This window comes from Malania oleifera, chromosome 3 (genome assembly GCF_029873635.1).
Source record: "Malania oleifera isolate guangnan ecotype guangnan chromosome 3, ASM2987363v1, whole genome shotgun sequence".
In the NCBI taxonomy this organism is placed as follows: domain Eukaryota; kingdom Viridiplantae; phylum Streptophyta; class Magnoliopsida; order Santalales; family Ximeniaceae; genus Malania; species Malania oleifera.
The window spans coordinates 26,741,496-26,813,584 of record NC_080419.1 but is presented as its reverse complement, the minus strand read 5'-3'; the positions used below and the strand labels follow the sequence as shown (position 1 = coordinate 26,813,584).

Genomic DNA, 72,089 nt, shown 5'->3' with positions numbered 1-72,089 from the left:
CCCCTTGACCCGGTCAAACTCCTTGACGAATGGCGCCTTCGTTGACGAGCCACAGAAGGCTTTTCGTCGATGAACCTCTTTCCTTCGTCGATGAACCCTTGTCCGATATTTTTCTTGTCGGTCGGGATCTCTTTGTCGCCGAGGATCTGAATTTCAACGATGAACTGTAGAAGTGCCTTCGTTGATGAGAACCTTGGCTTCGTCGACGAAGCCTGCTAAAATTACCTTTTTACCCTTTTTCTTATTTTACTGGTTCGGGTCTCTACATACATTACAAGAGTTCTAAGTTGCCTTTATAGATTAAGGTTTCCATACATCCATATTACAACCCTTAATACAAAATATAAACCATCTTAGTCTATACAACCATAATACATACTCAGGGCTTTAACCCAGCTTACATACAACAGAGTTCTTACTGACACTCACAAAAATCTATCCGGCTATCAACCTGCCCTAAAGTATGCTAAACCCGACCTTGAGATGGTCCTAAAAAGATAACTTGTATGCTGGGGTGAGACACTTCTCAGTAAAAAAGATTAAGTTAATATTAGTGTGTGGTCAGCATGCAATTGGTGTTTACAGAAAACATCCATTCTTTATTTAATCGAAAATAGTTACTTTACATCGTACTAACTTTATACAGTTGAAAATGTTTGCCTCGTTTCCATTGTATAAAAAGATCAGTAAATAAATAACATAATTTATATAAATCTACAAGTATACATAAAAGACATTCCCTGTGACTAACGTCATTTACTTCTCCCATGGCACGAGTTGTGCGGCCCGAAGGTTGAACTAAGCCTAGGGTGATTAACCCAGACTAAGTCAAAACATACGATTGCATCTACTACGACTATGCAGGCATCCGCAACTTGCTTGCGGGGTTCCGATTGCCCTACCACATCCTGAAAGTTTGGGCTTATAGGGAAGGTACCCCCTCTACCGAGGCGAATCGGTTGAAACCACCCTACATTGCTATCTAGAACAATGTGGGCGCACATGGTCACATACTGAATCTCTAGCAACGGTACCGTACTTATAACATACTGGTCCTCAAGGTTCCTAGAGCATATAATGCAATCTAAGTAATAAAAATCGTATTTTAAACTCATTTCAAATAAATCCTACCATTTAATAACTCTTGTTAAAACATAATCTCGACCGTTGCAGCCATCATATAAATCTCAGCTCACAACCACTAAACATAGTCCTGGCCCTTGCAGCCGTCATATAAATCTTGGCTCATAGCCGCTATATCAAATCCCGACCCTTGCGGCCGTCATATCAAATCCCTATGTTTTCATAAACAGTTACAGTATTTCACAAATATTCCCAATTTTAGTTATAAAATAGTACCTACACATCATTCACTTGCCACACAATTTCTAGTATTTTAAACATAGCCCGTAGGCAACCAAGAAAACATAGTATATTCGGTTTAGAAAATAAAACCAAGCCTCCCACTGTTCATTTTTACTCAAAATAGAATAACATATATTCTAGGTTTGAAACAAAGTAAATTTTGAACGGTTGGTTTTCGAAACATCAATCTGAAAACATCAATATACTTACTCTAAAAACATTTCATACAGTTCAAATTTGTTAAAAAGCTGACTTAACTTAATCCCCTTACCTGATTCTAAAAAAGAAACTGAAACGGACCCAAAAACTCGAAACCCTAGCTTTTCGAACTAGTAGAAACACGAGATCCTATGAGCCTGGAGGAGAGAGAATGATTTCGGGAGCACGAGGGAACCTGTAGGAGTCTTTTAACGAAGAAAACCTGAAACCCTAGCAAAGCTCAAAAAAAGGGATTTTGGAATTCTTAAAAAAATAAAAAATGAGCTCACTTCAATTTATAGGTGAGCAGCTCAAGAGAAAACCGTCGACGGTTTTCCCTGTATCCAAAAAACGGTCGACAGTTTTGTGGTTGACTCGCCTTGTTGACCCAAAACCGGCAACAGTTTTTCCTATGCTCTCTGAAACAGACGACAGTTTTTGACCTTGCCTTCTACATTCTTTCCTTTTCTTTTATTTTCCTTTGTTTCTCCCTTTTATATTTATTTCCTTTTATTTTCGAGTTCGGATTTCTAAATCATAGTTTTAGAACTGTATTAATTTCATATTTTAAGAGAACATAACGTTGGGGGCAAGGGTTTTCGTGCAACCTAAGAATAGGGGAAAAAAGTTTACGCCTATGAAGAATAATATATATATCTTCTTTGTAAGTGACTTTAGAATGAATTTTTAGTTGTAAGGGTGGCACAAACAAAAAATTGAGCATGTTCATTTAGGCTTATGTTTTCAAGCCATATGTCTAAAATTCATGGTATTTTGTATGAAAAAAATATTCTTGTTTAAAGATTTCTTGAAATTAAACAATTAATGGTGTTAAAGTCAAATAATACTGCTAAGAGTTTTGTAAAATTGTGAGTTGTGGTAATAGTGATTTTTGGGTGGTTGAATTTTGAAATAACGGTCATTAAATTTTATGACGAGATTTATCAAATTTATGAAGTATTTGTATTTGTGGTTATCATCTGCATGTGTGTGTGTGTTATTAAGTTGATGGTGTTGGTGCACTCTGGTATTGTCAAACAAACCTAACTCCTATAAAGCATATACACGTAAAAAGTTATATAAATAAATAAAGTAACAAATTAATATGTATATGTGTATGTTTATATAGATAAATACATGCATGTGTAACATGCACAAAACTAAATTTGTAGAAAAATATTAAATAAGTGATATTATTAAATAATATGTGAGTTTGGTGCTTTGGATGAATAGACCCACTTATGTGACTACTGTTTTTGTTGTGTAAAAATCATATGACCTATGTGGATTTGTGAAGAAGGGGTTTGTCATTTTCTCTCAAATGGATGAGAATTATGGTGCTATGGTGATGGTTGTGTAACATGATGTTGTGACATAGTATATTTTATCATGCATATATGTATATGGGTTGTGAATAAATACATTTTGGTCAAATTATTTCATCAATGAATTTTGATTATTTTATTGGTGATATTAAATGTGGAAAAAAAAAATGTAGCAATGCTGTGAGACTCCTAAAAATATTATCTTCCACATAAAAAATAGAATCATATCTCGGATGGATAATTCTGGCTATAGTACGACCAATCATTGTTCTAGTTATGGGGTATGACATGTAATGCTCATGTATTGCACCAAATACAACCCTTTTGCCTCTATATTAAACTAGAAATGGAGAGACTACGTGAAAAGTAGAAGTACAAAAGAGTGATCTCTTAAACTTCCAAAGCTAACAGATGTAACTTTAAGAACGATTAGCGCATTATAGAAATTGAGCATAAATAGAAGTGGAGAAATGAATGTGTAGCCAAGTTCTCGTAACTTGGGCAAGAACTCCCGACATTGATGAGAAATTGCATAAACCACAATGACATAGTTAAATGTCAATGTTTATTTACACTTTGCATCCAACAGTGATTTGGCAATCCTAATTGTCCCGACATAATTAATTTTTTTCTCTTTCAAATTAGCACAATATGTAGAAACAGTTCATTAACATGTAGAGCAAGCAATTGAGGTACTATCTTTACAATCAAGCAAAGACACAAAGAAATTCCAAGTGCAGTGTAATTCAAATTAGGTAATAACAATCATGATCTACATAGATATGACGAAAGGGTTAGCTGTTTTTATTCAAAGCAACAAGCATCTATGTGCTTCCAAAATGTCATAAAAAAAGTGTCACATAATAATATATAGTTTGTGTAGGTGAGTTAGATTGCTGAGTGGGCATAAGGTCAAGTAACATGAATCAAATATTGATGTGTCAAAAAAGTAGTCTTATGAGATTATTTGAGTGTGAATCATACTAACTTGGCACATTCACAATAGCAAAATAAATGTTCCGTAAGTTTCACTTGCTAAATATATCTTGTGCACAAATTAGAATTAATCAAGTTTCAATGATGCAACTTGACATGTAGAGTTAATATGCCTATAAAGAGTTTTCAAATAAGAATCATCTTGATCTAATTGTTTCCACAATTGTGTCCAAACCTCCAATGAGAGAAGATTGACAAGTATACTAATTAGAACTAAAAAAATACTATCTATTAAAAAAAATATATTTTTTTAATTTATTGTGACTTTTATCATAGCCGTTGGATCGCCTCTAAATCCAATAGTTGTGTGGTGTCATATATATGTTTGTAAGCCATGGGAAAAATAGTGTATTGCTTGTCATTTTGTGCAAGGAGAGCTAGAGAAGGCTTTCTCTCTAGGAAGATTTTCTCTTCATTGGTTTGATAGGTGAAGGGGTGTATAGGGGATTTGGGATCGGGGAGAGTCTGATCAGATCTTGTACTACCATCGTTTCATGAGGATTTTTCTCTAGGTGCACGCTTCATGGACGTAGGCAATCTGCTAAACCACGTAAAATTTCTCATCTACATTTTTTTGTGAATGTTCTTTGTGTTATTTATTTTTTTGATCGGAATATTAAAATCATTGTGCGTTAACAAGTGATATCAGAGCACGATTTCAATTGGGTGCAGATCTGATAGATCAGATCAGATCGAAAGAAATTTTTTTTGGATAGTTTTTCCGCGGGAGTGCTCAAAATTAGAGCGGTTCATTCAGATCAAATTAAGGTACGCAAATTTAGATCAGGTGCCAGAAAATTATTCCAAAATTTTTCAATTGAAAAATTAAATTGAGATATGTGGATTCATATTAGGTGTCGGAAAATTATTTTGAATTTTTTTCATTGAAAGAGGATCATTTTTCAATTGAAGGTGTGAAAAAAAAAATTCGGAAGGAAAATTTTTTTTTCGCGGATGAAGAACATGATGAATAGTGCTAGAACTGGGTGTCAAACCCGGATTCATAATCGGTTCGGGTACAAAACGTAATAGGTTGACACGCAAGTCAAGAGGCTAGGTTGCAGGTCAGATCCAAGGGGAACCCGTTCGGTCAAGGCGTGGGTTAGTATCTAGGTTGGCTAGAACACGTAAGGGTCGCACATGCAATGGATCAGGGATCCAAGTCGAGCAAAAGGGGTTGGGTCAATGCGCAAATCCTCCCCGTGGAGCGTTGCTAACGTGATCCTAACAGGTGCTGAGGTCAGAGGAGATAAAAAAAAAAAGAGGAGAAATAAATTTTTCTTTTTTTAAATGGCGAGTACTTTGATGACCAAGTTCGAGGTGGAGCCCTTTAATGGTAGAGCACTATGAATGATGTGTTGGTCTAACAGGGATTGATTAAGGCACTGTATGGGAAAGACGAGAAGCCAGAAATAATGTCAGATGATCAATGGGAGGAGCTGGAAATGAAAGCGGTAAATACCATTCGCTTAAGTTTAGCTCCAGAAATTAAATACAGTGTGTTGAATGAAACATCACCAGCTGAGTTTTAGAAAAAAATTGGAGAATATTTATGTAATACCCCAACCCCGAAGGGTTTAAGATATTTACTTTTTACTATTGATTTACAGCGGAAGCAAATAAATTCAATTATTATTAAACCAGAGCGCTAATTATCCATATTACAATCATTTATTTAAAAAGAAGAAAAATTACACAAGCATAAATATCTGGCATCATACTAATATTTCTAATCAATCTTTATTTTTCTATCCCTACCCACATGCTTGCTAAGCCTGATTTCTGACATGCCCTTCAGAGTTATCTGAAATAAAAATATGATTGGAGTGAGACAACGCTCAGTAAGAAATAAGATTATTATTAGTGTATGACCAAAATGAGTTTTTTAAAATTTCATAAAACAATATATTTAATACTATAACTTCAAAACTACTTCCAGAATAAATATAAATTTAAAAATTTCTGCATAAAACTTTTGTCATCAATTACAACAGCAAAATTTTATAATCATATACTATAACTGTTAAATTTAAACTTTTAACTTTAAAACTGTAAAAATATTTAATGATAAACATACATATATCTTTCCTTATACGTTTTCTTTAGATCGTTATTTAAGCACAAGAATGATCCTTTTCATGTAAACTTACACTTTTCCTTCAAATCATTAATAACTTTGTACACGTAATTAAATATGTATAAACATATATTGTAAAAATCACCCTTAGGTCTGTTTGCCGTAAGTCATGTTTACCCTCATGACTAGGTTGTGTGGTCCGAAAATTGGACTTAGTTGGCTGGCTGACCAAACTAAATCAAAGTACATAAACATTAAGTGAGATTTTTTTTATTAAGTCCTGGTCCGGAACCAGGTGTGCACTCAGGAGAAATCCACTAACATAAATAACCACTCTGTAAACAGTGTGGGTGCACTCTAATCCGTTTAAACTTTAAGTTGCGATACCGAGCATCTGTAACTTTGAACTTTCGTTGCCATATGGGGTTTTAAAATCATCTTATTATAATTTATGCAATTTAAAATAATATCGTAAAATTTTCATTTTTACTCATATTTTCATGAAATAATGCAACGTAAAAATAAACTCATGCCACACAATTTTTGTGTTAAAAATATATATAATTTTTTTTAATAGAAAGAAATATTGAAAATTTACCCGAGAGGATTAGAACATTTCTTAACCCAAAAATAAATACAAGTATACTAAAAATAGAACTGGTATAATTAAATATACGTAAAAATAAACTCATGAAAATTTTATGGAACTAACTAACATAATTGAAATTTACTTCCCAAAATGAACTCGGGTATGAATTTTAAATAAAAAAAACTAACATAATCGAATTTACTTACCTTCTTCTTTTACCTTGTGCTACGAACATAATAACTATCTCTCAGAAATGAGATCGGAAAGAGTGGGCGAATGAGAACTTACTCAAAAATTCTCTCTTCACCACAAATTCTTTCACTCACTAATCATTCTCTTTCTTGGAAAAATTGTTGTAAAAAATGAAGGTTGAGAGCTTCCTATTTATAGGAAAATTTTGGGGAAGAAATGGAATTTATAAAAGTGTGGGGAGATGAGTGAAATTATAATTTTTTTAAAATTAAAGAATGGGCAAGGGATAGGTTAAGTATGGGATGAGGATGGAGGCCATGTGGGAGTGCTTGCCACCATTCTCATTAAATAATTTTTTAATTAATTACTTACCTAATTAATTAATCAATTAGTTAATTAATTATTTTATTATTTTTCTTAATCATTATTATCATTATTATTATCATTGTTATTACTTTTAAACTATTTTTAGTATTTATTTATTTTATTATTTATTTTTAAACAAAAATTAAATTTGAATTTTGAAAACTCATGTGGGCCCTACATGGTCTTGTGGGCCCTACACAACTTCGAGACCAAAATGGATCCTACGTAACTCCAATAATTCTTATATGATTTTATAAGCCCTACACAGCTTCGAGACTCGTGTCAACCTCTACACGGCTTCGGGACTCATGTGGGCCACACAGTCTTGTGGGCCCCACATAGGATACTTATATTATTATTATTTTATCATATATTTCTACAAATTATGTCAGTCAAAATATTATTTTATGTACTTATTTACGTATGTAAACAGTGTCTACCCTGTTTATCCTATGAAATTCCATTTTGATCAGGCCGACCTCTAGGGAGCAACTAAGCCGCAATAGTCTCTGAGCACTCGCTAAGACAAGGTCTTTCTTAGGCATCAAACATGGAATCAAAGATCCTACAGAAAAACACTTCTGTATTGATATTAACTTAATGACCATTTTTATTATTTTATTATTGTGCTTTAATCGTATATATATTTTTGGGTCATCACAATTTATATGTCTAAGTCCTTAGTTAAGAGACTATATTTGAAAAAACAATTGTATCAGTTGAGGATAATTGAGGGCACAAAAGTCAGAGACCACCTCAATTATTTCAATAAAATAATCACGCAGTTGCTGAGTATTGAGGTAAAAATTGAGGAGGAAGATAAAGCACAAATTCTGTTATATTCGCTTCCTAGTTCACTTGATACTTTGAAAACCATATTACTGCTAGGTAAGGAGACTATTATAGTTGATGAGGTGATTACTGCCATTCTGGAGAGTGAGAATTTTCACAAACCATATTATCTAAGACATGGAGAAGGGTTGGTGGCTAAGGGTGACTTTAGCCAACAGCAGAGCAGGAGTTCTAGCAGGGGTAATTGGAATCTAGGGAAATCTCGATCCAAGTCCAGGGGTAAGAATGGGAACTGGAGGAGTGGTTGTTTTTATTGTGGGAAAGAAGAGCATATGAAGAAGGATTGTCTAAGGAGGAAAATATATTTAGAGGAAAAGAATAGGAAGAAGACTGAGTAGGCTACTGTAATGGAGAGCAATTCATTAGTTTTTTATGGGGATCTTTTGACTGTTACTATAGGTTCCAGTTACTTAGTCGATACATGGACTTTGGATTCGGCGTGCTCATATCATATGCGTCCATACAGGGACTGGTTTGACTCCTATGAACCAATCTCTGAAGGGACGGTGTTGATGGGTAATGATGCTTCTTGTGGTATTCTAGGTACTGGAACGATCAGAATTAGGATGTTTGATGGTTTGGTTAGAACCATCAACCATCAGGGATGTGAGGCATGTTCCAGATCTGAAAAAGAATCTGATTTCCTTGGATTCTTTGGACAATAATGGTGTAACAACCTGCTATTTAACTGAGTTTTTTTTATTTTTTTATTTTTTTTATACTATAACATTTATAATGCTCTGATACCAAACTGGATTAAACTCAACCCATAACCTAAGAAGCGAGAAGCAGAAATCAAATAACATAACCACATATAATTATATACAATACCAGAGTGTTAAATTGTTTCCCAAAATATACATGTACGACTGTTTCCTAAAATACCCTCAACTGGGCTAGGGTTATGCAAAAATACTCCAAAAACACACTCACTGTCTACTGATATGGCAGTATTGAGGCCCCTCTATCTGCGAGCATGGTCTGCTCGCTTACCTGGATCACCTGAAAAATGTTAAAGTAGTGGGATGAGTCAACGCTCAGTAAAACAAAATATGCTATTGCTAGTGTGTGGAAAATGAGTTACAATATTATGAAAATCTATTTTTATATAATCATGTATAACTAGATCTGTAAATACAGTACAAGTAATAGAAACCACCACCACTTCCATGTTACTTAACATATCTGTATTTTAGGTTTCTACTCAAAATACTTTTAATATAGATAAGTATATTTTTTGTCTTAGTAAATCTCTATATACATAGTAATAACTGAAAATTTCTCTGTGGATAACTGTGTGTCATGATTTAACCCCTTATGACAGGGATGTGCACCCCGTAGATGGGATCTACCCTGGCTAGCCGACTAGGGTAAATCACTATACTCCCTCAGTCAGATCAGCCACTCCTCAACCCAAATATGATGGGGAGCCTGTCCACGTCTAAGCAAGATTGACCTACTACCACGTATTATCTAAATAGGTGATTGCACTCTGAATTGAAATATCTGTAGCTACGGTACCGTGCTTTGTAACTATATGGTCCAACAGGGTCTGATACTATATAATACATCTCTATATACAACTATCTGATTTACCATGATTCTGAAATAAGTGTATTAACCATGACAATGAAATAAACTGTAACTGTGTCAACTGTATTTCTGAACTGAACTGTAATCTGTAAGTCATGGTACTGGAAACTGTATAATCATGGTACTGAAAACTATATAATCATAGTATTCTGTAATTACTATAAAACATATCCACTAGTTGTATATTCTGTAAAACATACCCTGAAAATGCTGTAAAACATGCTTCTGTACTATATTTATATTCTCAAGCCACACAGTGATTTAATACATAATATTCATTATTAATAATCTGTACAATGATCTGCTGTGAATAATAAACTGGTAAAAATATACATTTTATACTGGAAATCATTTTAGAATTGCCTAGCATAGCATATTTCACTTACTTGATTTCTGCTAAAATCCCCCTACTGAGACGGATCCTACACCCGCAGGGTTCTCCACTCAACACCCTAAAAATCATATATCCCAAAACAAAACATCACTATTTCCATGTCTACGGCATTTCCTACAACTGTTGGAAGTCAAATTCTGAATAAAAGACCTTACCCTGGATTTGGGATGAATTCCAACTTCGTCTCATTGATGATTCGCTCCGGCAAACTTGTAGAGAACTCTGCCAGGAACGTCGTGGTGGCCTCAGATCATCGATTCGACGACTAACGGGGCTGAAATCAAAGAGAGATGAAGGAGGAGCCGTAGAGGAGAGAGAGAGAGAGAAAGAGGGTTTTCGCTGAAATTTCTGCGTAAAAATCCGAGTTAAACACTATTTATACTGCGGCCTTCATCGACGAGCCACGTCATCTCGTCGATGAGTCCTTGAGTAATTTCGTCGATGAACCTCACTTCCTCGTCGACGAATTTTAGACGGCCTAAAACCCCTCTCGGTATTTTCTTGTCGATGAAGCTTGCCCTCGTCAACAAGGTTCTACTGTACCCTTGTTGACGAATCCCATGTATTTGTCGACGAGGCCCTGATAAATTTATTGGGTATTTTCCCAAAGTGCGATGTTGTCGATGAACGTGGAGCGTTCGCTGATGAAGTCAACTGCCTCCTTCTATTACTGTTTCCATTTCTCTTCCTCTTTATTATTTAAATATCATTATTCTTTGGGTCGTTACAAATGGTTTCTCTTTTTCAGTTAGGGGTGGTGTGTTGAAAGTGGTTAGAGGTTCACTGGTAGTAATGAAGGGTCATCTAAGGAACAATTTGACATTCTGGTAGGTAGCACAGTGACAGGTGGAGCTACAACTAGTACCTCTTCAGATACAAATATAGATGATACTACTTTGTGGCATATGAGGCTGGGTCACATGAGTGAGCGTAGTTTACAGGAGCTGCACAGGAAGAACTTACTGGGAGGTAATTCTTGTTGTAAACTTAAGTTCTGTAAATAATGTTTGTTTGGTAAACAACGCAGGGTGAGTTTCAAAACAGGAAAGTATACGAGCAAAGAGGTGTTGGAGTACATTCATTCAGATGTATAGGTCCAGTACAGGTACAATCTCACAGTGGTGTAATTTATTTTGTCTCATTTATTGATGACTTTTCTAGGAAAGTCTGAGTGTATTTTCTGAAGCACAGGAGTAAGGTATTCAGTAAGTTCAGGGAATGGAAAACTCAGGTAAAGAAACAAAAAGGGAAACAGGTGACGTTTTCGAGATTTGACAATGGACTAGAGTACAAAAATAGTCAGTTAATTGACTTATGTAAGGAAGAGGAGATCACTAGGCACTATACAGTTCCACATGAGCCACAGCAGAATGGGGTGGCTGAAAGGATGAACAAAACATTACTATAGAGGGCAAGATGTATAAGGATTCAAGCTAATCTTCCTAAGTCATTCTAGGCAAAAGCAGTGAGTATGGCATGCTACTTGGTAAACAGGTCTCCTTCTGTAGCTATTGACGCAAAGATTCCTGAGGAGGTATGGACAGGTAAGCCAGTAGATTACTCTGTGTTGAGAATATTTGGTTGTCCATCGTATGTGCATGTGTAGGAACATGACAAATCAAAGTTGGACTCTAAGTCCAAACCATGCGTATTTCTTGGTTTCCAAAAATGAGTGAAGGGATATCGGTTATAAGACCCTATAGCACGGAAGGATGTCATTAGCAGGAATGTGGTCTTGGATGACGAAGCTATGTTGAAGGAGAATGCTAATAAGAAGATAGAGTCTGATTCAGCGGGAGTTCCTATTCAGGTGGAGCTGGATAGTATTCCGAATTTAGGTATGGGTAATACTTTGATTACTGTTATTGATTCTATAGCACGGGATATAGCAAGATAGGCTACAGTTCCTTAAGAAATTCCTCAAACAGGTGATAGACATGAGCCTACAGGGCTAACCACCTGTAGAGAAAGGAGGAATGTTAAGCCTCCAGTCAAGTATGAGTTTGAGGACTTAGTTGCATTTGCTCTGATTATTAGCAGTGGAGATCCTTCTGATTTTCAGGAAGCAGTTCAGAGTTCTAAACGAGATAGTTGGCTTGGAGCCATGGTTGTGGAGATGGAGTCTCTTCATAAGAATAACATTTGGGTGTTGGTTCAGAAGCCCAAGGACAGGAGGCTGATTGGTTGTAAGTGGGTTTTCAGAAAGAAAAAACCTACATCAAAATCAGAAGGGATAAAATATAAGGCTAGGTTAGTTGCAAAAGGATACAAACAGGAAGAAGATATAGATTATAATGAAATATTTTCTCCTGTTGTTAAGCATGCTTCTATTAGATCCTTGTTAGCATTGGTTTTCATGCATGATTTAGAGCTAGAACAGATGGATGTAAAGACAACTTTCCTTTATGGTGAGTTGGAGGAAGATATCTTTATGGAGCAACCATAGGGGTTTGTGGAACAAGATAAAGAACACCTGGTATGTAAGTTGAATAGGTCTCTTTATGGTTTAAAGCAATCCCCTAGGCAATGGTATAAGAGGTTTGATTCTTATATGTTGAGGATTGGGTATGTTAGAAGCAGTTATGACAGTTGTGTTTACTTCAGATTGCTTAACAGTGGTGTATATGTGATCCTTATGCTATATGTGGATGACATGTTGATTGCCTCTAACAATATTGATGAGTTGAATGTGTTGAAAGCCAGGTTACAGGATGAGTTTGAGATGAAGGATCTTGGTGCAGCTAAAAGGATCCTTGGCATGAAAATCAAGAGGGACAGACAACAGAAAAAGTTGTGGTTGTCATAGGGTAAGTATATTGAGAAGGTGTTGGAAAGGTATAATATGGATAAGGCTAAATCGGTAAGTACACCTCTAGCTGCTCATTTTCAGTTGTCTGCTAAACTGTGTCCTTCTACTGATGAGGGTAAGTTGGATATGGCTAGTGTGCCTTATGCTAGTGCAGTAGGGAGTCTGATGTATGCTATGGTATATAGTAGACCAGACTTGTCATATGTAGTTAGTTTGGTAAACAAATATATGTGTTAGCTTTGGTGTATTCCCAAGAGGAGGGGTGAATTGGTATTTTAAAAATTTATCTCATAGGTTAAACTATCCAACAGTAGTATATACACAACCTAGGGTTTGTCTATGCAATTCAAAATGTGCAGATAAACATTATGTGCCGAAATTAAATTATGCTTAAGAAAATTAACCATGTTTAACCGCTCTTAACCGTGGTAAAAAATAAAATAACCCGAGAGTTTCGGGTGCCCGATCCATAGTTCGGTCGCTCGAACAGACACACTCAGAAAAGTTATTTTTGAAGTTTGGGTGCCCGAATATGGGCTCGGTTTGCTGAATCGAAGGCGATTTCAAAAGACCGCGGTTCGGGTGCCCAGTCCTGAGTTCGATCTGCCGAACGCATGTGTTCGATAGCCTGAGGCAAATTTGAACGTGATGTTCAGGCTGCCGAGTTGCTGGAAAAAGTCATAATCAAGGTTCGGTCGCCTGTGGATGCTACGGTGATTTTAAGTTCGGTCGCCCAAAACCAAGTCAACCTTCTGACTAGTCAAAGGTTCGGTCGCCCGAAGTGTTTTGAACACTAGGGGTTCAGTCGCCCAAAACCTCAAAAATTTGGCCTTTTATGTCCTATTCACTTCAATTATTTCCCCCGATTATATATGTGATATTGGGGACTATCTTATGTGTTTGTGTAAGGACCTATGGTCTTTCTAAGGTTGTTTTGCTTGCTGAAAAATCCTGTGTCAGTCAACCGAAGGGTGATCCCTAAGGTATTTCTAAGGTCTTGAGCTTATAGTCCTATATGCATGATATGCAGATTATTATAGACCTTTGCCTTAAATAGATATTATAGATCCGAAAGAAATATAAACATAAATTACAACAAATAAACACTTTGTCTTCAAATTCTTTGAGTCACTGTATGACTTACCCAATCATGCTAAACTGATCCTGCACACAAGTTCAAGACAAACATTAAATACTTTGTATTTGTCATAATCAAAACAAGATAGGACTCAAAAAGTCAACAATATGGCTAATCCAGGTAGAATGCATTGGAATGCGGTGAAATGGATTTTTAGATATTTGCGTGACACTTTTGATTATGGTATCTTGTTTGAAAGTACTAATGATTGTAATGTTCAGGGTTATGAGGACTCCGATTATACAGGTGATTTAGATAAGAGGAGGTCTACGGTTCCATTAGTTGGAAGGCTATGTTACAACTTACCACAGCTTTGTCTACTATAGAAGCTGAATATATAGCTTTGGCAGAGGCAGGTAAGGAGGCTTTGTGGTTAACTGGACTAATTCAGGAATTTGGTGTTATGTAGGTTAGGTTACACATATTTTGTGATAGTCAAAGTGCGATCCACTTGGCAAGGAATCAGGTCTACCACTCTTGCACGAAGCATTTTTACATGCAGTACCATGCAGTTAAAGGTTGGGTTGAAAGTGATAACTTCCAGTTATTGAAGATCCACATAGATGAAAATGCTGCAGATATGCTCACGAAGCCTATTACATTAGCTAAGTTCAAGTGTTGTCTGGACTTAATTAATTTAGTCTCTTGTTGATTATTGATAGAGCATCCTAGAGCGTGGGGATGGAATGTTGTGCTTGACTGTGATTAAAAGCCAAGATGGAGATTGTTAAAAAATATGTTTATTTATTTATTGTGACTTTTATCACAGTCGTTGGATCGTCCCTAAATCCAACGGTTGTGTGGTGTCATATATATGTTTGTAAGTCGTGGGAAAAAGAGTGTATTACTTGTCATTTTGTGCAAGGAGAGCTAGAGGGGGCTTTCTCTCTAGGAAGATTTTTTCTTCACTGGTTTGACATGTGAAGAGGTGTACAGGGGATCTGGGATTGGGGAGAGTCTGATCAGATCTTGTACTGTTATCGTTTCATAGTGGATATTTTCTCCAGGTGCACACTCCATGGACGTAGGCAATCTTGCCGAACCACGTAAAATCTCTCGTCTACATTTTTTCTGTGAATGTTCTTTGTGCTATTTATTTTGTTGATCAGAATATTAAAATCGCTGCGCGTCAACACTAACGATATCTTCTCTTTGGAGTGTAAATATCATCGAGGCTAGGCTTGTTAGTGATGCTTGTATGCTAATGACCAGTATGCCTTGACAAGAATCCCAAGACCTGCCAAGTAGAATACATAAGCTCTTATGAAGTAACAAAGGGACAATATATTTTAGATCGAATGAACCACCATCTAGAAATTACATTCTTCTAGCCCCAAAAGGCTATTGCAAGGCAAGAATATGACAACCTTAGATTTGTTTCAATGCTGCAACAATATTTTTAGCTTGGATTGATGACCTAGCAATAACTCAAAGGAGGTGGCTATTTTCCAAGCCTCATTAGCTAACAACGCTTTATTGAATAAGAAAAAAAATCATGAAATCCTATACCACTTGGGGATTAGGGATGACATAAAACTGAATAAGCGCTTAAATGCAGCTTGTGCTAACGTAATCATAAAATCCCACCAAATTTGAGCACTTACTTGTTGAATGGCTAGACATAATGATACATATATCTATAAATGACAACACAATGTATAAGGACGAGAATAATAATGCTTATTTAATTAAGATTTCTCATTCTATTAATGAAGAGAATAAGACTTCAATTCTTACTACCCCTGATGAATATCATAAATTACACAATCCAAGTGGTCATGCTTATTTGTATGTGGCATCATGGGTATGCTCATACTATCGGACACAACACCTTCTTACCTTTAACTTGGCATTAAAATAGATGTTGAAAATCTAAATGGTATATGAAGATTGTAGAATTGCTCATGTTTTTGTATGGCCCTCTAACTTCCAATATGAGTGTAAAATGGAAGCTAACACAACGCAAATGTCACAACAAAAATGTCAAAGGTAGGTGGAAAAAAGGTCAGGATTTGCCATGACAAGTGTAACAAAACATTAGCATATAGAATGAACAAATAGTGTGACGAAGGTCCCTTGACAAAGACTCCTATGAGGTTGGAAAGATTTATCAAAACAACCATTTAGTCATTTTTATGTTTGGCTTGATTTGCTAATAATGTGGGTTAAAATTTTCAAATTCAAGCCCAACTAAAAGAGTTTCAAGCAATGAAAATAGGGATTGAGCTCTTCTATTGATAGTTATTTTTTCCCCCAACTTGATGCTGTATTACTAAGAATAATTGATTTATTTTTTGTATTTCACCTTGAACTGTAGTATGATTATAATTATTTCTCACAAAAAAATTGACAAGGCATATGTTACACTCTTAAATTTGATCATATAATATAAAATGTTAAGTTATTCCACTTTCCAAATGGCACAGCTCAAATTTAATACAGAATAACAAAAGCCAGCCAGAATAAAGGAATAGTAATATCCCTTGTTGGTGTGACAATTGATGAAATGGGTTCTACAACTACAATCAATTTTTTTTCCCTTTTCAATAACCTAGTTATTCAACATAGTACAAAGAACCCCTGGTCTACCCGACCCTTTGTGCGCTTTCTGCACATACAAACACGAAACAACTAATATGGCACATGAGGCATGCTAGAATAGAATTGGTCAAGTGTTGAATAGAATAAAAAATACATGAAAATTATGTAAAAATGAAGTGATCAATTCGACTCTATTCCAATTTTTTCTCACGTAATTTTTTCTGTGAAAGCAAACCAGAATTGACTCTTTCCTTCTACAAAATATGAAAACATGAAACTATTGGGTGAGGGGAGAAATAAAGAGAGGGAGAAAGGGAGAACAAAAGCCAAGTGAACTCTTCTATTCTATAACTTTTCTTTGAAGATCAAAACCCTTATCACTCCAAGCACAACTTCGAACTCTCATATCTACCAATGTCTATTATTGTACGACACATCACTCAATGTCTGAACATTTTACAATGAAATAAAAAAAAATACCCCAAACTGGAGGAAAAAGGTAACCAAATTTTAATGCAATAATACAATAATATATCAAAAGAGTCCTTTAGTGCCATCCACTACCAAAATTTCCTTATACATGAATGAAGAAATGAGGCTGTACACACAAATCTGCACATAGCAGCATGCGAGAATGCGAATGTAGGAGAGTGAAGAAAAGAAAACAAATTTACTAGACACAATGTCTTATTGGAAAGAATCTGTCCTAATGGGAGATGGAAAATGGGAGAGGATTCAATTCAGTTTGCTAAGCCACGTAGAGAGGCACAGAGACCTTACCTCTCATCATAGTGCGAGCAAATGGTATTCATAATACCGCTGCCCTGCCATTAGAGTTCAGTAGGGAGAAACAAACCAAGGAAGAATTGAAAAATGAACTCTCAAGGTTGGGACATGGTTCGGGGAAGACAGACTCAGAGAAACCCAAGACATTAGAACAGAACCAAGGGGTAGAAGAGCCAGAAGTGATTGTTAAGGAGATATTGGACAGGCAGATATCAGTGAAGGGAGATTCTTGAATTCCCACAAAATTTCCAGCAAGAGTGATGTTTGTACCAACCACATTCCGCAAGGTAATTTGATCCAAAACAGGTAGTGCAGTGGGATCAAAATCCTCATCTGGATGGGATCCACAATGACCCGAGGCAGCAAATGCAGTGTGCACATTTTCCATCTGAACATCCGAGATGAAGATTTCCTTGATGTAGCCACCTCTACCTGGGGTAGTTCTGAACTCAATGCCAGTGAATGAGTCGTATACATGGAATTCCTCCATAAGAACCGTGGAAATGCCACCGGACATCTCGCTGCCAATGGCGAGGGCAGAGCCTGAAGATGCTTGAAGGTGGACATGTCGAATGTGTACATTGGTCGTGGGTCTGCCATAGGCAATTCCATACTCATCCCAACCGCTTTTGAGTGCAATTGCATCATAACCCATGCTAATGTTGCAATCCTCGATGCAGACAATATCCGAAGAATCTGAAAACATGGGTTTGTGTGGAGTCAAGATTGAGCAAGCAACTTCTCATAAATTGCCTTTTATGAATCTAAAACACAATAACAAATGATGCATAAGAAAACAAATTCAAGACCACATTCACAGAATGACAAGTACATGTTTATAAGAGGGAAGGAAATATATATATATATAAAATATTTTATTTCAGTTTTAAATAGAGGACAGATAGCATGAGATCACATAGTACAAGTACACATTCATGAATATCTTTGCATAATTTACAGAATCACCATGCCCCAAGTCTGCCCACATTTTTAATTTTATAATGATCCATTTTAGTTTACCTAGTGCTTCTAGCACAAATTTTACCATATTTTCATCCAAAATCTTGCTTAATGGGATTACAGATTATGATTCATAATGTAGAGAGTTGGACCACAAGGATAATGTCTTTTCTGATCTTCCTGCAAGAAAGTGTGACAAAATATACTCTTTTCTCGAGTCACAACTGGTTAAAAATGAGAAAAGTGTTGAATGCATGTAGTCTTCTTTTCAATAATGTATTGTATGAAAATCTCAAGACTAAGAAATTTTTTTAGAAACCTGCTTTGTATTTAAGATCCAAAAAAGCAAAATGCTGCCATGCAGGAACCGAGCACTACCTATGCTACCCAAAGCTACACCTTCTTAGCCTAAGCCATCAAGTTCTACACTCATCAGGTTTCTCATAGCATCACAGGAAATGTTTTGGAGAATGCACTTAAGCAACAGACTCTTTGTCAAAGTTGGATTTTACACTTCAACAAATGATTCCAGAAGAAGCAATACCAGAGAAACAATACAAAATTTTGTATCTAAAGAAGTAAAGGCTTTTAGTGACAAAGATTATGTGGGAAAAATGAAAATGAAATATAAAAGAATATAAAACTAGCTTCCCTCATGAACCAAGAAGTAGGAAGTGGGTAGATCCTTACAAACCTGGGACTATACCAACAGTGTAAGGGGTTCCAGATGGAGCATAGACTGAAATGTTCTGAACATGTACATTACTGCAATAAAGATTTGAGGTAGTCATGAATCCTAATTCTTGTCTTCTGAGTAGGGAAATAAACTAAAATATAAGGAACAGCCATGGACTCATCAGGAGTTTAGCCAACAAACCTGCAATAGACTGGATGGATGTTATATGCAGGGGCATTTAGGAAAGTAAGGTTTGACACAACAATATGATCGGACGCAACAAATTCGGCAAGATGAGGGCGGCTGTAGTTTAAGGAGTGAGAATTGAACCAATCCCACCAAACCAAGCCCTGGCCATCGATGGTTCCATTGTCACCTAGCACAATGAATGAATAACTTTTCATATAACATAGAAAAGCCTACACAGCCTACTAAAGGAAGTGGAAGAAAAGGATAAAAGACATCTATAGATTTACTCACCTGTTATCACCACGTCATGCAACTTATATCCATTTATCAAGCTTCGATATCTCCCACCAGGGAGTTCAATCCCTCGACCGTATGATGGCAAGGGATCAACAATTTCCCAATGAGAGGGGTCCTGCAAGTTAAGGAAGGTGAGAGCAAAACCAAAAATCTCTCAAATTTAAGCCAAGTAACTTACTGCTAAATGTATTTTCTTGGGTTATTACTTATTTTATCTATGTGGCGCAGAAATAATAAACAAAAGGAAGAAAGAAAAGAATGGCATATCACCTGTGATCCCAGAATGATGGCACCTCTTTCCAAGAAGAGCGTGAGGTGGCTGGTAAGATTGAAACTGCCAGTCAGCCACCTTCCAGGTGGCACATAGAGCTGAGCACCGCCCTTGTCAGCAAAGGACTTGAGATAGAATATGGCATTTTGGAAGGCAATGGTATTCAATGTTTTCCCATCCCCAACAGCACCAAATTCCAATATGGACACACTGTGTGGTCTCGGGTCCAACGCTAGCTTAACACACTTGCCATCACTCTCTCCTCCATCAATTTTAACAGCATTGGTCAATGCCACAAGCAAAACCAATGCCACCTGAAGGGAAGAATTTAAAAAAAGAAAAGATACACACCAATTCTAAGAATTGTTCGTACATATACAACTCCAATAATGTGGACAAGCAACTCAATATAAACTCAATGTCACATTTAATCAAGCTTCATATTCAGTAGCATTATTAAAACATTTAACTCATTAAGTGCTACAAGCCTGGAACTACAACAAGTCTTAAATATTAAGAACTTCATACATTGTGAGACAACAACCAGCACACCAAACCCAACTCATTGATTGATTCAGCAACTGAAATATCACATTATCAATATAAATCTGCAGAAACAAAATGAACAAGGTCCAAAACACCCACAGTACCACCATGTCATGCAAAGAAAACAGAATTTGTAACTGAAAGGAAGAAACATATTTCAAATTTGCTGCCCATTTGTACTCTGCCAGTACCAAAAGAGGTACCACACATTGCTATGAGTATAAAGAAAATAAAAAAAAAAACCTTTAGTAGTAAATCAGAATAATAACTCAGTAGGATTGGGAGCATAGAATTCAAGTTCAAGAAAAACTCAATACACTCTAGTATTAAGTTTTTTTTTCAGATCCACAGAGTTCCAAATACAATATTTGAAAACTATGCTTCGTTGCTCCCAAGAAGGGGGTTAGAAATTCTATTAAGAAATGGGGTAGATTAAAAAAATTCAAGTTAATACTCTTGCAAGTGGCACATAAGCAGCGTCCTACTTTGAATGAGAGAATGGCCTATGTGTGATACGGTGGACTTGCAATGTATAAGCAGCTAGACACATTAAGAAAGCAGACATTGAGATCCCAATAAACATTAAGAGATGACAGCACAAAGACATCCCAAATGTGCAGCAGAATTTATACTTTAATGATCGCCCAAGCAAGAAAAACCATGCTGCTAAAAGCAACAACCCATGAAAGGAATAGAGCTTCAACTGATTCCAACAAGAAGACAACAAAATCTAGACACAACCCATGAAAGCAATAACAGAAAAGAAAAACCCATTAATGAGAGTCCTTTTAGGAACTACAAGAAAAACAGAAAATAAAATAAAATAAATGAAAATGAAAAAACTCAGCCAGTGAGATCAGAATGACAAAATTAAATTCCACTCAAACACCATTGATGGCAGCAAAATTCCTAACAATCCACAATATAATAGGATACACACCCCATAAACGCCTCCATATGGCGAAAATACAGACCACCCACTTCAAAATTTATAAAAATCTTTAAAGAAAACCCGCAAACACAGATGAACCCCACTCAAGTAATACTCCCAATTTCCCGATTTCGGGGGAAAAAGAGCAAAAAGAAAATTCGAATCCCAGTAGCATAACCAAGAAGAAGAAGAAGAAGAAGAAGAAGAAGAAAAGGAAAGCAGAAAAAACGTACTTACTGGCATCTTCATGGGTCTGCTCGCGTTCAGCAGCAAATCAAACCGAGACAAAGAAAGAGACACTAATACCCAAACAACTCCTCTGCGGCAGAAAGCACAACAACAGGGGAGCTTTCTTCCTGCGAGGATTTGCAAGTTTTTAAAGTAATAATAATTATTTATATAGCAACAAAAGCAATAAATAGTGATGAAACCCAACAATTTCTTTTACCCAAAAAGAAAATGTCAGCCTTTCGTCCGTAAATAACAAATCAAACTTGAGGAACGCAAAGCCTGAGGAACAAAAGAAAAAATTGAAAAAGAAAAATTACCATTAATCGCCCATTAATCAATTTAGCAAAAAGGAAAAACTAAAATAGAAAAATTACCATTAATCGATTAATTACCTCAACAATCTACATTATGATTATAAACGTCTCTCTCGCCGACAGAATTGTTTGAAACGGCTCTCCATCATGTAGAGAGAGAGAGAGAGAGAGATTGAGAGATAGGAGTGTTCTTAGTTTGCTTAGATTTAAGTAAGAATTAGCGAGGTAATGATATAGCCACCGATGATTACATGGGATTTTAATGAAACAAAGATCAGGTGGTGGCAGTGATGGGCGGACAGGAGTCAATTAGGTGTTTTCGCCATGATTGTCCGTAGGGTTTCGGCTTGCGGGGTACACGGTGCAAGGCGATGGGGGGAGTACGGGAAGACGGTGAATCCGGGGGTGACGGGAAGGGGAGTAGAGATGAGGTGGAATAAAATAATAGGGAGGAGTGCATGGGGTGTCGAGTCCGCATGTGGAGTGACAGGGCAGGAAGTGGGGCCCACCTCAATCATAGCCGAGATGCTAGGCTGGCCCTGTGAGTCATCCTATGCCAATCAATCCCTCTCTCCACAGAATGCACGCAAAATTCGTGCTACCCTCCCACTTGCCAATATCCTCGTGCCACGTGGACTTCCGGTCGGGTGAAAAAAATTTACATATTGGTATTATATATTTAAACCAAAATTTCTCAAACCCATTCAAAATCTAATAATCTGAAATATATTTAGATAGTCTAGCAATAGCAACTTTATAATTTTTTATTTTTCCCTTCATATTATTTTTGTGCAATTGCACGGCTAGGACCACAATTGTCATTCAAAAAATTCTTACACAAAAGTGGAATGAAGGAGAAATGAAATTGATATGTTATGTTTGGGAGAGTAGGAATAAAAGTAAGGTTTATGGTTTATTTAGCCCACTTTGTGCAAGGAATTAAAATTAAAAGGTCTATTAGAAGAGACGACAAACATCAATTTATAGTTGTTTGGTATCATTGTCAAAAATTAGAGAAAAAAATTAAAAAATAAAAATAAGAAATTAGAAATATAAGTTAAAAACTATAAACCAGTAACCTGTTTGGTTAATATTTATAAAATTAGTATAAATTAAAATTTTTTTTTAAAAAAAATATTTATTTCATCTTTAAATCAAATAATATATGATTAAAATAATAAAATTACAAATAATACACATTAAAAAATTACTATAATAAAATAAAATTTATTATAATTATTATACTTAATCGTTCTACTTTCAAAACTTACCTTAGAATAAAAAATTTATTAATCATGACAATTGAAAAATAGTAAAAGTATTTTGTAATGTTTTTATTATTATTTTTGAAATTTATGTATATATTTTTATTCTAATTAAATTCTTTAATCATTTAATTTTTACTTTAATTTAAAAGTGTATAAAATGAATATTTTAATTAAAAAAAACTATCTCTAGATATTAAAATTTATGGCAACAAGTTATTAAAAACACTAAAAATCATAAAATTTGATTGTTAGATTTTTTGGCAAACTGCTAAAAATCAGCAACAAAAACAAAAACTTAACAACATAAATAAACACGTTTTTATAATTTGTTTCTTCACTATAGAGAAACAAAAATAGAAAACAGAAAATAACAACAATACCAAACAGACCCTAAACTCTATGTCTCAAAATCCATGTTGTGAGTTTTATTTCTTATTTATAGGTTCGAAGTCATATATATTGTTTCTACCTTAAATTAGTACATATATATTCTTAACTAACTAATTTATTGTTTATATTAGTTAAAATTTGGCTATTTTCTTCATATGAATTGTATTAGTTTGTTCTACTCATATATTAATTTTAATGAGTTTTTTTTTTATAATTTCAAAAAAAAAATTATCACCCAAGCCAAATTTTGGTGGAATGAATTAAATGTAAAAGGAATAATATAAATGTTAATTTTATATAAAATAAAATTGATTTATTTAATTATGTTTTGTTGTGATTAATATGACAATGTTATTAAAGCTTAATCGATATTCATTATTTTAGTTAGAATAAACAATCATAAATTTTTACATTATGTATATAATTAAATCCTCAACCTTACTTATTCTTAGCATGTATTGTCAAACTAGGCATGAACAGTTTTCAATTAAACATTCATTTTGCACGATCATATCTTTTAATTTGTGTCATTTGGTAAAAAATTATTCATCAATGTCATCATTGGACACGTTTAATTTGAATGTTTCTTATAGTCAAACAAATAAGCCTAACATTCTTTGAATTCTATGACACTGAGCTTGACAAATACTAATTTAATTGTAGTATATGTTTTAAAATCTCTAAATATTGATATGTAGTAATCCATATATACAATTTCATTTATATAAGAAGTGAGTATAAAATGAAGAGACGTTACTTAACACTATAAAAAATTATTGACATTCTATTTTTTATCTTTCAATACATCAAATCATAATTTTATTTGCATCTTTTTGTCCAAACTGAAAGAAGATATGTATGGTTTACCCTTAAAAAATTTACTATATCATTTTCATTGAGGCCTCTAATTTAGAGGTTTTGTGTTTTAGGATTCCATTTTAGATTAAAGATTTTGTGAGAGAAGAAAAAAAAAAGGGAAAAAGTAAGATGGAAATTAAAATTTTCTTTTCATTTTCTCTTTATCATAGTTATGATTATGAATATAAATTTACTAGAATCTAATTAAAATTTAGAAAAATAAAAAATTAATAACATGTAAATAAAATTTTTATTTGTTGATTTGATATATATATATATATATATATATTTCTTGTTTTCCCTAATTAACAAACAAAAAGGGTAGATTTCTTCAAAATTTTCTTTTACTTTATTCAAGTTTTTCAAGTCCAAACGAGACCCAATACTCTGTTTGTATCAAAGATTATGTTTGAAGAAAGCAAAGAAAAAGAAAAAAAGAAGAAAATTTATTTTTCATTATATTTTCTTTTATATATTAAATATTATCAAAAATTAAGAAAATTTAAATGTTAATGATATGTAACATCAAATTAATCCATTCATCGATTACATATTTTATTTTCTTTCTCTCTTCCATCAATAATCAAATATTAAAAAAAAGTAATTTTTTTGCTCATATTTTTACAAGTTCCAAATGGTGCTTATGAAATAATTTCACCCTAAAGTTGTCACTTGAAAAAAAAAAAAAAAATGTACCCCAAAATTTCTCACAATAAAAAAAAAACACCCAATAATTTGCTAACTTTTTTTTTTTTTTATTACATAGGAACTCCAGCCACTAACGAGTCCTTCAGACCCCCTGATACGGCACTAAATCTACGGATCAGCGTCCTTCGCCCCCACGTCTCGCTGATTGGGACAAAGTCCGGAATGCGGATACAACTTCTATGCAATAATTGGATATTCGGCTAATCTGACCCCATTAAGTTAAGAGACCTTGTAGCTCCACCTTTTCAATTTTTAGTTTGGACAGATAGCAAAGTGTTGATGAGAATGGAATAGGGTAACTTTTCAATCCCTGCCAAAATCTATTGAAGGTGGGATGATAGATGATGACAATGAGGAGTGAGGAGTGAGCTAAGCCAACAATCATGGGATGGGAACAACGTGATTGAGGGTGAGCTTTTAATTAAATAATCAATTTTAAAGGTTAATTGCACCTTAGGTCAAACCAGCCACCCTACCCAAGACCTTAATTAGGTCTCCCCTGTTTGGCACAAACGGTCTCCTATGGGGGGCCATTATTTGTTTGCACAAGTCAACTTGGGTCATGTTTGGATACTCTCCTCCATGTTAGGGTTTTTTTTTTTTTTATTGAAAATATAAGTCACTCCGTTTAGCCACCTACTCTCCCGTTGTATTTTTTTTTTATCATCATTACATACATACACGGTTAAATTATGAAAGAGTTTTAAAAGTAATTATGATTACTTTTGAATTATGCATCATATTATTTACGGAAATATAGACACAAGTAACGAATCTTTCTCTAACTCTATCATTTGATTGATGTAAAAAATGAGAGAAGAGGAAAAAGCAAAAAGACAATTCATATTTTTTACTTTTTTTTTCTTACCCTTTCATAGATGAAAAGAAATGAAACTAAAGATAAATTATTTAAAAAGACTTTTATAATTTTAAAAAGTGTGTCTTCTTGTAAATGATAATGAATTGTTCTATTTTTCCTTAATGAACTGTAAAAGAGAAATTAATTTTCATTTTCTTCACCTTCTCTCTCCTTTTTATAAGTTTAATCTCCTTTCTCCCCACTTCTGATTGATCAAAAGGATGACTGGAATTTACATTCAAATATATATTTAGGCAATATTAATTGTTTTATGAACTCTACACCCAAATAATTTGAGGTTTGATTCTACCCTTCCAATATTGTACTCACTTACACCTGTTTTTAAATTATTATTATTATTATTAAATCTCCAACATAGAAACTACAAATTCTAAGCCCCAAAAATATCCACTAATAGCCTGTTTAAAAAAAATATTTTAAAAAATATAAAATATCTTTTTTTTTCATGTTTGATTGTCAAGAAAAATGAGAAAAAAATAAAATATACGTAAAATCAATAAATAAATTTTAATTTTATGCATTTATTTTTTTATTTTTTAATTATATTAAAATAATTGTTTATGTCATTTGATATAGAAAAAAAAATAAAACAAAAATAAATTTATTTTATTTTTTTTTCTTTTCTCCAAATAAAAATCCGCCTTAAGATCATTCAAATCCAGATCTTTAATTCAGAATACACACATTAATTTACAAAGCGGTACCTAAAATTAACAGAAGTAAACTTAAAACTTTTCCCATACATTGATAAAGTAACAAATTAAATTAATTCAATTGTAATGTACGTGCAGATTGGAGACCCGCTGGCATTACATAGAAGGAGAAAGAACACAAAGAACACTGCCCATGCGCCAAGGCAAGCGCATTCCTGGCAAACCCCAACCCCACATGCCCAGATTTTGAGGACCCCTCACCACCACCACAGGTCCACAAACGCAGCAGAGGCAGAGCCTCGATCCTCGATCCTCGAGCCCAAGAGGCTACCACCACCAATCTTGTGGTCGTGAATATATCGTCTCTTGCTCTCGTTTCCTATTCTCTCTCCTTCAGGCTTCAACAGACAACAGGTGTGGGCCGACGTGGGCATTGCGATGGATCAGGATCGATCCGTTCAATCAATTGAGACCATGGAAATTATTTAAGAAGCAGACAAATAAAGAGGCAACCAGCTGCCTGGACTCTGGAGTATTATTTAATTACTTCAGTTCATTCGTAGGTTAGGCATCTCACCCATTAGGAAAACTACGCTTAATTAAAATACTGGCATTAGCTTGCTTCTTCCTAACTAGAGAACCCAAGAGCACCAACCTATACATGCTACAGCTAGCCAGGGTATAATTATACTATTACTATAGACTTGCGCAAACCCATGGATCTAGAACAGCTTAAAATTTGCATGATCAGGACAGGCTGGGGGCTGGCCTGGCTATGGGCTGTAATTTAATTTAGGTTGGATAGGACACTTGGCCTAATTCGAAATTTGGCTTAGACTGCAAATTTTTCTACCACTGGGATGACGATGAAGACCATAATCATAACCAATACCAAACCTACAGATGGACAACATTTATTATTAATCTGCCGCTGTCATATAATACCCTTGTTAAATTTTGAGTGTGTGATGACCTGACGATCCACCAATTTTAATTTTATATATGGCTCGGAAAAAAAAGAAAGAAAATGAAACATATGGGCATGGTGCCTAACTACCTACGTATGATCCAGCCTGCCACTTATGTGAGAAATTATTTAAATATACTAGATATATACACTAAACCTATGTTTAAAAATATTTCAATTTTAGATTTATATTAGGTTTGAATAAAATTCGGTATAAAATTATATTAAAATTTATTTAAATTTTATTATATGTATATATTTTAATTAAATTAGATGATTTTTATATATAAAAATAATAATATTAGATCTGATGCAGACATCAGATATATCTAATAATTCCTAAGCTATATAAAAAACCTAACTATATGCTCTGTGGTTTCCACCAAATACAAGCCCATCCAATACTGCAGTCATTTTATTAAAATAAATTAAATTCAAGTAAACCATAGCCTATTGATTGCATTTTATTTTAATTTAAGCGCGTGTCTAAGAGAGAGTAGTGGTGAGTCCTGTCCTGCATGCAAACGTACAGTAGCGTCGGCAAAAGATTGAGAAGAGGGGTGGATGTGAATATACGCATGGATGTCTTTCGGGAATCTTGGTTTCCCATGTCTATATGTGTCCTGCGCATGGAATATGCGTTCCAAATTTGTCTTTCATGTTTGGGCACAACCAAAATTTAATTAATGATTAATATAGTTTTCCTTCTAATTAAATTTTTTTTTGATAAAAAAAAAATATAACAATAATAACAAAACCAAACTTTAACTCCCATTAGGCGGGGTCGGTTATATGAATTATTTTCTATCAATTTATGCGATCATGAATCGTTTCGTTTTACAAATTTAGGGCTATTAAATTTTTATTCACCATCTCCTTTCAAGTTATTTTAGATTTATCTTTACCCCTCTTACTGTCCGCCATAATAGCTAACTCACTTTTCCTCGTCACTGACGTACTATGTGGTCTACATTAAAGCCAAGTCACGTACGGATAGCACATAAAGAATACAGAATGGATGGCTTGAACTCCTGCATACATACATATATATATATATATATATATATATATATATATATATATGCATGGAGAGCCCATCCATCTTCAATAATGTATACATGTAGCTAGCTAGCGCATGTACACACGTACTTACGTGCAGCATGGGTGGCGTGCATGCACAGTGCCAAAGAGATACAGCACCAAAATTTAAAAAAAATAAAAAATAAAAATTCTTGGCAGTACCAACATGCATAGCTATATAATCCCCCTGTGCAATGTAGAAGCAAATGATGGAAGACCAAAAAATATACAAAATTACCGATGATAAAAAACGTACCAGATGGGACCAATACCCGCTTACACAAGGAATCATCTCCCATCCGCCACCTAATTATTAACTTCACACCTAAGTAATTTCTGTTTTGTGAAAATTGGAAATATATATATATATATATATATATATAAATGGAACATCCAAATTTTTCCTTCTTCCTATACGTCTTCTGCAATATTAATTATTAGGTGATGGATCCATACCCAGTCAGAGCAGACGGCTGCTACTCCTTCAACATCTACGGCGCCGGCTGCTCCTCCGTCACCCTTTGCTGCTCCACCTACTCTGCCGGACATGTTAACATTAAGCCACCGGCCGTTGAATTTTTTGCTCCCCCTTGTATATATATATATATGTGTGTGTGGAGTTGTGATGTGTGAAGTGAGAAGTGAGTGTGGTGAGTTGCAGCGTGCATAAGAGAGTTGAGTGAGAGTAGAGTGATTGTATCCTCCTCCTCCTCTGTATTTTTTCCCAGTACATAGTAATCTCTCGCTCCCGTGGACGTAGGCCGGAATTTGGCCGAACCACGTAACTCTGGTGTCAATATTGGTATGTGTGTGCTTTATTTATTTTTTATCCATTAATTACTTGATCTGTAAAACCCCAACAAAGTGGTATCAGAGCGTATTGTTGGAGTAGAATTTCAGATCGGAGAAAATTCCCAGATTTTGAGCCTCTGTCCAGTAGCTCAAAATTTAATTTTGAGGCTACCAACGAACTCCACTCATCCAGACGAAGCTAACAGTGTCAACCGGAGCTCCAAACAGCATCAGAAGACGTCACACGCGCCTACACGCGCCGCCAATGTCCAGGGGACGTTTCCACTCGCCAACACGCGCCGGCTACTCTTCGGGAAGTAGCGTCACGCGCTTTCACGCGCCGGCGAACGTCCGGCGCACATTCGTAGGAGGAAGACGACGCCACGTCAGCGCCACGTCGCCGGGACCCGCGCCGCGTCAGCGTCCAGTCAGCCTGACGCGTCAGCACCACGTCACTGACCACGTCATCCAGGACCCGCGCCAGTCAGCGACACGTGGCGCCTAGTCAGCAACCCAGTCAGCGCCACGTCAGCAGCTGAGTCACCTGCCACATCAGCTCGGGTCCCACGCCACGTCAGCAGTGGGCCCAAACGCCACGTCAGCACAAGTTGACCAAGAGTTGACCAATTTTGACCGAAGTTTGACCAGGCTTTTTAAAGCCATTTCAGGTCCGTTTTTCGAACAACTTAAGCCATTTCCAGGTTTTCGACCGTTCCGGACGCAACCATACATTCGGTTTCTTGAGATTCTGCCCCGATTTTTCTTTACAAGCAAGTTAGTACTTAAAATCAATGGAGGAGTCAGACTCGGGTACTATGATCAAGCTCACAGCCTCCAATTACACTCTGTGGAGGTCTCGGATGGAGGATCTCCTTAATTGTAAGGATCTGGCAGACCCTTTGGATTATAAAGGTATGAAACCAGATTCCGTCAAAGATGATGATTGGAGAAGAATGAATAGGAAGACCATTGGTCAAATCAGACAATGGATTGACCACAAGGTATATCATCACGTCGCACAAGAGACTGATGTTTATAGTCTTTGGGAGAAGCTGAAAAACATGTACCAGGCCAAGACTGCCCGCAACAAAGCCATGTTAATGAGACGGCTTGTTAATCTGAAGTTAAAAAGCGAGACCTCTATAGCTGAACATACTAGTGAGTTCCAAAACCTAGTAAATCAGCTTTCATCTGTGAAGATGGATCTTGGCGATGAAGCAGAAGCATTGCTGCTTCTTAACTCCTTACCAGACAGCTGGGAGACATTGGTTATTACTCTCAGCAATTCAGCTCCTGACGGCAAACTTACCATGGCGATGGTAAAAGATGCCTTATTCAATGAAGAGGCCAGGAGAAAAGAAACAGGTGCAGATCAGTCACAAGCCTTTGTTACTGAAACCAGAGGCCGACCTCAAGAAAGTACCAGTACCAGAAGTCGAGGTAGAGGCAGAGGTAGAAGCAAATCTAGAGGAAGATCCCAGGATCGCGGCAGATTCAGTGATGGTAAAAATTGGCAGAGAGGGAAAATTTCTTGTTACTATTGTGGCATTGAAGGCCATATGAAGAAAGATTGTCGAAAATTTCGACGGGATCATGGTCAAAGCCGCCAGCAACAAAAGAAGGAGGAAGGTGAGAACTCGGTCACTTTAACTCAAGATATATCAGTTTTCTCAATTGATGAAGATGCATGTTGTCATATTGGGAACCACGACACTGAATGGGTGGTAGACACAGCAGCCTCCTACCATGCCACTCCCCACAAAGAATTCTTCACGATGTATAAATCTGGAGATTTTGGTACAGTAAAGATGGGGAACACTAGTTCTTCTCAGATCGTGGGAATCGGAGACGTGCAGATTGTGACCAATATTGGTTGCACCATAACACTAAAGGATGTGCGACATGTCCCAGACTTTCGGCTAAACCTTATTTCTGGTGCAGCCCTTGATAAACAGGGCTATGAAAGCTACTTTGGGAAAGGTGCTTGGAAATTATCAAAAGGTAATTTGACAATAGCACGAGGACGCATTTGCTGCACATTGTACAAAACGCAGGTGAAGATTTGTACTGATGCCATCAATGCAGTGGAAGATGAAGCATCACCAAACCTATGGCATAAGAGACTCGGACACGTGGGTGAAAAAGGGCTCCTTACACTGGCGAAGAAGGCATTTATCAAAATCGCAAAAGGTATTGTCTTAAACCCATGTGATCATTGCTTATTTGGGAAACAGCATAGAGTTTCATTTAGTTCCTCTATGAAGAGAAGGTCAAAGCCATTGAGTTTGGTACATTCTGATGTATGCGGACCCATTGAAGTAGAATCTATCGGCGGCAACAGGTATTTTGTTACCTTTATTGATGACGCTTCAAGGAAGGTGTGCGTATATTTTCTGAAAATAAAGGACTAGGTATTTAAATATTTCAAGGAATTTCATGCTATGGTGGGGAGGCAAACAGGGAAGAAATTGAAGTGCCTCCGGACAGACAATGGAGGCGAGTATACTTCCAACGAGTTCAGAACATACTGTACTGAACGTGGTATTAGGCATGAAAAGACGGTCCCTCATACCCCACAACATAATGGTGTAGCTGAGAGAATGAATCGGACCATTATGGAGAGAGTTAGAAGCATGCTTAGTATGGCTAAATTACCTAAGCCATTCTGGGGGGAAGCTATTCGTGCCGCATGTTACCTTATTAACAGATCACCGTCAGCACCACTTAATTTTGGAATTCCAGAGAAAGAATGGACCAGAAGAAAAGTTTCTTACACTCATCTAAGAGTGTTTGGGTGCAAAGCTTTTGCATATATATCTAATGAGCAGAGGCAAAAGCTCGACGTGAAGTCTATTCTATGTATCTTTATTGGCTATGGAGATGATGAATTTGGCTACAGATTATGGGATCCAGAGAGGAAGCAGGTCATCAGATCGAGAGATGTGGTTTTCCATGAAAACCAGGTGTTTGAGGACTTTGAACCACAAACAAAGTCTAACCAGCCTAGTTCCAGTGCTCCAGTCATTGTAACGGATCCTACACCATCATATTCTCCCACAAACCATGGAGAATTGCAGGATGATCCTTTGGAAACAGATGTAGACGATGTTGAGCAGGGGGAGCAACAACCCCCTTCACCAGAAATTGCAGAATCATCACATCAGTCAGATGATGAGGTATATCCTCCTCCAGAAGAAGCTGAGCCCAGAAGATCTGAAAGAGGTCGTATTCTGATTCCATCGAGAAGATATCCAGAATCAGAATATCTTTTACTCACTGATGAGGGGGAGCCAGAAAGTTTCCAAGAGGTCCAGTCTCATACCGACAAAGTCAAATGGATAGAAGCTATGAAAGCAGAGGTGAATTCTTTACATAAGAATCAAACGTATGAGCTGGTAAGACTTCCCAAAGGGAAGAGAGCACTAAGAAACAAATGGGTGTTCAAGCTTAAGAAAGATGGTAGTGGAAAAATTGTGACGCATAAAGCCAGATTGGTCGTCAAAGGTTTCGAACAGAAGAAAGGTGTTGACTTTGATGAGATATTTTCACCAGTAGTGAAAATGACCACAATTCGAGTCATACTCGGATTAGTAGCCAAGTTAAATCTAGAGCTTGAACAAATGGATGTGAAGACAGCCTTCCTACATGGAGACTTGGAAGAAGACATCTACATGGACCAACCAGAAGTTTTTGAAGTTCCAGGGAAAGAACATCTAGTCTGCAGGTTGAAGAAAAGTCTCTACGGTCTTAAGCAAGCACCGAGACAATGGTACAGAAAATTTGACTCTTTCATGGTGAGTCACGGATACAAGAGGACTGCAGCAGATCAGTGTGCATATGTTCAGATATTTCCTGATGGTAATCTTGTCATCCTACTACTCTATGTTGATGACATGTTGATCATTGGTCAGGATGCAAGCAAGATCAACAAGTTAAAGATGGAATTGTCTAAGTCTTTTGAAATGAAGGACTTAGGCCCAGCTCAGCAGATCCTAGGCATCAAGATCCGTCGCGACAGGAAAGCCAGAAAGTTATGGTTATCACAGGAGAAGTATATTGAACGGGTAATCAAAAAGTTCAACATGGAAAGTGCCAAGCCAGTAAGTACTCCACTGGCTAATCATTTCAAGCTAAGCAAGAAGTTGTCTCACTCATCAAGGGAAGAAATGTCAATAGTCCTATACTCATCAGCAGTTGGAAGCTTGATGTACGCAATGGTGTGTACGAGACCAGACATTGCCCACGCTGTAGGCGTTGTGAGCAGGTTTCTTTCCAATCCAGGGAAAGACCATTGGGAAGCTGTGAAACGGATTCTCAAGTACTTGAAAGGTACATCGGGATTATGCTTATGTTTCGGAGAAGCTGAACCAATCTTGGAGGGTTACACTGATGCAGACATGGCTGGTGATCTTGATGGAAGAAAGTCCACATCAGGTTTTTTGTTCACCTTTGCAGGGGGAGCTGTATCATGGCAGTCAAAATTGCAAAAGTGTGTTGCCCTATCCACAACAGAAGCAGAATATATTGCCGCAGCGGAAGCTGGGAAGGAGATGTTATGGGTAAAACGGTTTCTTCAAGAGTTAGGAGTCAAACAGGAAGAATATAAGGTACATTGTGATAGTCAGAGTGCACTGGACTTGAGCAAGAATTCAATGTACCATTCCCGAACAAAACATATTGACATTCGCTATCATTGGATACGCGAAGTGATGGAACAACAACTGTTGAAGTTAGTCAAAATTCATACTAAAGAGAATCCGGCAGACATGTTAACAAAGGGGGTAACTTATGAGAAGCTCCAGCTATGCAGGGATATAGCTGGGATGGACGTCAATTGAAGATTAACATATTATTCTCCTCCTATGGGTATGGAGGGGGAGAATTGATGGATCCATACCCAGTCAGAGCAGACGGCTGCTGCTCCTTCAACATCTACGGCGCCGGCTGCTCCTCCGTCACCCTTTGCTGCTCCACCTACTCTGCCGGACATGTTGACATTAAGCCACCGGCCGTTGAATTTTTTGCTCCCCCTTGTATATATATATATGTGTGTGTGGAGTTGTGATGTGTGAAGTGAGAAGTGAGTGTGGTGAGTTGCAGCGTGCATAAGAGAGTTGAGTAAGAGTTGAGTGATTGTATCCTCCTCCTCCTCTGTATTTTTTCCCAGTACATAGTAATCTCTCGCTCCCGTGGACGTAGGCCGGAATTTGGCCGAACCACGTAACTCTGGTGTCAATATTGGTATGTGTGTGCTTTATTTATTTTTTATCCATTAATTACTTGATCTGTAAAACCCCAACATTAGGCCCCTTCCGTACTTGCATACAGGCACGGTATACATGTCTTAAAGAGTTCACAAGGATAAATCCATTTGCAATTAATTAAGGATATAAACAATGTTAAAATGAGAAAGACATTTTTCTTTGTTTTATTATTCAGCATTACATGGGTGTATATATATACATGAGTCAAGGAAACAAGATCCTAAATTAATCCTAAATATCTGCTCTATAATAATTATATAATAATTGGAAAATAAAAAGTGTAGATATTTCACTAATACTTCACCTCAAGTTGGAGCATGGAGATCTGTAATGTCTAACTTACGTGATAAGTCATACAAATGTTTACGATCCAAAGTTTTGGTAAAGATATCAGCAAACTGACTGTGGGTAGGAATATGCTTAGTGAAGAAGAGGTCGGTCTATAACTTTTCACGAACAATGTGACAATCAATTTCTATATGTTTTCTATGTTCGAGGAAAACAAGATTTTAAGTAATATGAAGAGCCGCTTGGTTGTCACAATATAAGAGCATAGGCTGGGAATGCGGTACACCAAGATCATTTAAAAGAGTTTTGAGTCATGTAAGTTCATAAGTAGTGGAAGTAAGCGCCCGGTACTCAGCTTTGGTGGAGGAGCGAGACACTATAATTTGTTTCTTAGTGCGCTAGGAAATTGGACTAGTGCCCAGTTGAATGAAAAAACTAGTAGTGGAGTGGCAAGTGAGGGGACAACTAGCCCAATTTGAATCTGAATAGGCTGATACTTGAAGAGTGTTGGCAGTAAGAAAAAATAAGTCTTAGTCTGGAGATGCATTAATGTATCGAAGAATGCATACAACAACATCATAATGTGGTTGTCTGGGCTAGTGCATAAATTGACTGAGAATGTTGACTGAAAATACAATGTCGAGACGAGTGATGGTGAGATATATCAAACGTCCAACGAGTCACCAAAACAAGTTTAGATTGGAGAGAAGATCACCATCAGTATTATTGAACTTGAGATTTTGTTCCATGAGAAAGTTGGCAGGACGAGCACCAAGATGACCGCTTTCAGTGAGGATGTCAAGAGCATATTTTCGTTGATTAAGAAATATGTCGGTGGGAGAGCAAGCAACTTCAAGACCAAGGAAATATTTCAGTTTGTCAAGATCCTTTAGTTTGAATTAATGAGCAAGCATTACTTTGAAAGTGCTAATATCGAAGAGATCATTGTTTGCCAAGAGAATGTCATCAACATAAACAAGTATGAGGGTAAAAGACTAACCCTGAGAGCGGGTGAAGAGAGAGTGATCGGCCTAAGATTATGTGAACCCCTCAGTAAGTAAAACAGAAGATAATTTAGAAAACCAATAGCGAGAGGCTTGCTTAAGGCCATAAGGGGATTTCTAAATACGACAAACACGAGTCTCCTCCTGTTTGCAATAACCTGGTGGAGGGGTCATATAAACCTCCTCATCGAGGTCACCATGGAGAAAAGCGTTGTTGACGTCCAATTGAAGGATATGTCAATTCCAAGCCATAACCACTGCAATAACACACCTAATAGTAACGAGTTTAGCAACAGGAGCAAAAGTGTCATAATAATCCAAACCTTCTATCTGAGTGTCACGCCCCGAACTCGAAAATGGGATCCGAGGGTGAAAATATAATCTAACATGTTCCTGTATTATACAAATCATTACAGATACAGTACAAAGGATGAGAGTCCGACCCCGTGGGGTTCCCAAGCACCCTAAACATATCCAATCATAATCATATACGCAGCGGAAAAAGGTCTTCTATATACATATGCAGTACCATACCAGAGTCTATACAAGAGCAGACACAATGCTCTATCAAAACGTACAAACTGGGTACCCAAATACAACTCAAAATGGCAACCCAACAAACTACAGTCCCAGCACTTACCCAAGTACTAATGCAGTACACCGGCCACTACGCTCCCTACACCAGGACGCTAGTTCCGATTACTCGAATAACTTGTAAAAATGTACGTACAGCAAGGGTGAGACACCTCTTAGTAAGGAAGAATACAGGTTATATCGGTGTGTGACATTTGAGTGTTATCATGATACAACATACACGCAGTTAAATGTATTCCAGTACTAATTTACACAGTGCATACACGCACACATGCGGCGGCCATTTATACGTAGTCCCGTCACAATACATACACATGATCAGTAATCCTCAGTGTCGTCACACTCTTCGGCCTGAAGCCGGCCCGGGACATAGGGCATTGGCCCGTAGCCAACCCGCGAACACGGCGCCACCGGCACATGGCTAGTCCCCGACTCCCATGACATCATACCGGCGCTAAACTGGTGGATCCACACCCTTCGGCCTGATCTGCTGGAATAGGCTCACGCCCTCGAATATAGAGTCGAACACTCTTGCCTACGTGACAGGTGATAAACACAACACATCCCCTCGGATATAGAGCAGGTCACTCTCAGTCCCTAAAATCATTTTGGAATCGCAATCCTATCAGCAATTCCGCATATAACACACACATGCATGCTCATATAACCAAACAAACCACACTCATTTGGTAATCTAAATCATGGTTTTCCAAACAAATACAGTTTAAACAGAGTCAAGGCATGACTATCCTAATATCATAGTATAAATCACACATATACTCGATTTTCAACAAAACCCGGGATTCAGCCCATCGCCCGCTTTTCCCCAAAACTACAATAATGAAAAACTCATAGTTTTTCCCGTTAGATCCCCCCAAATGAGTAGCCAAAACACACACAAGACCGTGGACCACAGTTCCACCGAGTCCGATTTCAAAAATAACCAATATAAACATAGTTCCCCTTACTTTAACCCCGTAAGCAAATCCTGAACTCCAAGGTCCTTAAATAGCGAATCGAGTTTTAAAACCTATAAATCACAGTACAAAATATGTTCACAAGATAGTTACCTACAAATCTACCAGATCATAATTGAAAATCGAGTCTTACCTCGATTTTACGCTGAAACCCGAAAGTCTCCGAAACGAGATTCCGATCCATAGAAGTTGTAGAGAATCCTTCCACGATCCTCGTGGTAGTTTCCATTTTTCGATTTCGTCAACGATCGGCGAAGAATTCTAGAGAGGAGTAGGGAGAGGTTTAGAGAGAGAGAGAGAGATAAAAATCTAAGTTTGCTTAGCTTGGAAGAAATGAGAATTTCCTTTTATAGCCCTTTGACCCAAGCAATTTCTAATTTTGCCCCTCTCTTAATATTTAACCCATTTTTCATATTTCGTCCTTGAAATTTGCCATCTCTTATTCCCAGATTCATACATACAATCAAATACATAGACACAACTCAAGAGCGAACTGGCGATCATCACAGCGCAGTCCCATCATACACATACACATAGACACAACTCAAGAGCAAACTGGCGATCATCACAGTGCAGTCCCATCATATACATACACATACATACCCTCACTTATGGCGGAGGAATACCGTGGTTACATATACAACAGTCTCAGGAGTTCACAATACTCACACTCCCGACGACTAACCACCTATCCCAACCCACAGTATGATCATGTACAAGTGCTCAAAATAACTGCGGATACTTTCAGCGTATTTCCGTTTCTAGTTCCCAAGAAACTTTCTCAATCTCATGGTTTCGCCACAGTACCTTCACTAATGGTATCTCTCTGGTACGAAGCTTCTAAATTTTACGGTCCAGAAGCTGAACAGGTATCTCCTCATACGCTAAAGTATCCCCAATTTCCAACTCATCATAACTAATAACATGTGAAGGATCCAACACGTACCTCCTCAACATGGAGACATGAAACACATCATGGACCCTCGAAAGTACTGGAGCTAATGCAACTCTGTAGGCTACCGGACCCACTCGCTCAAGTACCTCGAATGGTCCGATATACCTCGGGCTCAACTTGCCCTTCCTGCCGAATCTCATCACTCCTTTCATCAGAGCAATACGCAGAAATACCTTACCTCCCACTTCGAATTTTAAATCACGGCGGCGAACATCTGCATAACTCTTCTGCCAACTCTATGTTGATCTAATCCTCTCCCGGATCAAACCCACCTTCTCAAACGCTTGCTGCATAAGTTTAGGTCCTAACACCTGACGTTCACCAACTTCATCCCAACACAAGGGAGATCGACACCTCCGACCATACAAAGCCTCGAACGGTGCCATCCTGATACTAGACTGGAAGCTATTGTTATAAGCGAACTCCACAAGTGGCATAAACTGTATCCAGCTACCACCAAAGTCTAACACACAAGCTCGCAACATATCCTCCAATATCTGTATCATCCTCTCTGACTGTCCATTAGTTTGGGGGTGGAACGTTGTACTAAAAGTAAGTTTCGTCCCCAATGCCTCCTACAAACTCGTCCAGAATCGAAAAGTAAACCTCGGATCTCGATCTGACACAATGGACACCGGTACCTCGTGCATTCTCACAATCTGCTAGCCTACTTAAAGGATAGCTAACCTTTATCGGTATGAAATGAGCAGATTTCGTCAATCTATCCACGATCACCCAGATGGCATTCTGCCCGTGAAGCGTTGGCGGCAATCCGGTCACAAAATTCATGGAAATATGCTTCCATTTTCACACCGGAATAGGCAAAGGCTGCAACGGCCATGCCGGCCTCTGATGTTCAGCTTTCACTTGCTGACACGTCAGACACTGCTGAACGAACTGAGCAATCTGCCTCTTCATACGAGACCACCAGAAGGTTTCGTGCAAGTCTCGATACATATTTGTACTATCAGGATGTACCGTATACATAGAACGATGCGCCTCCTCTAGAATCGTCCTTCTGATCTTATCATCATTCGAAACACACATTTTGGTCCTAAACCTCAACACACCTCCTTCAAAGATGTTAAACTCTGTAGCCAATCCCTGTTGTACCTTTTCTATAGCCTCTGCCAACTCTACATCACTAGCTTGCACGGCTTTTATATGCTCAAATAGGGTTGGTTGGACCACTAAACCAGCAAAATAAGTCTGATGATCACCAACCACCAACTCTATACCTGAGCTCTCCAAATCCCATCTGATGTGACACTGAGTTACAATCGCAAATACAACTGTAGGTCCTGACTTCCGACTCAATGCATCAACCACCACATTTGCCTTCCCTGGGTGATAACTGATTGTGCAATCGTAGTCCTTAATCAACTCTAGTCACCGCCTCTGCCTCTGCCTCATATTCAACTCCTTCTGCGTGAAGAAATACCTGAGGCTCTTATGGTCAGTGAAGATCTCACACTGCACCCTGTACAAATAGTGTCGCTAGATCTTCAACGCATACACAACAGCAGCCAACTCCAAATCATGCGTAGGGTAGATCTTCTCATATTCTTTCAATTTCCTAGAAGCATACGCCACTACCTTACCCTACTGCATAAGCACACATCCCAGGCCTTTTAAAGACGCGTCGCTATAAATCACAAACCCACCATCCCTGAAGGAATGGTCAACACTGGAGCAGTAACCAGCCGGTGCTTCAACTCCTGAAAGCACTGCTCACAATCACTGGTCCACTCAAACTGTACTCCTTTCCTGGTCAAACGTGTTAGAGGTCCAGACAGTTTAGAGAAACCCTCTACAAACCGACGATAGTAACCCGCCAGTCCTAGAAAATTTCGAACCTCCTGTACATTATTCGGCCTTACCCAGTCAACCACAACTTCAATCTTACTAGGATCAATTGATATACCATCCCCAGTAACCACATGGCCTAGGAATGCAATCTGACTTAACCAGAATTCACACTTCTTCAATTTAGCATACAACCTCTTCTCCCACAGAATCTGTAATGCTAACCTCAAATGTTCAACGTGCTCTTCCGTACCCCTCGAGTATACCAGAATGTCATCAATGAATACCACTACGAATCGATCTAGGTACTTATGGAAAACCCTGTTAATCAGATTTATGAACACCGCCGGTGCATTCGTCAACCCAAAAGGCATTACTAAGAACTCGCAGTGGCCATATCTGGTTTGGAAAGCAGTTTTCGCTACATCCTCTGCTCTAACCCTCACCTGATGATATCCTGACCGCAAATCGATCTTTTAAAAGACCCGCGTCCCCTGCAACTGGTCAAAGAGATCATCTATACAAGGTAAAGGATAACGATTCTTCACAATTACCTTGTTAATTTCACGGTAATCAATGTACATCCGCATCAACCCGTCATTCTTCTTTACAAACAGTATCGAAGCTCCCTAGAGTGAAACACTAGGTCGAATGAATCCCCTGTCCAGTAATTCCTGCAACTGCTCCTTCAACTCCCGAAGTTCTGCTGGAACCATCCAGTAGGAGCTTTAGAGATCAGTGCCTTACCGGACAGCAACTCTATCACAAACTCCACCTCACGATCTAGAGGTAAACCGGGTAAATCATCTAGAAACACATCCGGAATTCGCTGACTACCCGAATATCCTCGAGTCTCAACTCATCCCACGGTGGTTCCTTCATACAAGCTAGGTACCCCTGACATCCGTCTTAGAGTAGCCTCCTCGCCTATAGTACCGACAGAATCTGTGGCGCTGAACGCACACACGATCCCACGAACTCGTACTCCTGCTCCCCAAGAGGTCTGAAAACTACCACTTTTCTACGACAATCGATCACGACATAACTGGAGAACAACCAGTCAATCCCCAGAATGACATCAAACCCTGACATGTCGTATACCACAAGATTCACCGGTAACAACTTTCCCTGAATTTTCACTGGGCAGTCTATCAACATCTTCCTTCAGAAAGATACACTCCTAGATGGCGTAGTAACAGATAACACCTCATTCATGTCTCGGGTCTCAACCCCACACTATCCCATAAAATTCATAGACACAAAGGAATGGGTTGCCTCCGAATCAAACAAAACGGAAGTTTTATTCGAAAGCAATAATAAGGTACCTGTCACCACGTTACCTGCATGCTCAGCGTCCGCTGGAGTAAGAGAATATACTCTGGCCGGAGCTGTAATCGTCTGAGCGGTTCCCAGAGTTATCCAATTACTCCCTCGGTCCCTACTAACTGCGGGCACGTCTCGCCTCGGTGCTCGACAATCGCGAGACATGTGGCCTGGTTGGCCATAGTTGTAGCAACTACCCCCAAATGACCGGCACTGTCCTTCGTGCCACTTGTGACATCTGGTACAACGACCATCGGTTTGGCTCGTCTGAGAGTCCTGGCGCTCGGTATTCTGGCGGTAACCCAAGCCCTTGCTCCTATTCTTCCACAATCCCTGACGAGATCCTATTTGAGAACCAGAAGGTACCGTCCTCTTCCTCGATTCCTGATCCACCTCGTTCTCTCGGATACCATTCTCGATCACCGTGGCTTTATCCACCAACACCGAGATCTCGCAGATCTGAAGCATATCCACTAGCCTGCGGATATCCTTCCTCAAACCCTTCTCGAACCTCCGAGTCTTCTCATACTCGCTCGAGATCATACATGGTGCAAAGCGGGACAGCTCTATGTATTGAGCCGCATACCCCTGCACCGTCAAACTCGCCTGAGTCAGCGCTGAAAACTCATCTGCCTTCGCATCACGTACGAAAGCCGGGAAGTATCTATCAAAGAACACCTCCTTGAAACGGCTCCACGTCATCTCCTCAGGACCGGCTCTCTGCCTTTTCAGCAGACTCATCGCAGTCCACCATCGACCCGCCTCCCCAGACAGTTGGAAAGTAGCATAGAGGACTCGCTGCCTATCCGTGCAGTGCAAGACTCCTAGAATCCTCTCAGTCTTCTCCATCCAATCCTCTGCTGTCATCGGGTTTGGTTCTCCACAGAACATCGGAGGATGCATGCGTGTGAACCTCTCAATGGTACACCTCGCAGTAGTAGGAGAGCGCTCGCGTCTCCTCACACTTCGCCCGATCTCCCGTAACACCTGCCTCGTCAAACCTCGAGACACAGAAGGAGACTCATCACTCGCAGTCTCCTCTGAGCCACTTCCTAGGTCATTATCCTTGGGGTCCATTTTGTAACACAATGGGAATCTATCAGTATCCCTATAACATATACAATTAACACAATAATCTATACTAATCATGTTAACTGCTCCCTGTCAGGTCTAAGTCTGTCCTATGACACCGACACGAAAGTCATCAATGATTTGCCCTGCTTTTATTGGAATCGTCATCCCAGGAAAAACACGAAATTCTGTCGACAATTTTTGGTCTAGCAACCGAACAACCCTCAACCAACTCTACCCATATCCACATCCTATATTCTGGTATGTACTCATAACTAAGTCTAACCAAGTCTACAAGATCTCGTAACCTGGTTAGCTCTGATACCAAGCTGTCACGCCCTGAACCCGGAAATGGGACCTGAGGGTGAAAATATAATCTAACATGTCCCTGTATCATACAAATTATCACAGATACAGTACAAAGGATGAGGGTCTGACCCCGTGGGGTTCCCAAGCACCTTAAATACATCCAATCATAATCATATACGTAGCGGAAAAAGGTCTTCTATATACATATGCAGTACCATACTAGAGTCTATACAAGAGCAGACACAATACTCTATCAAAACGTACAAACTGAGTGCCCAAATACAACTCAAAATGACAATCCAACAAACTATAGTCCTAACACTTACCCAAGTGCTAATGCAGTACACCAGCCACTACACTTCCTACACCAGGACGCTAGTTCCGGTTACTTAAAGGACCTGTAAAAATGTACGTACAGTAGGGGTGAGACACCTCTTAGTAAGGAAAAACACAGGTTATATCGGTGTGTGGCATTTGAGTGTTATCATGATACAACATACACGCAGTTAAATGCATTCCAGTACTAATTTACACAGTGCATACACGCACACATACGACGGCCATTTATACGCAGCCCCGTCACAATACATACACATGATCAGTAATCCTCAATGTCATCACACTCTTCGGCCCGAAGCCGGCCCGCGACATACGGCGTTGGCCCGTAGCCAACCCGCGAACACAGCGCCACTGGCACATGGCTAGTCCCCGACTCCCACAACATTGTACCGGCGCTAAACTGGTGGATCCACACCCTTCGGCCTAATCTGCAAGAATAGGCTCACGCCCTCGGATATAGAGCCGGACACTCTTGCCTACGTGGCAGGCGATAAACACACGCCCTCGGATATAGAGTCGGTCACTCTTAGTCCCTGGAATCATTTTGGAATCGCGATCTTATCAGCAATTCCGCATATCACACACACATGCATGCTCATATAACCAGACAAATCACACTCATTTGGTAATCTAAATCATGATTTTCCAAACAAATACAGTTTAAACAAAGTCAAGGCACGGCTATCCCAATATCATAGTATAAATCACACATATACTCGATTTTCAACAAAACTCGAGATTTGGCCCGTCGCCCCCTTTTCCCCAAAACTGCAATAATGAAAAACTCATAATTTTCTCTGTTAGATCCCCCCAAATGAGTAGTCAAAACACACACAGGACCGTGGACCACAGTTTCACCGAGTCCGATTTTAAAAATAACCAATATAAACATAGTTTCCCTTACCTTAACCCCATAAGCAAATCCCGAACTCCAAGGTCCCTAAATAGCGAACCGAGTTTCAAAACCTACAAATCACAGTACAAAATGTGTTCACAAGACAGTTACCTACAAATCTACCGGATCAGAATTGAAAACCGAGCCTTACCTCGATTTTACGCCAAAACCCGAAAATCTTCGAAACGAGATTCTGATCCGTAGAAGTTGTAGAGAATCCTTCCACGATCCTCGTGGTAGCTTCCGTTTTCTGATTTCGTCAACGATCGGCGAAGAATTCTAAAGAGGAGTAGGGAGAGGTTTAGAGAGAGAGAGAGAGAGAGAGAGAGATAAAAATCTAAGTTTGCTTAACTTGGAAGAAATGAGAATTTCCTTTTATAGCCCTTTGACCCGGGCAATTTCCAATTTTGCCCCTCTCTTAATATTTAACCCATTTTTCATATTTCGGGTTCTTACACTGAGTGTAGCCATTGGCCACCAAGCAAGCTTTGTGTCACTCTATGGATCCAATAGCCCGAATTTTTGTTTTGAACACTCATTTACAGCCAATTGGTTTTTTTTTTTTTCAGGTGGAAGGTGTTGAAGAATCCGTATATGATTGACTTCTAAGGCTTGGATTTCAGAAGCCATGACATCACACCAATGCGGGTGTAGCACAGCTTGAGAATATAAGGTGGGTTCAGGATGTTGGGACATAATAGAAAGAAAAACCAAACGTTAATTAGAAAAACAATGATAAGATGAAAAAGATGAGAGACAATGAACCATACCTGAGGAAGGTTTTGAAACTTGTAAAGTCGTGGAGGACTTTGGTAAAATAGGGCAAATGAAATCATCCAAGTAAGAGGGATGTGTGACAGCTCGTTTATACCATGTAGAGAAGGGTGGAGGGGGTGGTGGGGAAGGGGGTGAGGGTGAGGGTGTCGGTGAGGATACCAAGGGAGAAGGAGGGAGATGTGAAGGGCTAGGGGTAGGTGTGGTTGACTGGGTAGGTAAAGTGTAGGAAGGATGTATACCAGGAATAGGAAGGGGAAATACGAGAGAAGATGTAGGAGTTGGAGGTATGAGATGATAGGGAAAAATATTTTCTTCAAAAGTGACATTACGGGATATTGAAATTTTTTTTTGTTTTCAAGATCGTATATACGATAAGCCTTATGATGAGTAGGATAACCCAAGAAAACACATCGAAAAGCACAAGGAGAGAATTTATCGCGATGTTGCAAGCGGTTTGGGCATGGCACAAGCATCCAAACACTCGCAAGTGTGTATACGATGGTGGTTTCTGGAAAAGAAGTTCATAAGGGGACTTATGATTAAGGCTGAGTGAAGAAGTGCAATTAATTAAATAGGTGGCTGTGAGAATGCATTCATCCCAAAAAGAATTGGAAAGATTAGCTTGAAAACGTAAACACCGAGCCACACTAAGAAGATGGCGATGTTTACGCTCGGCAACACCATTCTGTTGAGGTGTATCCACACATGGGCGCTCGTGAAAAATGTCTTGATCATAGAAAAAAGTTTGAAGTGAAGTGAATAGAAATTCTCTACCATTATCAGTGTGCATGTGCTTAATGATGCAATTGAATTGATTTTTAACCATGGCGCAAAAAATTTTAAGGCAAGAGAAAGTATTAGATTTCATGCGCGTAAGATAGACTCGTGTAGCACACGAGTCGTCATCCACGATTGTTAAAAAACAATGCGCACTGGAAAATGAAACTGTAGGATAACCACCTCATATACCAATAAATCCGATTAAAACAAAATGTGTTCTTATTTGTATTCAAAGAAAAAGGTAAATGAGTGTGCTTTACTCCAGCACAAACATCACAAGGCAAATGAGAAGAAGAAATATTTAAGGTTTTCGGAATGCATGAAATAGAAGGGTAACCAAAACGTTGATGCCAAAGAGTAGTGTCAGAAACGCGCTGAGAGTGGAAAACTGAGGCGGAGGGAGGTTTATAGTGATAAAGTTCATCCTGTACTTCACACATTCCAATCAACCTCCTCGTTGAGAGGTCTTCAAAACACAAAAGGTAGGAAAAAATATAGCCACTCAATTGAGATTAGTGATAAGTTTGCTAATGGACAATAAATTAAATTTAAATGAAGGCACATAAAGAACATTAGAAAGAAAGAAATTAGGAGAAAAATGCATAGTGCCAATATGAGTTACAGGAACAATGTCACCATTTGGAAGCTTAATGGGGCATGACTAATTAAGAAGTTTAATATTATCAAGAGAAGACAAATTGGAAGTCATATGATCGGACGCACCTGAATCAACAATCCATTCAGTATTAGAAAAAAAAAACAAAAAAACAAAGTGACAAGAGGCAAGGGTACTAGCAAAATTGGCAGAGTTGATGTTCAAGGGCAATAAAAGATCCAAGAGTTGACGGTCACTGGTGAGTCAAAGAATAACAATCTCAGAAGAAGTTAAAGAACCTGTGATAGTATTTGCAGCCATTGAAGAATCAGATGCGATGTTAGTCATATTGCAGATTAGTTCAGGCAAAGCAAACCACCAAATTGGGTCAGATCTGATCTCTTTTCCAGGTGGAGATGCGAAGAAACAGAGAGGCTATGAGCTTGAGGATCTGTTGCCGGAAAACTATCCGAAAACAAGAATGATGCCGCAGTCGGAGCAACAAGCAGAGATGTCACTGGAGAAGGCAACCTGAGGCTTGAGGGATACCCGGAGATGATCAACCGAAAAATTGCCATCAAAGCTAAGATGGTTGGATTGCCAGAAAAACAGAGCTAAGATACTGCCAAAGAAGATGGGTGCCGGAGAAGAAAACAGGACTGATCCAAATCGAGTCAGATCCGATCTATGTGAGGGACGGCTACTACAGCTCTCATCGGAGAAGACGACCAGGACGACAAGGGGAGGAGACCGCAAAAAAAAAAAAAAAAAAAAACTTGTCTCATTCTTAAGATTTGGCACGCCAATCATTTGGTTGAGACCACCGGGAACAGTGGTAGATGTGGCAAAGACAACTGAAGCAATAAGGACAACAACCACCGAAAGGTATTCAACAACATGAACCACTTAGACGTATTCCGCAACAAGAACTATTGAGCACTGCGAAGACGACAGTCTGACGGAGAAAGAGACGACGCCAGAAAAATGCCGTCAAAAAATCAAGAACCTTCTGAAAGACGCCGGAGATAAAGAGCGCTGGAGATGCACCAACTGTGACTGAGAACTAACATCGAATTGAACGCGAACGCCAAAGATGCACTAGCCGAAGACGACTGGTGGAGAAGACGGGAGACAGGAAACATGAGGACGAACTGAGAGGTGTAGAGCTGTCGGAGAAGACAAACGGAGAAGCACTGAGACGTCGAGAGATATCCAGAAAAAAAAAAAAAAAGAAGGTAATAATGTTTGTTCGTGTCTGAGAGATGGCAAGACTACCGAAGAAGATGAGAGACTGCTAGAGGGTTTTGAAAGACGACAAGCCGAGAGAGAGCTTGGGATGACTGTGAGCGTCGAGAAGGAACTAGCTAGAGACAACAAACAGGACAGCCGGAGACAACAAACAGGACTAAGAATGGTGGGGCGAACGATTAGCGGCGGTGGCGACAAAGAAAGTGATAAAAAAAAAAAAAAGGAAAACCTAGAGCTCTGATACCATGTTAAAATTTGAAAAAAGACATTTTTCTATGTTTTATTATTTAGCATTACATGGGTGTATATATCTATATATATATATATATACACATGAGTCAAGGAAACAAGTTCCCAAATTAATCCTAAATATTTGCCCTATAATATGGTTTCTGATTTAGACAAATATAGATAACGTGTGTGCGCTAACATACCTCCATTGCAGACGCGACACATCTACTCACACCCATTACGGATGGAACATTTCATAGATGCTCCATCCCTACCTAACGCCAACTTCATTTCTTCAGGTCCGCCTATCAGCACTGCGCAAAACCCTCTGTAACAAACTTATATTCCCCCCTATAATCGTAAGGGAATCTCTCTCATTTCTTGTCTTTATCCTCAACTGTGTAACAGCCTCTTTGATTCTTCTTCTTGTATAAATACACTGTATACATTAATACAATACAATATGGAAAGCAAGTTTACAACAATGCCTACTCTGACATGGTATCAGAGCTAGCGTACAGCAGTCATCAAAATGGCCGACACCACAGCTGCTGCCTCTCCTTCTGCTACCCCCCTCTCTGCTGCTCCCTCTGCTACCCCTACATCATCCTTCTCCCATATTGTCACCAGTAAACTCACTACCAACAATTTCCCTCTCTGGCGGGTTCAGTGCCTATCTTCGTGGCCAAGATCTATATCAATATGTCGATGGCAGTCTCCAAGCTCCTCCACAGCTTCTTCCTGATCAACTTGCTGATATCTTCACCAAGCCCCTGGTCTCCGACACATTTTTCCGATTACGATCGAGCCTCAATATTCGTGGTACACCATTGGACTCGAGGGGGCGTATCAACATTGCGCATAACCCTCTGTAACAAACTTATATTCCCCCCTGTAACCGTAGGGGAATCTCTCTCCTTTCTTGTCTTTATCCTCAATTGTGTAACAGCTTCTTTGATTCTTCTTGTATAAATACACTGTATACATCAATACAATACAATATGGAAAGCAAGTTTACAGCAATGCCTACTCTGACACGGCCACTCTAATATCAAGACACGTTGGTCATCAATTATTTCCATAAAATATCAAATTGCCAAGATATATATAGATTATATATGTATTTTCAAAAGAAATAATTACATTTATGAGACAACTAAAACATAATGTACACATACTTTTATCTTCCTTCAGCCACAACTATGCTTCCACAATAATTTGATGTGTATGAAAAGCAAAAAAATCGACCTAATATTGTACACAATGAGATACAAATTGATATAAATTAAGACAGCAAGTAGCCAGTTCTCATCTTTGGAGCTGCTCAGCAGTGGGATTGCTGGTGGCAGAGGATGCTGCTGTCCTGCAATTCTGAATTCCATTATCAACAGGGGCTGTAACGCCCCACTTCCCCTCAGATTCTAAGGGCTCTAAAACCTTAATTGTTCCATCAGTCAGTCCAACAGCCAATTGATTTGGCTCCTGTGGGTGCGTTGCAATGACAAGTGGATAAACAATTTGGCTGTCAAAAAGTCAAAACATACTATTCAATGCTGAAGGCCAAATTCAACTAATTAATTAAATTACAGAAAAATAGAAAATAAAAATATTATTATTATTATTATTATAGAATATTGTCTTGCCGTTTTTCCAAAAAGAAACAGGGAAAGAAGCAATGCAATGTTTCTCATAACCCCAGTTCAACAGACGTACATTGCCTGCAGGTAGGTCTAGAGAGTTGGCTCTGTTAGCAGGTTGTGATCTTTTAGATTGGCCCTTGTCTTGGCTAAGTGCCCCACTGGGGGGTAATCCTAGGTCTGGTTTTTTGGAATCTAGCAGTAGGGAGAGCCTCTAAGCTTTTGGATGAGTGGAAAGTTGCATTATTCTTATCCAGGCTTGTCTTGCTAGTCCCCCTCTACTATTTTGTACGGTGGGGACAGCTAGTAAAATTGAGAAGATCATGCGAGATTTACTTTGGTTGGGGTTGGGAGTTGGAGGTTAAGAATAAGAGAGATCACCTTGTTAGCTGTGAGACTTTTTGTAGGTCTAGGTTGGAGGGGTGTCTAGTGTCTAAAAACACTATTATTGGCTAAATGCTTATGGTGGTATCCCTTAAAGGAGTCCTCTCTCTAGCATAAAATCATTAAAAGTAAATTTGGTATGCAAGTGAATGGTTGGGATGCTAATTTAGGAATTAGATGTTCTTTGGAAAGCCCGTGGAGGTGTATTTCTCAGGTATATTCTTAGTTCCTCACACTAAGTTTCCCTTGGGTAGTAACTCTCATATTCATATTTGGGAAGACTTGGATGGCCAATGCTGCTTTATTATATTTTTTTTTTCCTTTCATTATCGTTTTGAGTTCAGTTCATAATGAGGTTATTCCTTCTTTTTGAATTCTGAAGGTCATTCATTTCCTTAGGAATTCCATTTCTGTAGAACTCTTAATGATAAAGAGGTAGAGGAGTAGTCTTCCTTGTTGATGTTATTCGGGACTTCTTGTCCTTCCCTTGGGTGGATAGGCATTCTAGGTCTTTAGACTCTTTGGATGCTCATTCTTGCAAATCATTTTGTGGCTACTCGATTAATGCTAATGTTTCCTTTCCACTCCAAAGAAATATTTGGAAGGCCAAAGTTCCCCCAAAGATAAGTTTTTAGTTGGTTGGTTGTTCTTAAAGAGTTAACACCAACAATCTGTTGCAAAGTAGGAGACGTTCAAAGGCACTTTCTCCTGATATACTTTTTCTTTTTCTTGATAGTTCTGAAACAGCATCTCATTTCTTTTGGTATTTTGAGAGAAAATTGAGTTTGTTCAAAGTTAGTGGAGGATTTGTTGCCACTTCATTTGCTGGTTTGGACCTTTGGTAAAAGAAAGGATGCTCATGCTTTGTGGATGTGTGCAGTTTTCGCACTTCTGTGGGATTTATGGATTGAGAGAGATGCTAGTATATTAATGGGAAAAAAAAACTGAATGAATCTTTGTTATGGGAGAAGATTCATTATTTGGAATCGATTTAGTGTGCTTCTGCTAGTTGTTTTTAGAGGAGTGAGGTTTTCGGATATCCAACGAGATTGGTTAGCTTTGTTAGTCTGATTGTTTGAGTTTTGTTTTATTGTTTTTGTTATATTTCCTTTCCCTTTTTTCCTTTCTTTGGTTTTGGAGGATTTTTCTTGTTCTCCTTGTACAATCTTCTTTTTCTAATAAAGTCATCTTCTTTCTTCTTTTAATAGAATATTCATACTACATTGTGAAAAACTACTTCCAGGTAAAATTTGAATCAAACCCATATATAATAGGGTTGTGTTATCTGAAAAGGTGAGTTACGATCCAATTTACCTGTTTGACAAAGCCTTCGATATGTATGCAGATGGTGCAATTCGACATCTCAATCTTAGGCTATCAGCATCAAACACCCCAACATTACCATCAGTGAATGTGGCATAAATTAGTAGACTATTGCAGGAAAATGCGACAAACGATACAGGGGCAGATAGTACATCTTGCGGCATCCACTGCAATAGACATATACATAAAAAAATTGTTTTCATAAAAAAGCAAATCACTTTAAGTTGTGTTCGGAACATAGATTTCCAGCCTTGGATTTGGATACATGAATTTTGATAACTCAATAGAATTTTGTATTGTACTTTTTCTAAATCCACACAGACTCAATTCAGGGCAAGGTCTAAATTCTTACCCTATGTTTGGCGAGGCCTTGGATTTAGATTTGTATTGGGTTTGGATTAAGATGTAATAGAAAATTGTATTGAAATTTTTCCAAATCCAAATCCAAGGTCCGAAATCCATGCTCCCCAAACAATACCAATTTTTTCTCCTCCTCTTTATTTTGGGAGTGCGGTGAGGTGAGGAGGGATTGTTTTTCACCTGCCGAATGCAATCCATCTTCGAAGCATCATATACTGCAAGTTGTGTCTCGTGGAATACCAACAAGCGGACTTGGTCAGAGTGAAACTGCACTCTAGTGTCACCAGCGGGCGCCTTTCCACCAGGCAATTGAATTGAAATCGATTTCCTCTTATCCCAATTATCACTGTTCCAAAAGCAAAGCTGCAAAACATACATCATATGAAGACATAAATCCCAAGGCAGAAACCATATACTGCTGAGAGCACAATACACAAACAGACAAAATTTCAACACTCTTGTAACACAAAGTATGCAATACAGGCATACTTTACATGAAAGTTTAATGAGTTTCATAAAACCAAGAACCGAAAATTTAAAATACATTCAGTCACCAAAGAATATTAACAGTAAATCTTTGTGGTTGATGAGGATAACCAAAGAAAATAAGCTTTTGAAATGATGCTATGACAGTGATAAGATCCCACAATTTCTTTTCCAGGAACAGGAGGTTCTGGGATTGTCAGATTTTGATGGGTCAAAAGTAATCAGCCTAAGGCTAAAACAAGCATAATCAATTTGGACATGGAAACCCAGACATAGCCCAAACATGAATGGGTTAATTTACCAACCTTGTTAACATAAGGAAAAAAAAACTAAAACACATCAGATTCACAAAAAGACAATGTTTCCTAAGTGGGGCTTATAAGCAACTATGAGACATGGTACCATGTAATTTGAAAATTTTTTGATTTATATGTAAACACGAGCTCTTTACCCAGTGTCCTCATTTACACTTAATGGGACGTTTGGTTTGCAGCATCTTTCAACATTTCTGGAAACGTGATGTCCGTGATGTCCAAATTCCCATATTTGTTTTGGGGATGGAATGTAACATGGCAGTAATCTCACACTCCCTGGGAAGGGGAATGGCTCCACCATGGGTAACTTCCAATGGGATTCCTATTTTGGGACTAAATTGCCCTCACCAATTTTGCCAATTGGACATTAAAGCCCCTATAATAAAATATTATTGCACACTATTATCATATCTAATAACAAATAACAACAATAGAAATCAATAAAAAATGAGAATAATAATATTATTAATTTACAATAACATACACTATAATATAATAGAATACAGCATAAACCCCTCTCCTCCTCCTCCCCCCCCCCCTCCCCCCTCTCTTCCCCAATTGGTCGACATTTTTAGGACGTGGATTTAATTTGATACATTTTTTAGTAGTTTTTTGGGGCTGAAATATGATTTTTGGAAAGCTTGTCAAGATTCCCATGTTGGACCAAACACTAACATGGATATCTTGTGTACATCCTTAAGCATGCTGTAATGCAAACTTAACAAAAATACTCCCAAGAGGCAAACATCTCATTCCCAGGAATGGGATTCGTATGAATATCATTCCATGGAAATATTTATGATTCTGCAAATCAAACACCCACCTTAGAACTTTGGGCTATTTTTAGACTCTAGTTCTATAAATTGACTAGGGTTGTTTTTCTCCAGAAGCACCAGGCATCATCCCACAGTCCCACTCTTGCTTTTCCCCGTTGCCTTAGCATTTTTTTCCTCTTCACTTTTTTCTTTAGCATTTATTTTGATTCAAACTTTCAAGAATCTAAGAGTTCGTTTGATCAGCAAGTTGATTAAATTGACAAACACAGATTTAGGTCTTGACATATATGCCCCCAACACATATTCATGCTACTATCAAGAATTGAAAGGGAATCATAATTAATGGAATCTACTAAATATCTATTTGGTTTGATGATTGGTTTACTTACATTTTCTCTCAAAGAGAATATTTAAGTGAAGTGAAATATCACTTGTTTTTATCTACATTGAATGAGAAATAGTTGAGAAGTTCAGTACATATTCCATTATAGATTATTTTTTATGACTTAAAAGAGCACGAAGCCTTACTTTGTTTTTATTTTTGTTTCTTTTTTGGGGGTCTTATTTTGACTTTGATGTGCACAATCAAAGGAACAAAACTTTTTGACACCTCCAACTTAACATTGATGAGTGATTTTGGTCCCTCATTAGATGAAATCTGTGCTTTATCCTTGCTCAAGCCAAAATGTCTCCACCCAAATGTCTGCAAGGTTTGTGCCTGAAATTGCCAATATAGGTTCCTATATGGTGTGGCGATCACTCATTAAGAAATGTACCTGTCCTTCATCCAACTAACAAATAAGAAGGATACTGTAGCATATGTGGGCAGAAAAAGAAGGGGGCAAAATGAAATGCCAGACACACCAAGGAAAGTAGTGAAAAGAAACATGTTCGCAACAGTATGACTCACTTGAGCATCAGCCCCCGATGACACCAAGATGTTAAGACTCGTAGAAAATGCTAAACCAGTAATCCGCTCCTGATGACCTTTCAATTTTGTTTTAACCTGGAGTAGTAAAGTAGTTCAGTTCATATCAACTATCAAAATAACTTGTCAATCCAAGATATCAGACATTACAGGGGGAAGAACAAATTACCTCATCTACCCTAACATTGTAAATGTGAATGGTTGAATCTTCCATTCCAATTGCTATTATGTTATTATCTTGGGGATGAAATGCTAGGTATGTTGAAGCCGGCGGTGGCGGCATAAATGTTGTCATTACCTGCAAATCAATACAATCTCAACCCAATTATACAGGTCATCAACACCAACAAAGTCCATAATACACACAAGACTTGATCATACAGAAGTAGCTGGCATTGATAAAATCCATTGAGACGTTGACAAGTGCATGTGCATGCACACAAGCACAAATACATATGGATGCATGCATGCATTCATTCTACTGGAACTAATTTACCTTAAAAGTCATCATATTGAACAATGAAACTTTTCCTCCACAAGCAGACATTACATAAGAATCATTCTTTGAGAGTGCGATGCATGGAACTGCTTCTTCAGAATTCTCTGGTACATCATTGGTCATAAGAAGGCCACTGTTTGGTTGCCAATGTTGCGGAGCAACACGGGCAGTGGCCTTTAAATCCACACAGCTGTTAGAAATATATTCAAAAACCAAGAAGGCTGGAAATACTCTCTGAAAAAACATACCTAGGCGTCCAAAATACATACATATGATACATGTAACCATTACCTTCCCACTCATATTTTGTTCACTACGGCTCCACTTCCATAGCTTCTGAACACCATTTGACCCAAGAGCCAAAATGCCAGTGCCAGAATTTGTGTAAAGAAGTCGAACAATCTGTTTAAGAATGAGCAATTATATTATTGATGACTTCAGTAAGAATCTGCATAATGCATATGAATCTGAAATGAAAATGAGGAGGGATGGGAACCTTGCTGGCAGGATTTGTAGTCTCTGGCATGGTAACCGTTCGGCACTGAATAGGATCTACAATCTCAGTGAGCTCCAATGGCTTGGGCCTATCGGATACATCCTCTGAAGTTCTTGACTTCTCCATGCTTCTGGCTGTGGGATCAACTCCATTCTACAAAAGGTATTCATTGGAATCAGATGCAAGTACATCAACATCACTCACTAGGCGAACAAAACATTTCATTGAATTAGGTCATAGAACAGCGACCATCAAATTCTCGCCCAGGACATAATGGAGCTAAGCCATCTTTTGTCATTTCAACATAATACAGCCAATCAATAGTCATGTTCAATGAAAATAATAAAATATTATTGTAAATAGAAGGCAAAATCTCAAAAGGAAATGGTTAGAGTCTAATTTATATCATGTATATCACATACAGGCATAGCAGCAGGCCTGACAGGAGAGCTATTGTCTGTATGTTCCACGCTATTAAAGACCGGATTGAAATTTGCGACTGTCAGAGAGCCAGGGACCTGAGGAAAAAAAATCAACAAATTAAGTTCCTAATTTTTTTATAAAAAATAATGACATTAAAAAGTAAAGAGGGTAAGGAACACCTCAGAAAATAATAACCTTTGCTACAGAAGGTTCAGTGGGTGCTTTGGCTGCTTCATAAGGTCTACTTTCAATTGTTCTTAACGATCGGATGCCATCAGCATTTGCAAGGACCTTGAATCCAGCGTCTGCAGTGCTAACAACTAGAAGATTTCCTTCGTTGTTGAATCTCAATCGGGGAAGACACTGCACAAATGTCATAAAGAATAAAAAAAATGACATAAAATGGAAGGAACTTGCTGATTAAACTTCAAACAGAAAAGATAATACTGACTGGAAGTCCACCCTCGGCATCTATACTTGTGAGGACATTAGAATTATCCATGTCCCAAAATTTTATTTGGTTATCTTCACCAGCAGCAAGAAAACGATTTCGTGTCGTGTCAAACTGCACAACACCTGGTGATTTCTTACTAAACCCAGCATAGGTCCTCTTTATTGCTCCTTCACTTTCATTCCATTCAACTAGGTAAGATTCCCCATCTTTGCTAGCCCCACAAGAGAACAATCTGGGACACAATAGAATATCACTAGCAGCACCTATAATATTTAGACACTAACTACCATATGTTACATTATTAAAAAAAAAAAAAAAAGGGCAGCCCGGTGCACAAACCTCCCACGTATGCAGGGTCCAGGGAAGGGGCAGACTACAATGGGTCTATAGTACGCAGCATATCTTGAATTTTTGCAAAAGGCTGTTTCCACGCCTCGAACCCCTCCAGGTTACACGGCAACAACCTTACCGTTGCGCCTAAGGTCCCCTTCTAACTACTATATGTTACATATATGTAAAAAATAAACACGAAACATTTATGTCTACTGTGGACTTTGCTCAGCATTTAACTAACCTACTTCCATCAGCACTATACAGCATTGTTGTACGCCACTGCCCAGGAGCATCATAGTCAACCCTGGAGCCAATATTGTCATACAACCAAGCCTTTATTTTCCCATCAAGTGCAGTAGATAATATAAACTGCAAGATAAACCATAAATGAGTGAGGCCCATCTACATTGACAGATGAATCTTCAAAAATTACTAATGTTATTATTATAATGTTTCTAGAACTATGCTTACTCTACACATTGTCATGCCTGGTTGGTATCAATGATATTGTTCTAAGGCCCCTGCTTACAGAATGAATGATGAATCATGATCCAAAGCGCAAATAATATGGACTAACTGGGCCCATAACCTAAAAGGTAGACTGCAGCTATGGCTGTCAAGCTAATTCCTCACATGACCATGCCATAGAGCAAGGGTTACTGCATTGTGGAAAATTCAGTAAATCCAAAAATTTGTTTCCAGCTTGTTTGAAACCCTAGCAAGTCCCTCCAACAGCAAGGAGCAGACCAGATTATCAAAATGGATGTATGGAGCCTAAAATACCCCAGTTGATTCAATTTCCATTCACACAAATTAATGAGAACATCTTGGGTAACAGTGACCATACATAGTGTTTGGGCATTTTTCTGCCTGCCTGGATTTTCTAAACTAGCATTATACTTCTTCAACCAACTGCTACAATTGCAGTGGACAATAAGAGAGAGAGAGAGAGAGAGTTTATCTCATCTTTGCATCAACCCCTAGTAATTTCCACACTATACTGACTGTAACAAAAATTTAGCCACAAAACTTGTCTAACCTGAATATTTTCCTTCTGGTGGGGACAAACAGAATAAACAGGTGCCTCATGGCCTTCAAAGTTATAAAGCTTTCTTCCAGCTAAATCCCAAACCTGTCAAATTTCTCAAAGCTCAGCAAAACATGAAAATTGGTTCATACAAGGCTGCTATTTTCTTGCTCTCACCTTTATTAACTTATCTTCCCCACAAGTTACAACACATAGCTGTTTGTTCGGATAAGAAAATGCCAGGTCATTTACGCCACCAGCATGGGCATCGATCTATCAGGAAATTGGGCCAAACATCAGATTGCATGTACAAATCACATTGTTAAGGCAGAATAGATAAATGCTAAGCCGCCACTAGACCTAAAAGCTTAAGGCTAACAGTTCATATCAAGCATTAAAACTTCCCCACATGCACGGGCCAGTCACATGAGGAGAGTTAAAACAAATATTGAACCATGCTCACTAAGGAAATAACTACATCCAACTTGGGATAATGATAAGACCCTGGTGTTTTATCAGAGAAACAAGGGAAATTTAAAGAATGAAATATTAAGAGAAATAGGGTTTGATCACTTCGAAGGGATCTGCCTCCAAATTAGCCAAAGGCTATGAATTATGCTATTGCTTCATTGTTTGAATGCCAAAAGCTCTATAGGGGGTCACATATACATAGGGTAGAGAAACTTACTCCTATATTAGAACCGTAAAATATCCCCTAGAATCCTAATTGATTTGGGAATAATGGAATATTAACAAACATTAAATAATCCTAACATTAAGTAGAACCCCAATTGATTTGGGAATCCTATCAACATTAAATAATCCTATATTAAATAGAATCCCAATTGATTTGGAAGTCATAACACATTGATTTGAGAATCCTAACAAATAATTTAACGAATAGAAAAAAATAATGCAAGTAACGACACCTGAACTTAGGAACCACTAGAGACCATGAATTTGACACCATCGTTAAAGCTCGATATACATTGTTGGCCCAACACCTGATAGCTTAAGCTTCAACGTAAAGTTGTTGCTTAACATGGTATAAGAGCTATGGTTGTTAGGAAGTCCTGGGTTCTTGTCTTGTTGCCTGTGTTTATGTGTAGTAGTTAAAAATTATCTTATTCCTAGTACTGGATGCCATTTATTGTTTGTTTATCTCTCCTCATGCAATCAGGCTGCACGTGTTAGGGAGTGTTAAAGCTTGACATACATTGTTGGTCCACAAGGTAATAGCTTAAGCTTGTAGGTAAAGTGAGTGCTTAACAACTATGTTAAGTTATCTCTGGATCTAAAAGCATAAAGTGTAAAGTTGTTGGCTAAGAATGTATATTAAGCCTTATCATACAACATATCATACAACATACCTGTAGATGTTGGCGTAGATCATTGGGCCCTTGAAAAGCATACAAATGAATCAAATGCTTCAAAAATGCAATCCCTGCAATAACCACGACATGTCAAGAAGTATGAACATGCACCCATTGAATGATAGATGTCCATTCGCACAAACATACCAATAAAATTTCCATCAGGACTCCATGCTAAGCGATTGACAGATATTGACATATCTTGGACAATAGTCGCCTGCGAGAAACTCACAGTTATGAGGGTACAAGTACAAAATAAGTACTTAGTTAAACTTCCATCATTCCCAAAAATCAGGTTTACAACCCCCCAAAACCTAATCCATAAATTCAAGAAAATGAAAATGAGGGAAGAATGTTACAAGAGGGAAATGGCAAACTTAAATCCTTGCAAACAATCCAGAGGAAAAAAGAGTGCACATGGCCAACCCCAAACAGTTTGGAGAAGTCTTTGTTGACTTGCCTGGCAGTGGCAGCAGTCTTGAGTTCCAACCCCAAACCCACGCCCCCCCCCCCCCCCCTTTTTCCGCCCACTTCTCTTCTTCCCAAAGAACAGGATGAAAAGGGGCCAACAACTCAAATTCTGATATGTGGATAGACAGGCAGATAAATTTAAAATACGAAACAAGAAACAACTAAAACCATAGCAAACATGATGAAATCATTTTAAAAAGCACTAATGTTACCGACTGCAAACATTTGACTAGGAAAGAAGAGTTTCTCGAAGAAGAGACAGAAGGGAAAGATCAGACTGCTGAGGCCCTCATGAACAATTCATAAGTGGAAAAAAAGTAAATAATGTGATGGACTCTAAATATATCCGAGAAGTCACCATTGTTTGCCAAGAAGATCTTTGTTGTCTTAGTATCGGTAGCTCAAAAAGCTCAAAAAATAGGATAAAACCGTTAAATCAATCACATCTTGTAAAAAAATCTGAAAAAAAACTGTGCTGCTGATCTCAAATGCATTAGATAAGGTTTTTGCCAAGTTGAGGATGTAATTGCAGCAGCAATAATTACGACAAAAAAAAGAATAAATAAAAGAAAAAGTAAGAAAGGGCACCCTAGTGCACAAGGTTACCACCAAAGCGGAGCCCGGAAAGGGTCAGACAAATAGCCTTATCTCCTCATGTACAGAAGCTGTGAGACTCAAATCAACAATGTTTGGATTGCAATGGATCAAGAGGCCTGCTCTCAATGAGGAAAAATAAAAGAAGAAAAGGGCAATGACAAGAAGAAGAAATCAAGTGACTAAATCTCCATGAGTGTGACTCCTGCATGGAAACACGTTCATCCAGCCAAACCCGTATGGTTGGGGCAAGTCTTTCTTGATAGATGATTAGTGGTAATGATAATACTATGATTCATGGTTACGGGACTTTGATGCAAAGATAACAATAGGTTTTAACATACTGACAAAAAAGCTGCCATATCTAACAATTTGAATGTTCTTGATACCAGCTCTTCTTAGAGTCAAATTTTCGAAATTATAATAGCAGCATTTGGTATTTTCCCAGAAAAGAAATAATGATTAAAAACCAAATGAATCAAACCCTCATGAACATGAAACTAGAGCAAAGAAAAGATTCATGTAGGGTCCTAGGTCAAGGCATATGTTTTTGTTGACCCCTAAGAAAAGATTCATGTAGGGTCCTGGGTCAAGGCATATGTTTTTGTTGACCCCTACTTCGAATGCAAAAATGGATACTAGTTAAAAGAAAGACTGATCTTAAAGTGAAAAGGCCATCCTGAAATCAAGGGCATGTACAAATAAATATTATTTAAAAAAAAATGAAGTTAGAATTTTAGAACTTCAACTCAAATATGAGATAGGAACCTGAAGCTGTGCTGAACATGCAGTCATGTCCCATATCTTGAATGGCTTCGACACCAGCCTCTCTCGTGACCCAATTTCCCATAGTGTTATTTCACCATTGCTACAGCCAACTAATAAAATAAATAAATAAAGTCAAACAAGGGAGAGAACTGCAAAGCCCCCAAATTACAAAATGGGAGTATTAATTTTTCTTCACTGGAGGCACTAGCGCCCAGAGTCTTTCCTACCAACAAGTAACGTATGATGAGAAGGATGGAAATCTATGCTTGTCACAGTGGATCCCTGATGCATGGTGCAAACCACAGTCCTTGGTAAGTCATCAAGTGACCATGAAGCTGCTTGAGGTGCAGGATATGTGACCTGCACACAGAAATTGAGCACTCCTGGTTAGGTAACAAGACAGTCACTAGTAGAGGCATCATGAATAATCCATAAGCGTATGTGAGGAATCCAAACTCTTTAAGATACCTCATCAACAGATTGTGCAGGCCGCAAACGTTTCATTAGTTGATCATGATCATTATTTTGATAATCAATCACTCCAGGAGCATTTGAAGTTGTTCTAAGATGTTTCAAAACAGAAACTGTTCAAAAGGAAAAGTGAAACAAATTAGGCATGCTAATAGGAAAAAAGTCAACCAAAAGTAGGTTGTGTTAATTATGCCACCACTTGGCCCCAAATCTTAAGATGGAATGGGCAATAAATAAGGGGGCATTTGGTATCACATTCAAAAATTATAGAAGCAAAAATCAGAAACAAAATACAAAAACTAGAAACAAAAGCTAAAAACCAAAAACCAGCAGACTATTTGGTTAATATTTATAAAACTAAAATAAATTTAAAAATTAATTAAAAATGCACATTTTCATTTTTAAATCAAATAATATTATAAAAATATGATTAAAATAATAAAATTACAAAATAATGCACATTAAAAAATTACTATAATAAAAACAAAAAATATTATAATTATTTAAATTAATTGTAAATTGTAATACTTGCACAACTTATTTTGCAATAAAAATGTTATTGGACATGAAAATTGAAAAATAGAAAAAATATTTTGTAATTGGCTTTATTATTATTTTTTGAAATTTATGTATATTTGTATTTCAATTATATTTATATTCATATGATCATTTTATTTTTATTTTTAATTTAAAAGTGTAAAAAATGAATGATTTAATTCAAAAGAACTATTTATGGATATTAAAATTTCTGACAAGAAGTTGCCAAAACAACTAAAAACCATAAAATCTGATTTTCAGCTTTTTTGCAGACAGTAGAAAACCAACAATGGAAACAGAAAATTGGCAACATAAACAAACGCATTTTTATAATATGTTTCTTTACTATGCAGAAATAAAAACAGAATATAGAAAATAACAACAATACCAAACAGATCCTAAAAACGTCCAGCTATCCACAGCATGTGAAGAGGCAAGCAAACAATAGAAACAGAAGAAGGATAAGGAGGTTAGAAACTTGGACCTCTAAAAGCCTAGATCAATAATACCACATTAATATACTCTACAGGAATGAGTTGACCAATTAAATGCGTCTAGTTGTGTCAATTTCACAATCCTGTCATATATGGTCAAATTCTTTGATATTTTCTCACTAGAGATTGAAGAAACTACAAAGTTCTAAGAAAGAAATTTCCCCATTGACGAGCTACTGATCCACACCCCCATCCCACCCCACCCCCACTACCACTCCAAAAAGAGCAAGAATAGCACCAAAAGCAGAGAGAGAGAGAGAGAGAGGGATAGGTGAATTTTATGAATAATGTGTGCATTTATTTTCATTATTTTTTTTCAACAAATACTGATAACACCTTGACTAGCCATGATTTGGTGCGACTGCATTTATGTTTGTACAAATATGGCTTGAATTAACATTACTTGCTGAAAAAAGTAATTGCACCAAAGAAACTAGTGAAGCACAGGCGAAATCGGAAAATAAACTCCAGGAAACAGGCAGCTTGGAAGTGCTCGCTGTTCCAACTGAAATATAAAACAAATCTAAAACAAATCCCCAACCTCGCCTCCACTCTCAACCCCAAAAAAAGTAAATTAAATTAAAATAATTCAATCAAGCAGCAAAGAAAATAATTGAATATGAATGGCTCACATATTTACAGCAGACATTCTTCTAACAAAAAAATAATAGCAATAGATGCCATAAGAAATGACTCTTAGATTTACAGACAATGTCCTTTTAACAAAAATATATATAAACAATCGGCATCATAAAAAATGGCACTCAGACTTATAGAGGCCATTAAATTTTTTTTCTAACCATTGATTTACACATATTTAATGAAGTGTTCCACAAAATGGTAAGATAATGATGAGTGAAGTTTAGAGATAGTTCTGTTTCTTGCACCATGGCATGGACAATCATTATGTTTCTACAACTTCTATAATGCCGACTCCAGAGAAAATAAAGATCCAACCTTGATTTGATGGAACAGGAATTGACGATGCAGCAACAACAGCTGACTGAACAGATGAGGAAGCATTGCCATTCGCCATCCAGCCTACTAGAGCATTAGAATTAGCAGCTGCCACAGCTGGTGGAAAGGGCTGCACACATTAATAAAACAAATTCAGACATCCCAAGGTCAACATTAAAAGATGAAGATTCTCAGTCCTTAAAACTCAAAACCTTTGAGAGAGATAAGAACATACTCCACCATGTGCTCCTATTGGAGCATAAGTAGGCTTTGCACCTGCTGCTACCGGAAGAGTGACAAGGGGAGGTGCACGAGCTCCATTTGGGGGGGAACAAGTGTGATCAGTGAATAAGGTTTTAATGTCGGGGTTTGGCCTTGGGTTCTTGCACAGCTGGTGCTGCCAGTTCAAACTGTGTAATCCATTGATAAGTTTTATCAGCCAGACATATTAGAGTCAGATGAAGTTGTTGGATTTGGACCCATGGATCCAGCTACATGTATTTGTTCCTTTATCATGGCAAAAACACAATAGTGAAAGAAGCTATCTGACAACAACTAAAAACTTAATCTCAACTAGTTGGATTCAGTTCCATGAAATTGTTTCCCTTATTCAACTCCATTTAAAGCAACCTGTTCTATTAAGTAGGATTTCATAAAATTTTTGGCTAAATTGATTTTTCTGGCAGCTAGCAAAATGAACCATCCTGTGCATCATAATCATCCCATCTCCAATGGAAATGGCCAATCAATTTTCAGTCCCATTTCAAGATAGATTGATCATTGTCCTGCCATTAAATCTAAATACGTCCAAGGTGGGAGGTCAAATGGGAGATTCCATCAAGGCCAGCTTCATCCATAGTGAAACATGTAAAAAATATTAATTATTTAAGAATAACTACTAATAATAGTGAGTTAGTAACTAAATATTTTTTTGCTGTAATGACAGAGAACAGAAAGAAAAAATATCAAACATATCAAACTCACCTTTGATTGATCAGAGTTCGCAGGCGTGACGTCTTCAAAGTGGGAAAAGCAAGCTTATCACGGAACAAAGGATTTGCTTCAATCATTTTCTTAAGCTCCGCAAGCATTATGCTTCGAGCTGATTTAGTGTCCCCATATTTGGATAACTGCTCATTCTCCCTAAGCCAAGGAAACATAGTCATATATCCGTGCATAATTCCATTTTTATGAAATTTATTTTCTCCTTTTTCAAAAGGAAAAAAAAAAAAGTATACAGCCACAGATAATCTCTTTTTACGAGAATTTCAACTGGCATATACCATAGATTCGCCACAATTTTTAAAATTACCTGAAATTCTCCATAGTTAGAAGTAGTGTTATTTCTTTGTAAAGTTCTTCATTAAATGTTGAAAACACTTTCAAATCCTTCACCAGTATCTCAACAGCCTTTGCTCTGTCCTTCCTGAGTGACCAAAAAATTATTTTAGAAAAATCCATATGAGAGAGAGAGAGAGAGAGAGAGAGAGAGAGGGACCTGTCTAAAGCTTCAAGGTATTTTTGCTTCCTGATCTCGAAGAAAATCTTCATGGAGTAACGATTATCATCGACTTTGGTGAAACCTGAGAGGTACTTCTCAACTTCGTCCCACTCTCCAGCCATGGCTTTCTCCTCAAAGTACTTCACGTTGAAGAAGAAGCCCGACTCTTGCTCCAATCTAAGCTCAACACCATCGCCGCGCAAATTCATCAAATTACATCAAAATCAAACAATCTAACAAAAAAAAAGTGAAAAGAAAACAATAATAAGACGAACAAAGCTTACTTGTGCACGGACTCCTTGAACTTCTCCTCTTCCAGAAATTGCAGGATCAGAAACACCAATTCTCTGCTCAAAGACGACATTTCCGACCAATTTCAAAGCCAAAACAAAATTCACCCAATCAAGCGACTCCACACCCTCTGCGATGCCGAGATTAAAGATTTACGAGCTAGGGTTTATCGATTCGAGAGCAGAATCATGAACGAGAGAGAGAGAGAGAGAGAGAGAGAGAGAGAGAGCGAGAATAATAGAACATCAACGTCGGCGGTCGTGTTGCTTTCAAGGCGGGAAGATGGCGGTGCTTCTAGTGCCGCTTCCGGCTAGGGTTTCCGCTGCTCCCATTCTTCTTGTCGAAGCAATTACAGTAGAAGAAAAAGCTGCCGATGAAAATATAAAAGAGATAAAAGGAAGACTCAATTCTCGCCTTCTTCGATGCGCTCTGCAGTGCAGGGTCCTCCATTCCCACGGCCTATCAGTGATAAGCTAGTTCAGCTATCGGCCTTTTCTGATAACTTCTCAGATCAAAAATTCCTCGCAGTGGCCCAGGTGGGGAAACGTGATTGGACCGTGCCCGGTTAGACCCGTGTGAATACTAATAACAGCCACCGCCTCCGCCTCCGCCTCCTTTCTTCTATAAGACAGCTGGATTTGACCAATAAAAAATATTTGTCGACCCAATTATCTTAATTAATTAATTTATATAATTTTAGTTAAATGACTTAATCAATTTTTTAGAGGTGAAAAATTATGAAACAAATTGAAGAAACAGGAATTGGCAAAGTTTTTTTTTTTTTTTATGTTAAATTTAGGACAAAAAAATACTGACCTACATTCAAGTTTGATAAAAAGACAAGGACTTCTATTGAGATTTCAAAAATATATTCTGAACTTTCAAAAATTTCATATCTGCTATAAAATTTATCAAAAATATTCAAACTAATTATGTTTTTTTGTTAAATTTTAGAGGAGGTTTGTCACATTTTTTAAATTTCAAGGAACATTAATGAAAATTTTGAAATCTCATGATAGATTTTTATCTTTTTGTCAAACGTCAATGGAGATAAGTGTCTTTTATACTTAGATTTGTGGTTTTTTTTTTTTTTGATAATTTGGTATATTTGGTTAAATATACAAAATTATTAAATTTGAGAATTTTCAATATTAAAACTAGTACAAAGCATGCACCAAGTACTAAACATTTTAAGAATTTAAATTTAAATTAGCTTATTAATTTCGTATTAAGAGGTGGAAAATAATAAATAAATTCATAAAATATCATTTTACGTATACTTTGATGTGTTAGTTATTATTTGAAAAATGTATAATTTAAGAGGTAATTATGAAGACTTTTGGAAAGATGGTCGAAAATAAATATGATTGGGAATTGTTTGAGTCTTTTTTTTTTTTTTTGTAGGTAGATTTCTTTTTTTGTTTTTCCTAGCAAAATTGGCAAATGTAGTTAATGAAAAAGCATCCTTATCTTATTAAAAATAAGCAAATTCTCTGTTTGAATGTTAAGAATTTAATGTTTTTAGAAAGTCAAATTTAACTTCAAAAAATAAATCTCATTCCATATTTGCCTTTGATCTTTTGTAAACACACTTTCATTCAAATATTTTCATATAGATTTATAATAAAAAAAAAATGTGCCTTTTGTACATTTAAAACATTTAAAACATTTTAGCTTTGTTTAGCTTTCTTATTATATATTTCTTTTCATTTGTAATTTTATTTTTTCATAAATCCTACCATATAGCAATTCGAATGAACCATTTTTAGCCGACTCGTGTTCAACAATTTCTTTCTTATTATGAAGGAGGAATTGGGGAATTAAGACAAAATTAAACAAAAATGATTTAAAAATTGATTAATTTGGTTAATTTGAAATTGGTTCATTCAAATTTATTGCTTAGCCAAATTGTGAATAAGTATTAAACCCATGTCCCATGCTCCTTTCATATTCTCAATTGACTTGACTTAAATGATATATGTAGGGATGCTAATTAAAGTCATCTCTAGCTAGCATTATAAAAGTTACATTTTGCTTGTTTAAAAAAAAATTAATTGATAATAAATAGCTATCATGTGTTTATGAATTGTGCATGATTGTTGGAGTATAACCTCTCATATCGACAAAATGGAATTAAAATCAAAGAAGGAAGAACTAAAAGTAGAATCTGTTATTTCAATTATTTATGTTATTACTTTAAGTGTATATAAATACTAGCTTACTCATTGTAAATTAATTCAATTTCAATTGTTCAATTCAGATTTCTTCCTCTGTTTTCTCTTTATCTTTTTTTTTTTTTTTTGTTATCAAGTTCTTAACATGGTATCAGAGCAAGACTCAATCTTGCTTCCGCGAAATCATTTCCTTTCTTTTCAGATTTCTTCCTTTTGCATCCTGAACTTGAATTTATATTTTCTTGCCATGAATTCTCTACATTATACTGTCAATTCTTTGGATGACTCTTCTAGCCCATATTTTCTTCATCCCAGTGATAATCTAGGGTGCTCTCTTGGTCTCATAAGTTTTTATGGGAGACAATTACATTGCTTAGAGTCACTCAATCATCATAGCCATGACTGTCAAAAACAAGGTAGCCTTTATTGATGGTTCGATCATTACTCCTTCTACTGATCAGCGTGTTAATCACACTACTTGGTTGCATGCCAACAACTTGGTACTGTCTTGACTCATGAATTCCATTTCTAAAGACATAAGAAATAGCTTGTTTTATGTTGCATCTGCTGTAGATCTCTGAAATGAGTTAAAAACTAGATATTTGAGAAGTGATGATGGCCCAAGAGTTTTTCATCTTGAAAAATATTTAAGTTGTATAAATCACGGTTCATCATCAATTACATAGTATTTTAGTGCCTTTAAGACTCTTTGGGATGAATATGTCAATTATAGACCATTCTCAACGTATATGTACCTATGGAAAGATGGCTTCATGTACTTGTGATTTGTTCAATTTCTTGCTACTTCAACAACTGCAATATTATGTTTTGAAGTTTCTTATGGGCTTAAATGATTCCATGCTTCAGTAAGGAGTCCATTATTGCTTAATGTTCCATTGCCTAGCATGGCGAAAGTGTTTTCTTTATTGCTTTAAGAAGAAAGTCTACCAGTTTTGCAAGCGCTGAAATACATGCTTTGTTAGCAAAGCAATTTACTTAGCCTAATCAACCTATTCTGTAGGGACCCGGATTTGGAAAATAAATAAAGAAAAGAGAAGGGAAATTAAAAAGGATAAAACAGCGGAGCTCGTCGATGAGGCTCCATTTCTCATTAACGAAGTCTCTTATGTGGCTCGGCGAAAAAACGCAGGGGCTCGTCAACGAGAAGATACCAAGGGATTTTCATAGATTCTGAAATCTCAGGCTTGTCGACAAGGTCACTTTCTCGGCCACGAGCGACCTTCTTTGGCTCGTTGACGAGAACTTCAACTCGTCGACGAGGCTGGCCAGGTCAACCTAGTTATAAATAGAATATTCATTTCTTCCTTGCTAAGTTATCTCCATTCTCTCTCTCTCTCTCTCTCTCTCTCAAAATCGAACCAGCCCTCTCTCTCTCTCTCTAAGATTTCGTGTTGTCTGTTGTTGGAATCAACAATCCAACATCACTGCATGGATTAGGAGGAGAATCTCTACAATTATAGAAGATTAGATTTTCATTCTAAGGATTTTCAGGTTTTTCCCTAAAATCAAGATAAGGATCTAATTTCATTTTTGGTTCGGTGGATATGTAGTAGTCGAGATTATAGTGAAGTATTGTTCTTCGGTTTTTAGGTTTCGAGGATTCCGTGTCATTGTTTTGGATCAATTCGCTCATGTTTTGGTTTCAGGATTAAGGTAAAGAGATTTGTTTACATCAGTATTTTTAGAAAACTAAACCGCTAGAAAGTTAACTTGTGTCTTTATGCACATTTTGACTACTTATTTGTAAAGTTTTATGTGGAAATTAAAAAGGATAAAACAGCGAAACTCGTCAATGAGGCTCCATTTCTCATCGACGAAGTCTCTTATATGGCTCGGTGAAAAAACGCAGGGGCTTGTCAACAAGAAGATACCAAGCGATTTTTATAGATTCTGAAAAATGTTGTTTCTTACAATTTTACGATTTTACAATTTTTGGCAAAAATGAGATTTTGACATATGAACTCCAAACTTTCCAAAACTACTTTATTTGTTTTAAAACTAAAGTAGGAGTTGCTCGATACCCATGTTTGCGGTCCAAATGGTATTTTTTGAGTTATACACTGTTTATAGCAGATTTTGACGAAACGAGCGTGACATATGATATGAAGCGGAACATACTTAACTGTTATACTTGTAAATGAACTGTGAGAACTAGAATCTATTTTGTTATCTGAAAATGTGGAAAACAAGTGCTGGTTAATCACCAAGTTTTATATTTAAAAAGGGTTGAACCGAGAGCGTTTGTGCAGGTTAACACCACTGTCTAAAAGAAAGAAAGAATGCATGAAAGATTACATGATTACGATTTTGAAATTACTAGAACTGCACAAATTGTTATGTTTTCATTGTAAATTATATATATGATAAATTGAGACCACAACTAGTTACTAAAAGCGTTGAAAGACACTTTAAAGGAGTTGAGAGACACTCTAGGTTATCTGAAGCTTTAAATAGCTTGAGGCGTGGTTCCGTTGCCAACTGAGGTACAGTGCAACCACACATGTGTATCAGTGTGGGTATCTAGATATTCGGCATGCATAAGTGTTGGAACCACTGATGAAATGATGGACCAGGTGGGGCAGTCGGACTATATATGTGATGCTTGATAGTGCTTGCATGAACAGGGCCCTGTCAGAGTTTGTCAGTGCACAACCCGTGCCACAGGGTAATTAGGCATATTTATGAAGTTCCAAAGCTGGTCATTGTCCTAAATTTTCATATACATGATTTAAAAACTAAAATGGGCAAAGTCACAGGGTTGAGTACCGTGTGGAGGGATCGTACAGTGTATGAGCCTATACCCTACCCTAACCTTGGAAACTCTCGCTTGTGATGATGCTGAATTATGTTTATATATCTCCTATAGTACAATATTGTGAATGTGATATTATGCAACTGTTTCAAATTAGAATAAACTCATGTAGTCACGTGTTGATGTAATATCTTCCACCTTACTGAGAAGTATTTCACCTTAATCTTACAACCTTTGTTTTAGGTCCTAGTCTTCTAGAGGGACTTTAGCGCGTAGGTCTTGTTAGTAGACGTAAGTTTTTGTATCAGTACTGGGTTGTTAGCCTGGTTGAATGTAAGGGGATGTAATACAATTTATGTTTTAGGTATAGATCTTATGTACTAAATAATTCAGATAGAACTCTAGTATATGTCTAATAATATCTCGTAAGATTGTTGATGTTTTCCTGTAAGAACCTGAACCGTGATATATGGATTTAATTAATTAAGAGAAGGGTAAAATGGTAATTGAGAAGGCTTCATCGACGAAGCAAGGGTTCGTTGACGAAGGCCTTATGTTGCTCAATGACGAATTTCAGAGGCTCGTTGATGAGGAGAAGCCGAGAGGTTTCGAGAAACCAGGAATCTCAAGCTCATCGACGAGGCCACCGTCTCGTCAACGAACTGTCTTCAATGCCTCATCAACGAATACGCCATCTCGTCAACGAGGGCGGCCGAGTCAAAGGGCTATAAATATCCATTTTCATTACTTCTCAGCTAAGAAATCTCAAATCCTCTCTCTATCTCTCTAAAAACTCAACATACTCCCCCTCTCTCTAGATTTCTTCGCCGTATGTTGCTAGAATCAAAGATTCGAAGTACCACGAGGATCAGGGAAGGATTTTCTACAAGTTTTATGGATCAGATCTTCGTTTCAGGCATTTTAGGGTTTGGCTCAAAATCGAGGTAAGGCTCGGTTTTCAATTTTGTTCCAGTAGTTGTGTAGAGAATAGAATTGTGAGCATGTTTGGTACTGTGATTTGTAGGTTTTGGGAACTCGGTTTGTGATTTTGGGGGTCGTAGAGCGCGGGTTTGGATTTTCGGGGAAAGGTAAAGGGATTCAGTTTATGTCGGTTATTTTTGAAATCGGACTAGGTAGAGCTGTGTTTTATGGTCCTGTGTATGTTTTGGTTACTCATTTGGGAAAATCTAACGGGTAAAATTATGAGTTTTTCATGTTACAGTTTTTGCAAAAAAAGGGGCGACGGGCTACATCCCTAGTTTTGTTGGAAAACCGTAAATATATTGTGATATATATATTGTGTTATAGGGATGACCATGTCTTGACTTGTTTAAACTGTTTACATTTGGAAAATCATGATTTTAGATTACCAAATGGGCATGGTTTGTTTGGTTATATGAGCATGCATGGTTGTGTTTTGTTGAAATGCAATAGGAACTGGGTTCCGAATTGTTCCAGGTACTGAAAGAGTATCCGGCACTATATCCAAGGGCGTGAGTAATCGTCTGCCATGTTTGGTAAGAGTGTCCGGCTCTATATCCTAGGGCGTGAGCCTTACCGGCTGATCACCGAAGGGTGTGGATCCACCAGTTGTACCGGTACGATGCCATGAGAGTCTAGGAGTACCCCATGTGCTGGGATGCTGTATAATGCGGACCGACTTCGAGTTAAAGGGTGTGACAACACCAAGTTACTTGATCACGTGTGTGTGCGTGTATGCACTGTACTAGAACTGTTTTGTGAAAATACTAAAATTGCATTTAACTATGTATGTTTTGTGTATCATGATAACACTTATATGTCACACACTAATACAACCTGTATCTGCCTTACTGAGAGATGTCTCACCCCTGCTGTACGTACATATTTTTCAGGTCCTTCGAGTAACCAAAACTAACGTCCTTTAGTTGGGAGCGTAGTGGTCGGTGCATTGCAGGAAGAACCTAGGTAAGTATTAGGACTGTATCGGGTTGTCTTTTGGGATATGGCTGACACATGGGTTGGTATTTTGTATATTGGAACCTAGATTCCTTTTGTATAGACTCTGGTATGGTACCGTATATGTATAGAAAGACCTTTTTCCACTGTATATCTGTAATGTATATGGATGTGCATAGGGTGTCTGGGAACCCCATGGGGTCGGATCCTCATTCATTTGGTACTGTATCTTTGGCTATTTGTGTGATACAGGGACAGGTTAGGTTACTAATTCACCCCTGGGTCCCAGTACTGGGTTCGGGGCGTGGCATTTCCGCTGTGCATGAATACATATATGTATGAGATACACTTGTTTGTCCCTGTTTAGGGTGGGTTGTTTATGTATGTTTATCAGATACAAGTATAACGTATGTGTAGTGGCACTTTGGGTTCGTATAAAGGGTCGTGGCGTTACATATTTAGTCCAAGTTCTCCAACGAGAAATTGAAGAAATCCTCACTACATTGTACTCATTGTGGCTACAATGGTCATACAATTGACAAATGTTTCCAATTGCATGGCTATCCCCCTAGATGGATTGGACCTAAAGGAAAAAGAAATCCCCTCTCTGTACATGTAG

General features: G+C 37.7%; 2 protein-coding genes across 2 annotated transcripts; both read right to left on the bottom strand.

Moving 5' to 3' along the window:
* Positions 1 to 16,749: 16,749 nt before the first annotated feature.
* Positions 16,750 to 21,861, bottom strand: LOC131150756 (probable polygalacturonase). The gene is made up of 8 exons (XM_058101691.1): positions 21,715 to 21,861; positions 21,540 to 21,601; positions 21,329 to 21,447; positions 19,614 to 19,928; positions 19,338 to 19,458; positions 19,059 to 19,233; positions 18,876 to 18,946; positions 16,750 to 17,917 (listed from the first exon to the last, which is right to left on the bottom strand). Exons 3-8 carry the CDS (start codon positions 21,338 to 21,340, stop codon positions 17,244 to 17,246), a joined length of 1,368 nt encoding a protein of 455 aa, XP_057957674.1. The 5' UTR covers positions 21,341 to 21,447; positions 21,540 to 21,601; positions 21,715 to 21,861; the 3' UTR covers positions 16,750 to 17,243.
* A 26,902-nt stretch (positions 21,862 to 48,763) lies between these two features.
* LOC131150755 (topless-related protein 2) lies at positions 48,764 to 65,050 on the bottom strand. The gene is made up of 25 exons (XM_058101690.1): positions 64,579 to 65,050; positions 64,292 to 64,471; positions 64,106 to 64,219; positions 63,778 to 63,936; positions 63,029 to 63,203; positions 62,794 to 62,923; positions 60,803 to 60,918; positions 60,562 to 60,694; positions 60,335 to 60,444; positions 58,649 to 58,718; positions 58,499 to 58,572; positions 57,306 to 57,401; positions 57,141 to 57,233; positions 56,343 to 56,470; positions 55,766 to 56,000; positions 55,510 to 55,677; positions 55,314 to 55,409; positions 54,892 to 55,044; positions 54,687 to 54,797; positions 54,393 to 54,569; positions 54,066 to 54,194; positions 53,879 to 53,974; positions 51,573 to 51,755; positions 51,024 to 51,199; positions 48,764 to 49,210 (listed from the first exon to the last, which is right to left on the bottom strand). The coding sequence occupies exons 1-25, from the start codon at positions 64,656 to 64,658 to the stop codon at positions 48,997 to 48,999; spliced, it is 3,396 nt and encodes a 1,131-aa protein (XP_057957673.1). The 5' UTR covers positions 64,659 to 65,050; the 3' UTR covers positions 48,764 to 48,996.
* Between the last annotated feature and the right edge of the window lie 7,039 nt (positions 65,051 to 72,089).

Excerpts from the sequence above, each read along its gene's own strand:
- LOC131150756 (XM_058101691.1), bottom strand. Across the intron at positions 19,234-19,337 it reads GCATGACGTGGTGATAACAG|GTGACAATGGAACCATCGAT; the intron begins GTGAGTAAATCT and ends TCATTGTGCTAG. Across the intron at positions 18,947-19,058 it reads ATCCATCCAGTCTATTGCAG|TAATGTACATGTTCAGAACA; the intron begins GTTTGTTGGCTA and ends TCTTTATTGCAG.
- LOC131150755 (XM_058101690.1), bottom strand. The coding sequence starts at position 64,658 with ATGTCGTCTTTGAGCAGAGAATTGGTGTTTCTGATCCTGCAATTTCTG. Across the intron at positions 54,798-54,891 it reads CTACAAATCCTGCCAGCAAG|ATTGTTCGACTTCTTTACAC; the intron begins GTTCCCATCCCT and ends ATTCTTAAACAG. Across the intron at positions 54,570-54,686 it reads AACAAAATATGAGTGGGAAG|GCCACTGCCCGTGTTGCTCC; the intron begins GTAATGGTTACA and ends GTGGATTTAAAG.